We start from the raw sequence: 59,807 nt of genomic DNA, 5'->3' as shown, positions 1-59,807 counted from the left end.
GGGCGCCCCCCCGACCCCCCGGCTCCGGCTCCGGCACCTGCTGGGCTGCCGGTACCCCCCCACCCCGACACCCCCCTCCACCTCCGATCCATCCATCCATCCATCCATCCATCCATCCATCCATCCATCCATCCATCCATCCGTCCGTCCGTCCGTCCCGCTCTCCCCGCGCTCCTCCATCCCCTCCTTCCCCTTCCCGAACCAGCCACGCTGGGTCAGGAGGGGGCCCGCAGGGGGGGGTCGGGCCTGGGGGCGCCTTTGGGGCCTTTTGGGGGGTCTTGCGGGGCTCGGGGCAGGCTCATCCACCCCTTTTCTGGCATTTTTAGCAGCGGCGCAGCATCCCTGCGCATCCCGTTACCACGGCAACGGCGGGGATGGCGCTGGGAGCAACCGTAGACCCCCCTCCGTGTCACCCTCGTCACTCCCGTGTCCCCCTCGTGGACCCGGGCCAGGTATCCCGGCCATTGGGGTCCCCCCCGCCAGCGTGACCCCCCCGGCTCAGCCTGGGGGGGCCACACGGGGGTCAGGGCACGGCGGGACCCCTCAGCCCCCCGTGTTCCCGGGAGGTGGGGCGGGGGTCCCGGCCCTGCGGGGCCCCGTGTGCCCCCCCCGCGCGGGGTACCCCGGACCTGGCACCGTTTCGGGCAGGGGGGCACCCGCAGAGTGTCCCTGCTGCCACCGCAGGGCTGTGACTGCCCGGCCCTGGTGAGGGATCAGTGGGGACAGCGCTGTCCCCTCCAGGGCCCCCCTGTACCTTCCAGTGCCCCCCCTGCACCCTCCCCGTCCCTCAGATGGCCCGTGCTGCGGGGGAGGGGGGGGACACGACACGGGGGCACGGCGGGTCCGACCCTGCCGCCAGAACATCCCTGTCCCCACCCCTGTCCCTGTCCCCATCCCTGTCCCATCCCGGTCCCCGTCCCTGTCCCCACCCCTGTCCCTGTCCCCATCCCTGTCCCTGTCCTATCCCTGTCCCCACCCCTGTCCCCATCTCTATCCCCACCCCTGTCCCCATCTCTATCCCCATCCCTGTCCCATCCCTGTCCTATCCCTGTCCCCATCCCTGTCCCCATCCCCGTCCCTGTCCCTGTCCCCATCCCCGTCCCTGTCCCTGTCCCCATCCCTGTCCCCATCTCTGTCCCCATCCCTGTCCCTGTCCCTGTCCCTGTCCCTGTCCCTGTCCCCATCCCTGTCCCTGTCCCCATCCCTGTCCCTGTCCCCATCCCTGTCCCTGTCCCCATCTCTGTCCCATCTCTGTCCCTGTCCCATCCCTGTCCCCATCCCTGTCCCTGTCCCCATCCCTGTCCCATCCCTGTCCCATCCCTGTCCCTGTCCCTGTCCCCGTCCCTGTCCCTGTCCCCATCCCTGTCCCTGTCCCCATCCCTGTCCCTGTCCCCATCTCTGTCCCATCTCTGTCCCTGTCCCATCCCTGTCCCCATCCCTGTCCCTGTCCCCATCCCTGTCCCATCCCTGTCCCTGTCCTATCCCTGTCCCCATCTCTGTCCCCATCCCTGTCCCTGTCCCCAGAGCTGCTGCACCCCATGGTGGGCGTGGGGGGGTTCAGGGGGGTCTGGGCAGAGCCCTCGGCCCCCCGGGGGTGGGAGGGGGCTCGGGGGGGCTCTGGGCCCGCTCGGGGGGGCCGCGCCCCCTCCGGCGCTCCGTGGGTACCACAGCGGGCGCTTGGCAACGCGGCATCCCCCGGCTTCCCGTTGCCATGGCAACCGCGCGGGAGCTGTCGGAGCGGGCTGGGGGGAGCACAGGGATGTGGGGGCTCGGGACGGGCAGGGGGCGGCACCGGAGCCCCGCCCCAAGTGACGTCACCGGCCACCCCCGCGTGGGGCGGGGCAATTGGGGGGAGGAGACCCCAACCCCCCCCGCCAGGAGGGGACCCCCTCCAGCAACAAGTGCCCCCCCGAGGGGGGCACCGGAGCCCCGCCCCTCCCCCAGCAGCCCCCCGCCCCCTCCGGCGGGGCCCCCCCGTCCCAGCAGCCCCCGCCCCCCCCCAGACACCGGGAGGAAGTGGCCCCGTTCCCGCAGCGCCGGAAACCGCCCCGGGGCCCCGGCACGGAAACGGGGGGGCCCGGCCCCCGGCGGGGCCTGCGCCCCCCGGAGGGTCCCACGGGGCGGGCACGGAGTGGGGGGGCCCTGCTGGAGGGGGGGCAGGGCCCCCTGAGCTGGGACAGCACCAGGGTGGGGCTGGGGGGGCACCAGGGTCACATCCGTCCATCTGTCCATTTGTTCATCCATCCGTCCGTCCATCTGTCCATCCATCCATCCATCCATCCATCCATCCATCCATCCATCATCCATCCATCCATCCATCCATCCATCATCCATCCATCCATCCATCCATCCTTCCAGCCAGCCTCTGGCCACCCGTCCATCCCTGCATCCGCCTGTCCATCTGTCCATCCCTCCACCTGTATCTGCATCCACCTGTTTGTCCATCCACTGGTCCACTCACTCATCATCCATCCGTCCATCCATCCACCTGTCCTGTGTCCCTCCTGTCCATCCTCCTGTCCATCCATCCATCCATCCATCCATCCATCCATCCATCCGTCCGTCCGTCCGTCCGTCCGTCCGTCCATCCATCCCAACTGCCCTTCTGTCCATCTGTCCATCCATGCCTCCAGCCAGCTCCCTGTCTGTCCGTCCATCCCTCCATCCCCCTCCTTGTTCCTCCACCCATCTGCTCATGCCCCATCCACCCACTCCTCCACCCACAGAATGTCCGTCCTCCTGTCCATCCACCTGTCCGTCCATCCTCCTGTCCATCCTCCTGTCCATCCATCCTCCTGTCCATCCTCGTGTCCATCCACCTGTCCACCCTCCTGTCCATCCACCTGTCCGTCCATCCTCCTGTCCATCCTCCTGTCCATCCACCTGTCCGTCCATCCTCCTGTCCATCCACCCTCCTGTCCATCCATCCTCCTGTCCATCCACCTGTCCATCCTCCTGTCCATCCACCTGTCCATCCATCCTCCTGTCCATCCACCCTCCTGTCCATCCATCCTCCTGTCCATCCACCTGTCCATCCTCCTGTCCATCCACCTGTCCGTCCATCCTCCTGTCCATCCACCCTCCTGTCCATCCATCCTCCTGTCCATCCACCTGTCCACCCTCCTGTCCATCCTCCTGTCCATCCATCCTCCTGTCCATCCACTCTCCTGTCCATCCACCTGTCCATCCATCCTCCTGTCCACCCATCCTCCTGTCCATCCATCCTCCTGTCCATCCATCCTCCTGTCCATCCATCCTCCTGTCCATCCACCTGTCCATCCTCCTGTCCATCCACCTGTCCATCCATCCTCCTGTCCATCCATCCTCCTGTCCATCCATCCTCCTGTCCATCCATCCTCCTGTCCATCCACCTGTCCATCCATCCTCCTGTCCATCCTCCTGTCCATCCATCCTCCTGTCCATCCACCTGTCCATCCTCCTGTCCATCCACCTGTCCATCCATCCTCCTGTCCATCCACCCTCCTGTCCATCCATCCTCCTGTCCATCCACCTGTCCACCCTCCTGTCCATCCTCCTGTCCATCCATCCTCCTGTCCATCCACTCTCCTGTCCATCCACCTGTCCATCCATCCACCTGTCCATCCTCCTGTCCATCCACCTGTCCATCCATCCTCCTGTCCATCCACCCTCCTGTCCATCCATCCTCCTGTCCATCCACCCTCCTGTCCATCCATCCTCCTGTCCATCCTCCTGTCGCCCCCCCTGTCCCCGCAGTGTCCCCGCGGTGTTCCCTCGGTGTCCCCGCGGTGTCCCCGCGGTGTCCCCGCGGTGTCCCCGAGCCGCGGTGTCCCCGGTACCTCGGAGGGCCCTGAGGGCGCTGCTCAGGCTCCCGCGCAGCCGGGGCTCGGGCACGGTCTCCACGAGCCGCACCAGCCGGTTCAGGTGGCCCTTGGCCGCCTCGTGCCGGGCCACCTCGGCGCGGATGGCGGCCAGCTCCTCTCGCCGCTGGCGGGGGGCCCCCATGGCGCCCCCGGGCCCGGGACCCCGCTCGGCCCCGGTGCGCGCCGCGCTCGCTTCCTGCCGGGGCCGCGGCGCCACCCGCGGGGACACGTCACGGCCCGCGCGGGGCTGGCACGGCGGCGAGCCCGGCCCCGGCACACCGGGACGCGCCGGGACGCGCCGGGACACGCCGGGACACGCCGGGACACGCCGGGACACGGCACGGCCCGGCACGCCCAACGCACCAGCACGGGCTGCCACGGCACGGCCACGCCGGCGACACGGCACAGGGGACACGTGGGGACACACGGGTGGGAGCTGTGGGGACACCCCAGGGACACCGCGGCATGCTGGGGACACCTTGGAGGCACCCCGAGGACACCACGGCCTGGGGACACCCTGGGGACACCCCGAGGACACCACGGCCTGTGCTGGGGACACCCTGGGGACACCCTGGGGACACTCTGAGGACACCACAGCCTGTGCTGGGGACACCTTGGGGACACCCCAGGGACACCACGGCATGCTGGGGACACCTTGGGGACACCCCAAGGACACCACGGCCTGTGCTGGGGACACCCTGGGGACACCCTGAGGACACCACGGCCTGTGCTGGGGACACCCTGGGGACACCCCAGGGACACCCCGAGGACACCACGGCCCGTGCTGGGGACACCCTGGGGACACCCCGAGGACACCACGGCCTGTGCTGGGGACACCCTGGGGACACCCCAGGGACACCACGGTCTGTGCTGGGGACACCCTGGGGACACCCCGAGGACACCACAGCCTGTGCTGGGGACACCCTGGGGACACCCTGGGGACACCCCAGGGACACCACGGCCTGTGCTGGGGACACCCTGGGGACACCCCAGGGACACCACGGCCTGTGCTGGGGACACCCTGGGGACACCCCGAGGACACCACGGCCTGTGCTAGTGACACCCTGGGGACACCCCGAGGACACCACGGCCTGTGCTGGGGACACCCTGGGGACACCCCAGGGACACCATGGCCTGTGCTGGGGACACCCCGAGGACACCACGGCCTGTGCTGGGGACACCCTGGGGACACCCTGGGGACACCACGGCCTGTGCTGGGGACACCTTGGGGACACCCCAGGGACACCCCGGCCTGTGCTGGGGACACCCTGGGGACACCACAGCCCGTGCTGGGGACACCCTGGGGACACCCCGAGGACACCACGGCCTGTGCTGGGGACACCCTGGGGACACCCCAGGGACACCACGGCCTGTGCTGGTGACACCCTGGGGACACCCCGGCCTGTGCCGGGGACACCCTGGGGCGCTCAGGGGGACACCCACGGGGTGCTTGTGCAGACACGTTGGGGACACACAGGCAGGTGGGGACACATGTGACAGGGACACACAGCAGTGACAGGGACACATGTGACAGGGACACAGCAGTGACACACTGGGGACACACGGGCAGGTTGGGGACACGTGTGGTGACACGGACACAGCGGTGACATGCTGGGGACATGTATGGGCACACGGACAGGCTGGGGACACGTGCAGTGACACACGGACACATGCAGAGACACATGGACACACTGGGGACACGTGCAGTGACACACGGACACGCTGGGGACACGTGCAGTGACACACGGACACGTGCAGTGACACACGGACACGCTGGGGACACACGGACACGCTGGGGACACGTGTGCCATCCTGAGCACACGCAGCCCCACGTGTCCCCCCACGTGTCCCCCCAGGTGGCCCCGTGTCACCCCGGCAGAGCCAGGGGCCCTTGGGGGTGTCCCCGTGTCCCCTCCCGGCCATGGGCTCCTCCTGCCCATCCCCCACAGTGCCCACAGGGGGTCCCAGACCCGGGGGGGGGTCCCAGTGTCCCCCCCCCCCCCGCAGAGGGTGACAGCGGTGACAGGGGGGTCCCAGCCCCCACTGGGGGGTCCCAACATCCACTGGGGGGGTCCCAGCACCCACTGGGGGGTCCCAGCACCCACTGGGGGGTCCCAACACCCACTGGGGGGTCCCAGCACCCACTGGGGGGTCTCAGCACCCACTGGGGGGGTCCCAGCACCCACTGGGGGGTCCCAACACCCACTGGGGGGTCCCAGCACCCACTGGGGGGTCTCAGCACCCACTGGGGGGGTCCCAGCACCCACTGGGGGGTCCCAACATCCACTGGGGGGGTCCCAGCACCCACTGTCCCCACCCCCTTCTAGGCAGAGGCAGGAATGGGGGTCCTGGGGGGGTTTATTGGGGGGTCAGAGGGGTCACAGAGGGTCCTGGGGGGTTTATTGGGGGGTCAGGGGGTCACAGAGGGTCCTGGGGGGATCCTGGGGGGGTTTATTGGGGGGTCAGAGGGGTCACGGGGGGTCCTGGAGGGTTTATTGGGGGGTCAGGGGGTCACAGAGGGTCCTGGGGGGATCCTGGGGGGGTTTATTGGGGGGTCAGAGGGGTCACGAGGGGTCCTGGGGGGTTTATTGGGGGTCACGGGGGGTCCTGGGGGGTTTATTGGGGGGTCAGGGGGTCACAGGGGGTCCTAGGGGGGTCCTGGGGGTTCATTGGGGGGTCAGGGGGTCACGGGGGGTCCTGGGGGGATCCTGGGGGAGTTTATTGAGGGGTCAGAGGGGTCACGGGGGGTGCTGGGGGGTTTATTGAGGGGTCTGAGGGGTCTTGGGGGGGTCATGGGGGGGTTTATTGAGGGGTCAGGGGGATCACGGGTGGTCCTGGGTGGTTCATTGGGGGGTCAGGGGGTCAGGGGGTCACGGGGGGTCCTGGGGGGGTCCGGGGGGGTTCATTGGGGGGTCAGGGGGTCACGGGGGGTCCTGGGGGGGTCCTGGGGGTTCATTGGGGGGTCAGGGGGTCAGGGGGTCACGGGGGGTCCTGGGGGGTTCATTGGGGGGTTCATTGGGGGGTCAGGGGGTCACGGGGGGTGCTGGGGGGTTCATTGGGGGGTCAGGGGATCACAGGGGGTCCTGGGGGGTTCATTGGGGGGTCAGGGGGTCACGGGGGGTCCTGGGGGGGTCCGGGGGGGCTCATTGGGGGGTCAGGGGGTACGCCGAGGCCACCAGGCGTTGCTTCTCCCAGCTGTAGGTCTGGATGGTGGCAGCTTCTCCCCCCAGGCTGACGTGGCACCTGCAGGGACAGGCGAGGGTCACCCCGGGTCCGGGACCCCCGGGCGCCCCCCGCCCCCCCCGCGGAGCCCCCCACTCACTGGCGGTCGGGCCGCGCCAGGAAGCAGAGGGTGAAGAGCGCCAGGTCGAACTCGGGGCTGGAGCCCACCAGGAGCGACCCCCGCGACTTGAGGTGCCCGTCCCAGCGGAACCGCAGCGACAGCACGTCCGGGAAGGCCGTCCACTGCCGGACGGACGGACAGACAGACGGACAGACAGACAGACAGACAGGGGGGCCGTGGGTGCCCATCCCGGCGGAGCCGCAGCCACAGCGCAGCCAGGAGCCCCCGTCACTGCTGGGGGGGGGCTCAGGGGGTGGGCAGGGGGGCACAGGGGGGCTCAGGGGGTGGGCAGGGGGTGCTCCGGTCATGGGGGACAGGGACACGCGGGCACAGCCGCGAGGGGACCGCGGGGGTGGCCTCGGGGGAACAGCGACACCAGGGACGCTGCAGGGGGGGACGGGGAGAGGGGACAACCCGGGGGGCCAGGAGGGTCCGGGGAAATGGGGGGGGTGGGAGCTCAGGGGGGCACAGTGACAGGGACCTTGGGGACACCCTTGGGGACAGAGAGCTTGGCTGGGGACACTGCGGGGGATGGGGGCAGGAGGGGAAGCCCAGGGCGGCTGCAGGGGGTGCCCCGCCCGCTCTGGGACCCCCCCACGTCCTGCACAGGGAACCCTCCCCGTGTCCCCATGTCCCCCATGTCCCCCTGTCCCCATGTCCCCATGTGCCCCATGTCCCCATGTCCCCCTGTCCCCCATGTCCCCCATGTCCCAATGTCCCCATGTCCTCATGTCCCCATGTCCCCTGTCCCCCTGTCCCAGTGTCCCCCTGTCCCCTGTCCCTGTCCCCACTCACGGGCCCGTCCCAGGTGCAGCCCAGGTACTGCAGCCCCCACAATGTCCCCATGTCCCCTGTCCCTGTCCCCTGTCCCACTCACAGGCCCGTCCCAGGTGCAGCCCAGGTACTGCAGCCCCCCCAATGTCCCCCATGTCCCAATGTCCCCCTGTCCCCTGTCCCACTCACGGGCCCGTCCCAGGTGCAGCCCAGGTACTGCAGCCCCCCCAATGTCCCCATGTCCCCAATGTCCCCATGTCCCCAATGTCCCCCTGTCCCACTCACGGGCCCATCCCAGGTGCAGCCCAGGTACTGCAGCCCCCCCAATGTCCCCATGTCCCCATGTCCCCTGTCCCTGTCCCTGTCCCACTCACGGGCCCGTCCCAGGTGCAGCCCAGGTACTGCAGCCCCCCCAATGTCCCAATGTCCCAGTGTCCCCATGTCCCCATGTCCCCAGTGTCCCCCTGTCCCCACTCACGGGCCCGTCCCAGGTGCAGCCCAGGTACTGCAGCCCCCCCAGTGTCCCCCATGTCCCAATGTCCCCATGTCCCCTGTCCCCTGTCCCACTCACGGGCCCGTCCCAGGTGCAGCCCAGGTACTGCAGCCCCCACAATGTCCCCATGTCCCCAATGTCCCCCTGTCCCACTCACGGGCCCGTCCCAGGTGCAGCCCAGGTACTGCAGCCCCCCCCATGTCCCTTGTCCCCTGTCCCCTGTCCCCTGTCCCACTCACGGGCCCGTCCCAGGTGCAGCCCAGGTACTGCAGCCCCCCCAATGTCCCCATGTCCCCCATGTCCCCATGTCCCCTGTCCCTGTCCCCTGTCCCACTCATGGGCCCGTCCCAGGTGCAGCCCAGGTACTGCAGCCCCCCCAATGTCCCCCTGTCCCCCTGTCCCCATGTCCCCTGTCCCCTGTCCCACTCACGGGCCCGTCCCAGGTGCAGCCCAGGTACTGCAGCCCCCCCAATGTCCCCATGTCTCCTGTCCCCTGTCCCTGTCCCACTCACGGGCCCGTCCCAGGTGCAGCCCAGGTACTGCAGCCTCCCGGCGCTCTCCAGCTCATGCAGCTGCACCCAGTTGTGACACCCCGACACGGCGTTGTTCTTCACCTCCCCTGGGGACACAGGGGACACAGGGGACACAGAGAGCAGGTGACCACGGCTGTCCCCCCACGGACACCCCAACCCTCAGCACTGCCCCCCAAACCTCCCCAGCTCCACCCCACGGCGTCCCCCCGTCCCTTTGGTGTCCCCCTGCTCAATCCCTGTCCCTGCTCCCTCCTGTCCCCACGTGTCCCCCCGTGTCCCCTGTGTCCCCACAGTGTCCCCCGTGTCCCCTCACCCACGAACACGTGCTCGAAGCCGCAGGAGTCCAGAGCTTTCCCTCCGGAGCGCGAGTAGAGCCCGAACCACATGGAGTGGAGATCGGCCTGGAACGCCTCGGCCGAGGGGTACAGCCCTGGGGACAGCGTGGGGACAGTGAGGGGACAGTGTGGGGACAGCGTGGGGACAGTGTGGGGACAGCGTGGGGACAGCGTGGGGACAGTGTGGGGACAGCGTGGGGACATGGGGCACAGCCCTGGGGACAGCACAGGGACAGTGAGGGGACAGTGTGGGGACAGTGTGGGGACAGCGTGGGGACAGTGAGGGGACAGCGTAGGGACAGCGTGGGGACAGTGTGGGGACATGGGCACAGCCCTGGGGACAGCATGGGGACAGTGAGGGGACAGTGTGGGGACAGCGTGGGGACATGGGCACAGCCCTGGGGACAGCACAGGGACAGTGAGGGGACAGTGTGGGGACAGCGTGGGGACATGGGGCACAGCCCTGGGGACAGCACAGGGACAGTGAGGGGACAGTGTGGGGACAGCGTGGGGACAGTGTGGGGACAGCGTGGGGACAGTGTGGGGACATGGGGCACAGCCCTGGGGACAGCACAGGGACAGTGAGGGGACAGTGTGGGGACAGCGTGGGGACATGGGCACAGCCTTGGGGACAGCGTGGGGACAGCGTGGGGACAGAGTGGGGACATGGGCACAGCCCTGGGGACAGCGTGGGGACAGCGTGAGGACAGCGAGGGGACAGTGTGGGGACATGGGCACAGCCCTGGGGACAGCGTGGGGACAGCATGGGGACAGTGTGGGGACATGGGCACAGCCCTGGGGACAGCCCTGGGGACAGTGTGGGGACATGGGCACAGCCCTGGGGACAGCGTAGGGACATGGGGCACAGCCCTGGGGACAGCCCTGGGGACAGCCCTGGGGACAGCCCTGGGGACAGTGTGGGGACATGGGCACAGCCCTGGGGATAGGGTGGGACATGTGGACAGGGGCGTTCAGCCCTGAGGACAGGGTAGGGGGACAAGAGGGACACTGGGGGGACACTAGGGGGATACAGTGGGGACACTGTAGGGGCAACATAGGGACACTGTGGGGACAGGGGGTTCACCATGGGGACACTGCGGGACAGAAGGACACAGTGGGGACAGGGGGAACTCTGTGAGGACATCGTGGGGACACTGTGGGGACAAGGGATCACCATTGGGACACTGTGGGGACACCACGGGGACAGGGGGGACACTGGAGGGGCACTGTGGGGACAGGGGGTCACTATGGGGACACACGGTGGGGACAGGGGGGGACACTGGGGGGGCACCGTGGGGACAGGGGGAACACCATGGGGACATCATGGGGACACTGTGGGGACAGGGGGGACACTGGAGGGACACCGTGGGGACAGGGGGTCACCATGGGGATACGGTGGGAACAGGGGGGGACACTGGGGGGGCACCGTGGGGAGAGGGGGTCACCATGGGGACATCATGGGGACACTGTGGGGACAGGCGGTCACCGTGGGGACACCATGGGGACACCGTGGGAACAGGGGGTCACCATGGGGACACCGTGGGGACATGGGGGACACCGTGGGGATAGGGGGAACACCATGGGGACAACATGGGGACACTGCGGGGACAGGGGGTCACCATGGGAACAGGGGGAACACCATGGGGACACCATGGGGACACTGTGGGGACAGGGGGGACACTGGAGGGACACCTTGGGGATAGGGGTCACCATGGGGACACACGGTGGGGAGAGGGGGGGACACCGTGGGGGCACCGTGGGGACAGGGGGAACACCATGGGGACACCGTGGGGACACCGTGGGGACAGGGAGGACACTGGAGGGACACCGTGGGGACAGGGGGTCACCATGGGGACACCGTGGGGATACCGTGGGGACAGGGGGACACTGGGGGGACATCATGGGGACACCGTGGGGACAGGGGGTCACCATGGGGACACCGTGGGGACACCGTGGGGACAGGGGGGACACCATGGGAACAGGGGGAACACCATGGGGACACTATGGGGACACCGTGGGGACATCATGGGGACACAGTGGGGACATCGTGGGGACACCGTGGGGACATCATGGGGACACAGTGGGGACATCGTGGGGACACCATGGGGACACTATGGGGACACGGTGGGGACACAGCGGGGACATCGCGGGGACAGGGGGACAGCGCGGGGACATCGCGGGGACAGGGGGACACCGCGGGTCACCTTTGTCCAGCACGAAGCGCTGGAGCAGCGCCAGCACCGGCGTGGCCAGCGCGGCCTCCAGGAAGCGCCGCTGCTCGCGCAGCTCCGCCGGCGGCTCCGCCTCGGCCCGGCCCGGGCGCGGCTCGTAATTGTCCAGGAGCGCCCGGAGCCCCGAGACCGTGGGGACCGCCAGGAGCGCCGGGGACACCCGCGAGAACAGCCTGGAGCGGGAACGGCACCGGGAGCGGGACGGGATTGGGATTGGGGGGGATTGGGGTGGGGTGGGGATTGGGGTGGGATTGGGATTGGGGTGGGACGGGGGGGATTGGGGTGGGATTGGGATTGGGATCGGGATTGGGATTGGGGTGGGATGGGATGGGATTGAGGTTGGGATTGGGATTGGGGTGGGATTGGGATTGGGATGGGGTTGGGATTGGGGTAGGATTGGGATTGGCGTGGGGTTGGGGTGGGATTGGGATTGGGATTGGGGTGGGATTGGGGTGACATTGGGATGGGATTGTGATTGGAATGGGGATTGGGATTGGGATTGGGATTGGGATTGGGATTGGGATGGGGTTGGGATTGGGATTGGGATTGGGATTGGGATTGGGGTGGGGCTGGGATTGGGGTGGGGCTGGGATTGGGGTGGGGCTGGGGGGGATTGGGGTGGGATTGGATTGAGGTTGGGATTAGGGTTGAGGTGACATTGGGATGGGATTGGGATTGGGGTTGGGGTTGGGATTGGGGTGGGGCTGGGGTGGGATGGGATTGAGGTTGGGATTAGGGTTGGGGTGACATTGGGATTGGGATTGGGATTGGGAGGGGGTTGGGGTGGAATGGGGATTGGGATTGGGACTGGGGTTGGGGTGGGGTGGGGGGCGATTGGGGGGGGATTGACTTGGGAGGGGGTTGGGATTGAGATTGGGATTGGGGTGGGGTGACATTGGGATGGGATTGGGATTGGGATTGGGGGTGGATTGGGATGGGATTGGGATTGCATCGGAATTGGGGTGGGGATTAGGGTGGGGTGGGGGTGGGGGGCGATTGGGATTGGGATTGGGGTGGGGCTGAAGGGGATTGGGATTGGGGTGGGACGGGGATTGGGGTGGGATGGGATTGGGATTGGGATTGGGATTGGGGTGGGCTGGAGTGGGATGGGATTGAGGTTGGGATTAGGGTTGGGGTGACATTGGGATTGGGATTGGGATGGGGTTGGGGATTGGGATGGGGATTGGGGTGGGGCTGAAGGGGATTGGGATTGGGGTGGGACGGGGATTGGGGTGGGATTGGATTGGGATTGGGATTGGGATTGGGATTGGGATTTGGATTGGGGGGGATTGGGATTGGGATTGGGGAGGGGTGGGATTGGGATTGGGGTGGGGCTGGGGTGGGATGGGATTGAGGTTGCGATTAGGGTTGGGGTGACATTGGGATTGGGATTGGGATTGGGAGGGGGTTGGGATTGGGAGGGGGTTGGGGTGGGATGGGGATTGGGATTGGGATTGGGGTTGGGGGCGATTGGGGGGGATTGGATTGGGAGGGGGTTGGGATTGAGATTGGGATTGGGGTGGGATGGGATTGAGGTTGGGATTGGGATGGGGTGACATTGGGATGGGATTGGGATTGGGGGTGGATTGGGATGGGATTGGGATTGCATCGGAATTGGGATGGGGATTGGGGTGGGGCTGGGGGGCGATTGGGATTGGGGTGGGGGGGATTGGGATTGGGATGGAGTTTAATTGACGTTGGGATTAGGGTTGAGGTGACATTGGGATGGGATTGGGATTGGGATTGGGGTGGGGGGCGATTGGGATTGGGGTGGGATTTGGATTGGGGTGGGATGGGGATTAGGACTGGGGTGGGGCTGGGATTAGGATTGGGGTGGGGCTGGAGGGGATTGGGATTGGGGTGGGGCTGGGGGGCGATTGGGGTGGGATTGGATTGAGGTTGGGATTAGGGTTGGGGTGACATTGGGATGGGATTGGGATTTCATCGGGATTGGGGTTGGGGTTGGGATTGGGGTGGGATGGGGATTGGGGTGGGATTGGGGGGACTGGGATTAGGGTTGGGGTGACATTGGGATAGGATGGGATTGGGATTGGGAGTGGATTGGGGGGGTTGGGATTGGATCGGGATTGGGGTGGGGCTGGGGTGGGATTGGGATTGGGGTAGGGTTGGGATTGGGGTGGGGATTAGGGTTGGGGTGACATTGGGATGGGATTGGGATTGGGATTGGGGGTAGATTGGGATGGGATTGGAATTGCATCGGGATTGGGGTTGGGGTTGGGGTTGGGATGGGATTGGATTGGGATTAGGACGGGATGGTGCTGGGGTGAGATTGGATTGGGGTGGGATTGGGACTGGGGTTGGGATTGGATTGGGGTGGGATTGAGATTGGGATGGAGGGCAGGGCTGGGGACAGTCGGGACCAAGGGGTGAGGACAGAGCCGGGTGGGTTTTGGGTTTGGGGCCAGGGACAGGACGGAGCCAGGCGGGACAGAGAGCGGGAAGGGCAGAGGGGAGGGGGATGAGGGGGCGCCGAGTGCCCCCCTCCCTGTCCCCACCCTGTCCCCACCCTGTCCCCACCCTGTCCCCACCTGCCCGAGCCCTGCAGGTTCAGCTCCAGCTGGCCCGGCCCGGCCCGGTTCGTGTCCGCGGCGAGCAGCTGCTCCGAGAGCTCCCGGAGCTCCGCGTCCGACACCGCCCGGGGCTCCGGTACCGCCCGAGAGGGCTCCGGTACCTCCCGGAGGGGCTCCGGTACCGCCCGAGAGGGCTCCGGTACCTCCCGAGGGGGCTCCGGTACCGCCCGAGGGGGCTCCGGTACCTCCCGAGGGGGCTCCGGTACCTCCCGAGAGGGCTCCGGTACCTCCCGAGGGGGCTCCGGTACCTCCCGGAGAGGCTCCGGTACCTCCCGAGGAGGCTCCGGTACCTCCCCAAGGGGCTCCGGTACCTCCCGAGGGGGCTCCGGTACCTCCCGGAGGGATTTCGGTACCTCCCGGAGAGGCTCCGGTACCGCCCGGAGGGGCTCCGGTGCCGCCCGGGGCTCGGGGGGCGCCGCCCCGCCGCGCCCGGTGCCGGTCACCAGCAGCAGCCACAGCAGCCACGGAGCCATCGCTGTCCCCCCCCGGGCCCGCTGTCGCTTATAGCCGCCCCTATCGCTGTCGCGATAACGCGCCAAGGTCGCGACGTGGCCTGGCCAGACCCCGGGGGGGTCACCCCGACCCCCGCCCCGGGCTGGCCGGGGGGGGCTGCACCCCCGATCCCCCTTTGGGGACCCCCAGGGCCGCTCTGGGGACTCGGCCCCCCCCAAATTTGGCGCCTCCCGGGGTGTGGGGGATCCCCAAGGAGCCCCCCCGCCCCCCCCGGAGCTGATTAATGGTTAATTAATTAATCACCGGGGCATTGATTAAGGGACCAAATGTGGCCCCTCAAGGACTTCCCAGGGGGGCGCGGCCTCGGGGGGGGCACGGGGGGGGGTGGGGCTCCCCAGGATCCCCCAGAGCCCCCCCATGGCCCCCCCATGGCCCCCCCATGGCCCCCCAGCCCCTCTATCCCCCAGAGCCCCCCCGGACCCCCCAGAGGCTGTGGGGGGATCCTGGGGTATTCTGGGGGGTCATGGGGGGCTCTGGGGGTCCCTGCGGGTCAGTGGGGCGGGGGGGCCTCTGAGGGTTCCCGGGGGGCTCTGGGGGGGGATCCTGGGGGGCCACTGGGAGACGTGGAGTGGTCCTGGGGGCTCTGGGGGGATCCTGGGGGGCTACAGAGGGGTCTGGGGGGATCCTGGAGGTCCTGGGGGGCTCTGGGGGATCCTGGGGGGCTCTGGGGGGTCCTGGGGGGATCCTGGAGGTCCTGGGGGGCTCTGGGGGGAGGCTGGGGTGCCATGGGGGGTCCTGGAGGGCTCTGGGGGATCCTGGAGGGCTCTGGGGTGTCCTGGGGGGTTCCTGGGGGGCTCTGGGGGGTTCCTGGGGGGATCCTGGAGGTCCTGGGGGGCTCTGGGGGGAGGCTGGGGTGCCATGGGGGGTCCTGGAGGGCTCTGGGGGATCCTGGGGGGCTCTGGGGGGTCCTGGGGGGCTCGGGGGTGATCCTGGGGGGCTATGGAGGGGTCCTGGGGGGCTATGGAGGGGTTCGGGGGGCTCTGGGGGGATGCTGGGGTGCCATGGGGGGTCCAGGAGGGCTCTGGGGCATCCTGGAGGGCTCTGGGGGATCCTGGGGGGTCCTGGGGTGTCCTGGGGGGGCTCTGGAGGGGTCCGGGGGGGCTCTGGGGGGATCCTGGAGGGCTCTGGGGGGTCCTGGGGGGCTATGGAGGAGTCCGGGGGGCTCTGGGGGGATGCTGGGGGGCTCTAGGGGGGCTATGGAGGGGTCCGGGGGGCTCTGGGGGGTTTCTGGGGGGCTCTGGGGTGCCCTGGGGGGCTATGGAGGGGTCCGGGGGTCTCTGGGGGATGCTGAGGTGCCCTGGGGGGCTATGGAGGGGTCCGGGGGGTCCTGGGGTGCCCTGGGGGGTTCCTGGGGGGCTCTGGGGATGGGCGGAGCCGGGATTTTTGTGGCCGGGGGGGTCGGGAGGGGTCGGGGGGCGATTCTGGGGGCGGGGCAAACCTCGAATCGCCCCGCCCCCTCCCGGGAGGCCCCGCCCCACCCAGCAGCTCCGCGCGCATGCGCAGCACGGATGGTGTGGTGGGCGCGGTGGGCGCGGCCATGCCCATATACGGTGTTTATGGGCGGGGCCTAAAAGCAAACAGTGGGCGGAGCTTAAGGGAGCCACAGGGCGCGGCGGGCGGGGCCGGGGCCGCTGCGCAGGCGCAGTGCGGGCGGGCGCGCGGGGCGCGGGGCCGCGGTTTAAAGGGGCCGCGGCGCGGGGAGCCCGGAACCCCCCGGGACCCCCGAACCCCCGGGACCCCCGAGCCCCCCGGGACCCCCGGGACCGCCCCGGGACTCCCGGGAACCCCCCGAGCTCGCCATGGTCTGCGGAGGCTTCGCCTGTTCGCGCAACGCGCTCTGCGCCCTCAACGTGGTTTATGTGGTGAGTGGGGGGGCCGTGAGGGGACTGGGGAGCCCTCAGGGCTGGGGGGGATTGGGGGGCTCTGAGGGGATTGGTGACCACTCAGGGCTGGGGGGGATTGGGGGGTTCTGAGGGGGTTGGGGACCCCTCAGGGGGTCTGTAGGGGTTGGGGGGCTCTGAGGGGATTGGGGACCCCTCAGGGCTGGGGAGGGGTTGGGGGGCTCTGAGGGGATTGGGGACCCCTCAGGGCTGGGGGGGGATTGGGGGGCTCTGAGGGGATTGGGGACCCCTCAGGTCTGGAGGGGATTGGGGGGCTCTGAGGGGGTTGGGGACCCCTCAGGGCTGGGGTGGGATTGGGGGGCTCTGAAGGGATTGGGGACCCCTCAGGTCTGGAGGGATTGGGGAGCCCTCAGGTCTGGGGGGGCCGTGAGGGGACTGGGGACCCTTCAGTCTGGAGGGGGATTGGGGACCCCTCTGCTCTGGGGGCTCTGAGGGGATTGGGGACCCCTCAGGTCTGGGGGGGGGGACTGGGGACCCCTCTGCCCTGGGGGGCTCTGGGGGGACTGGGGACCCCTCTGCTCTGGGGGGCTCTAGGGGGATTGGGGACCCCTCAGGGGGTCTGGAGGGATTGGGGGGCTCTGAGGGGATTAGGGACCCCTCTGCTCTGGGGGGCTCATGGGGGATTGGGGACCCCTCTGCCCTGAGGGGATTGGGGACCCCTCTGCCCTGGGGGGATATTGGGGACCCCTCTGCCCTGGGGGGTCTGGGGGGACTGGGGACCCCTCAGGGGGTCTGAGGGGATTGGGGACCCCTCTGCCCTGGGGGTCTGGGGAGGTCTGCCGGGCGGGGGGATCCCCTCCCAGTTTGGGGTTCTGGGGTGCTGTGGGGAAGTTGGGGGGCCCCAAAGCTGGGGGGGCTCCTGGGACCCCGGTCTGGGGGCGGCTCTGGGGCCGGGGGGGGGCTGGGGGGGCTCGGTTCCGGTTCGGATGGGCTCAGTCCCGGTTCGGGGGGCACAGTCCCGGTTCGGGGGGCTCAGTCCCGGTTCGGGGGGCACAGGTCCGGTTTGGGGGGGCTCTGTCCCGGTTCGGGGGGCACAGTCCCGGTTCGGGGGGCTCAGTCCCGGTTCGGGTGGGCTCTGTCCCGGTTGAGGGGGGGGGCTCAGTCCCGGTTCAGGAGGGAGGCTCAGTACTGGTTCTGGGGGGCAATGTCCCGGTTCGGGGGGGGCTCTGTCCCGGTTCGGGGGGCTCTGTCCCGGTTCAGGAGGGGGGCACAGTCCCGGTTCGGGGGGGCTCTCTCCGGGTTCGGATGGGCTCAGTCCCGGTTCGGGGGGCACGGTCCCGGTTCGGGGGGCTCAGTCCCGGTTCGGATGGGCTCAGTCCCGGTTCGAGGGGCTCAGTCCCGGTTCGGGGCCTCTATCCCGGTTCGGGGGGCTCAGTCCCTGTTTGGGGGGCTCAGTCCCGGTTCGGGGGGCACGGTCCCGGTTCGGGGGGCTCAGTCCCGGTTCAGGGGGGCACAGTCCCGGTTCGGGGGGCTCTGTCCCGGTTCGGGGGGCTCAGTCCGGGTTCGGATGGGCTCAGTCCCGGTTCGGGGTGCTCTGTCCCGGTTCGGGGGGTTCCGGGGTGTCTCACCCGTGACCGGTGCCCCCCCGGTGCCCCAGCTGGTCGGGGTGCTGCTGGTGGCCGTGGCGGGCTGGGCGCGGGGCCTGGCCGGGGGCTCCAGCCCGCCCCTGCTCGGAGGAGCCTTCGCCGTCGGAGTCTTCCTCCTGCTGATCGCGGCGCTGGGGCTGCTCGGGGCCCTGCGGCACCACCAGGTCCTGCTCTTCTTCGTATCCTTCTGGGGAGGGGAACCTCCGGGGGAACCCCCGGCACCCCCAGCCCCTCCGGGGGAACCCCCGGCACCCCCAGCCCCTCCAGGGGACCCCCCCGGCACCCCCAGCCCCTCCGGGGGAACCCCCCGGCACCCCCAGCCCCTCCGGGGGAACCCCCGGCACCCCCAGCCCCTCCAGGGGACCCCCCCGGCACCCCCAGCCCCTCTGGGGCACCCCCAGCCCCTCCGGGGGAACCCCCTGCCCCATCGGGGGAACCCCCCGGCACCCCCAGCCCCTCCGGGGGAACCCCTGGCACCCCCAGCCCCTCCAGGGGACCCCCCCGGCACCCCCAGCCCCTCCAGGGGACCCCCCCGGCACCCCCAGCCCCTCTGGAGGAACCCCTGGCACCCCCTGCCCCATCGGGGGAACCCCCCGGCACCCCCAGCCCCTCCAGGGGAACCTCCAGCCCCCTGCCCGCCCCCCGGCCGCCTGGGCACTGAGTCCTGCCCTGCTCTGTGCCCTTGGCCCAAAGCTCCCCTCTGTCCCCAGCACCCCTGGATGGCCCTGGCACCCCTGGCACTGTCCTCAGCACACCCTGGATGTCCCCAAGCCCACCTGAATGCGCCTGGCACCTCTGGCAGTGTCCCCAACACCCCTCTAGATGTCCCAAACACCCCCTGGGTGTCCCTGTCTCCCCTGGCAGTGTCTCTAAGTCCCTCTGGATGTCCCTAGTAGTGTCCCTGTGCCCCTCTGGATGTCCCTGGCACCGCTGGCAGTGTCCCCACACCCCCTGCGTGGCCCTGGCACCTCTGGCAGTGTCCCCAGGAGCCCCCTGGGTGTCCCTGGCACCCCTGGCAGTGTCCCCAACTCCCCCTGGATGTCCCTGGCACCCCTGGCAGTGTCCCCAGGCCCCCCTGGATGTCCCTGACACCCTTGGCAGTGTCCCCAGGGGCCCCCTGAGTGTCCCTGGCACCCCTGGCAGTGTCCCCAGCTCTCCCTGGATGTCCCTGGCACCCCTGGCAGTGTCCCCAGGCCCCCCTGGATGTCCCTGGCACCCCCCTGGATGTCACTGACTCCCTTGGCAGTGTCCCCAAGGCCCCCTGGATGTCCCTGGCCCCCTCCCCCGCCATGTCCCCAAATGCGCCCAATGTCCCAACCCCCCTCCCCTGTGGCACTCCCTCTCCTGCCCCCTCCAGACCCTTCAGGGGGGGCTCAAACCCTGCCCAGGGACCCCAAAACCTGCAGGGGTCTCGCTGTGGGGGGTCCCGGGGATTTTGGGGGGTCTCTGTGTGTGTGTGCCCCCCTTGACCCCCCCAGTACGTGCTGATCCTGGGCCTGGTGTTCCTGTGCCAGCTGGGCGTGTCCTGCGCCTGCCTCGCCCTGGGCCGCCAGGCTCAGGTGGGTATAGGGACCCCCCGGGACCCCCCAGAAACCCCCGGGACCCCCCTGAACCCCCCGGGACCCCCCAAACCCCTCCGGGACCCCCCAAAACCCCCCGGGACCCCCTCAGGCCCCCAAACCCCCCGGGACCCCCCAAAACACCTGGGACACACCCAAACCCCCCGGGACCCCCCAGAACCCCCTGGGACCCCTCAGGCCCCCAAAACACCTGGGACCCCCCAGAACCCCCTGGGACCCCCTAAAACCCGCTGGGACCCCCTCAGGCCCCCAAACCCCCCGGGACCCCCCAAAACATCTGGGACACCCCAAACCCCTCCGGGACCCCTCAAAACCCCCCGGGACCCCCTCAGGCCCCCAAACCCCCCGGGACCCCCCAAAACACCTAGGACACCCCAAAACCCCCCGGGACCCTCAAAACCCCCTGGGAACCCTCAGAACCCCCCGGGACCCCCCAAAACATCTGGGACCTCCCAGAACCCCCTGGGACCCCCCAAAACACCTGGGACCCCCCAAAACACCTGGGACACCCCAAAACCCCCCGGGACCCTCAAAACCCCCTGGGAACCCTCAGAACCCCCCGGGACCCCCCAAAACATCTGGGACCTCCCAGAACCCCCTGGGACCCCCCAAAACACCTGGGACCCCCCAAAACACCTGGGACACCCCAAAACCCCCCGGGACCTCCCAGAACCACCTGGGACCCCCCGAAAACCCGTGGGACCCCCCAAAACACCTGGGACACCCCAGAACCCCCTGGGACCCCTCAAACCCCCTGGGACCCCCCAAAACCCGCTGGAACCCCCCAAAACCCCCCAGAACCCCCTGGGACCCCCCAAAACCCCCCGGGACCCCCAAAGACCCTGGGACCCCCCAAAATCCCCTGGGACCCCCTCTGCCTCCCCCAAAAACCCCTGGGACCCCCCAAAAACCCCTGGGAACCCTCAGAACCCCCTGGGACCCCCTAAAACCCCCTGTGACTCCCCAAAACCCCCTGGGACCCCCCAAACCCACTGGGACCCCCCCAAAACCCCCTGGGACCCCCCAAAAACCCCCTGGGAACCCCTCGGGCACCCCCAAAATCCCCTGGGACCCCTCAAAACCCATGCGACCCCCCCCGGGGTCCCCAAAACCCCCTGGGATCCCCCGGGAACCCCACAGCCCATCCCCCAATCCCGGGGGGCACAGGGACCCCTGCACCCCAAAATCCTTGGGGGGGGTGGGCTGGAATCCTCCTGCCCCCACTGGGGTCCCCCAACCTTGGGAGTGGCTCAAAGGGATTTGGGGGGGCCCGTCATGGTGGGGGGGTCCTGGGGGGCACTGAGGGGTTTGGGGGGGCCCCGTGGCGGTGGGGGGGCACTGAGTGGTTTGGGGGGCCCCTTGTCAGTGGGGGGGGCACTGAGGGTTTGGGGGGCCCCCGTGGTGGTGGGGGGGGCACTGAGGGGTTTTGGGGGGGCCCCGTGGTGGTGGGGGGTGCACTGAGGGGTTTGGGGGGGCCCTGTGGTGGTGGGGGGGGCACAGAGGGATTTGGGGGGGCCCCGTGGTGGTGGGGGAGGCACTGAGGGGTTTGGGGGGGGGGCCGTGGTGGGGGGGGCACTGAGGGTTTGGGGGGGCCCTGTGGTGGTGGGGGGGGCACAGAGGGATTTGGGGGGGCCCCGTGGTGGTGGGGGAGGCACTGAGGGGTTTGGAGGGTCCCCATGGGGGTGGGGGTGCACTGAGGGGTTTGGGGGGTCCCCGTGGCGGTGGAGGGGTTCTGGGGTGCACTGAGGGGTTTGGGGGGGCCCCGTGGTGTTGGGGGGGCACTGAGGGGTTTGGTGGGGGCCCCGTGGGGGTTCTGGGGGGCACTGAGGGGTTTGGTGGGGGCCCCGTGGGGGTTCTGGGGGGCACTGAGGGGTTTGGGGGGAGGCCCGTGGCAGTGGGGGGGACACTGAGGAGTTTGGGGGGGCCCTGTGGCAGTGGGGGGGGCACTGAGGAGTTTGGGGGGGCCCTGTGGTGGTGGGGGGGTTCTGGGGGGCACTGAGGGGTTTGGGGGGTCCCCATGGTGGTGGGGGGGTACTGAGGGGTTTGGGGGCGCCCCGTGGTGGTGGGGGGGTTCTGGGGGGCACCGAGGGGTTTGGGGGGGCCCTGTGGTGGTGGGGGGGGCACTGAGGGGTTTTGGGGGGGTCCCGTGGTGGTGGGGGGGTTCTGGGGGGCACTGAGGGGTTTGGGGGGGCTCTGATGGGTTTGGGGGGGCTCTGATGGGTTTGGGGGTGCCCCGTGGTGGTGGGGGGGGCTCTGATGGGTTTGGGGGTGCCCCCGTTGCCCCCCAGGAGCGGCTGCTGCGCTCGGCCTGGCCCCTGCTGAGCGGGGGGGGCGCGGGGGGAGCTGCAGCGCAGGCTGGGCTGCTGCGGTTTGGGGGAGCCCCCCGGGACCCCCCCTCCGGCCAGCGCCCCCCCCGGGAGCCCCCCCGGGCTGGAGCCCCCCTGGGAGCCCCCAAACTGCCCCGCTGTGAGTCTGGGGGGGCTGGGGGGGAAATGGGGGGTCGGGGGTTTGAGGGGGGCAGTTGGGGGGTCTAGGGGTGACTGGGGGTTGGGGGGTCAGGGGTGATTGGGGACTCGGGGGGGTTGGGGGGGTTTGGGGGTGACTGGGGGTTGGGGGGGTCAGGGGTAATTGGGGAGTCGGGGGTGTTGGGGGGGGTTGGGGGGGTCAGGGGTGACTGGGGGTTGGGGGGGGTTGGGGGGGCAGCTGGGGGGGTTTGGGGGGTGTTAAAGATCCCTCCGGGGGTGTTGGGGGGGTCAGGGGGATTTGGGGACACCCCTGTGTGGGGTGACTGGGGGGGCTGGAGGGGGACCCTGGGGGTGGGGGGGGGGTTTGGGTTTTTGGGGGAAATGGACTTTGGGGACCCCCCGGATGTGCTGAGCCCCCCAGGAGGGGCCTGCCCCCCCCCACAGTGGGGTGTGAGGACCCCCAGGGCTGGGGGGTGTCGGGGACCCCCCTGAGCCTCCCGTTTGCCCCCAGAGGTGCCAGTTCCCCCCGGGGGGGGTCCCCCCGTGCCCCCCCTGCGCCCCCCAACTGCTGCAGCACTCGGAGCAGGCCCTCAAGATCCTGGGGGGGGTGGGGCTGTTCTTCAGCTTCACCGAGGTACGGGGGGGGCCGGGGGGGCGGGCGGGGGTCTCAGGGCCCGGGGGGGGTCCAGCAGCCCCCCCCACCCCCCGTTTGTTGCAGGTTTTGGGGGTCTGGCTCGCCCTGCGCTTCCGGAACCAGCGCGACCCCCGCGCCAACCCCGGCGCCTTCCTATAGCGGGGAGGGGGCTCAGCTCCTCTGGGGAGGGGTCCCAGCCTGGGATGGGGGGGGTCCAGGATCCAGAACCCCCCAGTGCTGACCAGCTGCCCCCCCGCAGCCGCATGAAGCACTGGGGAGAAGGACCCCCCCCCCCAAATCCCCTGGGGGGGCTGTGACCCCCCCACAGCAGGAGGGGCCAGGGGCAGAGCCCCCCCCCCCCCAAATCCATCTCAGTCTGAGCTCTCCAAACTGGTTTGTACTGGTCATTACCCCCCCTCAGCCCCCTCCCCAAATCCATCTCAGTCTGAGCCCTCCAAACTGGTTTGTACTGGTCATTCCCCCACCCCCCCCAGCCCCCCCCCCAAATCCATCTCAGTCTGAGCTCTCCAAACTGGTTTGTACTGGTCATTACCCCCCCTCAGCCCCCTCCCCAAATCCATCTCAGTCTGAGCTCTCCAAACTGGTTTGTACTGGTCATTCCCGCCCCCCCCCAGCCCCCCCCCCCAAATCCATCTCAGTCTGAGCTCTCCAAACTGGTTTGTACTGGTCATTACCCCCCCCCAGCCCCCACGGTGTGTCCCCGCCACCCGGGGGGGTCAGGGACACCCCCACACTGGGGAGGGGCACTCGGGGCAGGACCCCCCCCACAGCGACCCCCCCCCCCCCAGTCTGACCCCTCCCCCACACACTCCCCCCTGGGGGCTGGGGGGGGCTGAGGGTGGGGGGGGGGGTCATAACCTCCCCCATCCCAACACCCCTAAACTGGTCTGTACTGGTTTACACCGGGGACCCCCCCAGTGTGTGTCACCCCCAGACCCAATGGGGGGGAGCAGGGGACACCCCCCCCCCCGCTGTCCCCACGGGGGTGTCACCGTGTCCCCCCCCCAATAAACTCACACCACTGACCTCGGCTCGGGCTCATTCTGGGGTGCCCCCCCCGGCAGCGGTGACCCCCCAGTGACACCCGGGGTGGGGGGCTCTGCCTGCACCCCTTCATTGGCAGGGAAATGGGGAACCCCAAAAATGCCCCCCCATTAATGGGGTCCCTGGGGGGTTCAGAGTGTTTGGGGGGGACCCCTCAGACCCCCCCCGAGTACCCTGGGGGTTATTTTGGGGGGGGTCACCCCACAATTCCACCCCACAGCTGTGAGGCTCCTGGGGGTTATTTTGGGGGGTGTCACCCCACAATTCCACCCCACAGCTGTGAGGCTCCTGGGGGTTATTTTGGGGGGGGTCACCCCACAATTCCACCCCACAGCTGTGAGGCTCCTGGGGGTTATTTTGGGGGGGGTCACCCCTCAGACCCCCCTGCAGGTACCCCCCAGGGCGGGGGCTGAGGGTCAGCAGTGCCTGGGGCAGGGACAGGGACAGGGACAGGGCAGGACACTCAGGGACACTCAGGGACACGGGGGGGGGGGCACCGCTGTGACCCCTCCCCAGCGGGGTGCAGAGCTCGGGGGGGGGATGGGAGGTGCCATCCTGTCCCCCCTGGTGTCCCCGACGGTCACACAGCGACAGACACAGCCCTGCGTGTCCCTGTGCCCTCCCCGTGCCACCTGTGTGTGCCCCCAAGTGTCCTCCGCAGTGTCCCCAGTGCCAGCCTTTGTGTCCCCTCCCCTGCTGCCCCTGTGGTCCCTCCATGTCCCCAGTGCCAGCCCGGGTGTCCCCTCCTGTGTCCCTTCCTCTGGTGCCCCCAACGTGTCCCCGAGTGTCCCCAGTGCCCCCTGTGCCCCCCGGCCGGTGCCCGCTCCAGGTCCCTGTCACACGGGCACGGACAGAAGCGGGCACGGGCACGGACAGACAACAGCCTGGGGACAGGGACACGGGCAGGGTGACAGGGACACACAGGGGCATGGGCAGGGTGACAGGGACACGGGGACACACAGGGATACAGGCAGGGGTGACAGGGACATGGCCAGGTGTGACAGGGACACACAGGGACGTGGGGACAGGGGTGACGGGGACACGGGGACACACAGGGACAGGGGCAGGGGTGACAGAAACATGGCCAGGTGTGACAGGGACACACAGGGACGTGGCCAGGGGTGACAGGGACACACAGGGACGTGGGCACAGGTGTGACAGGGACACACAGGGGCACGGGTAGGGGTGACAGGGACACACAGGGCCACACGGGGCAGGTGTCACAGCCCGTGGCACACCTGCTGTGCCTTTGCCACCCGAATTGCTGCTCCCTGCCCCCTCTCTCCTCGGTGCCCACCCCGGTGACCCCCAGTGCCCAGGTGAGCTCGGGGGTGGTGCCCAGGTGAGCTCGGGGGTGCCCAGGTGAGCTCAGCTCTGCCCAGGTGAGCTCGGGGGGTGCCCAGGTGAGCTCAGCTCTGCCCAGGTGAACTCAGGGGTGCCCAGGTGAGCTCGGAGGTGCCCAGGTGAGCTCAGGGGTGCCCAGGTGAGCTCAGCTCTGCCCAGGTGAGCCCCGTGCCAATCTCCAGCCCAAGGGATTCCCTCCCCCCCTCCCCCTGCTCACCTGGGGGAGGGGTGTCCCGAGCCGGGGAGGGGGGGAGGGGAGGGGAGGTCACCACGCTCGGCTGCCTCAGGGTCCCCACGAGGGTCCAGAGTCCCCTGTGCTGACGTCAGCGCCTCCCCGACCTGCGACATTCCCCCCCCCACCCCCACCGTGGGTGGCACCGACCGGGTTAAACCCCACGGGGGCTCCCGACCCCCACCCGCCGCCAGGGGGGTCACCCATCCCCCCCACCCCACCCCCCCATGGGCACCGTGACGTGTCCGGGGATCCCGGGGGTCCCTCTGAGCCCCCCTGCCATGGGGAGGGGGCTGTGCCCCTCCCCCTCCCCCCCGCGGTGCCACGTCACCCCCGGGCACACCTGGGCAGGTCGGGGCGTGTCCCCCCCACCCCCAGCCCGGGGGGGAGGGGCTGAGTCACGGGGTGGGGGAGGGGAGAGCGGAGCTGCAAAACCCCAAAACCCCAAAATCCCAAAATCGCTTTATTGGCCAATAAATAAACCCGACCCCCGCAGGGGGGGACAGCGGGGCTGGGGACACCTTGGGGACAAGGCCACCAGCAGGGAGTCACCCCCATGGGATTGGGGACACCGCGGGGACAAGGCCAGCACGGGGTGTGTGACACTGGGGGCTGCCGCCACCACGGCCAATGTCACCCAAGGGTCAGGGCCACCTCCGGGCTGGGGTCACCCACAGGGACAGGGCCACCACGAGGCCCAGGGCTGCAGTGACACTGGGGACACTGCGGTGTCAAGGCCACCACTGGGGTCAGTGCCACCACTGGTGGTGAAGTCACCGCCAGGGTCAAGGTCTCCCTGGTGTCCCTATGTCCCTGGTGTCTGTGGTGTCCCCATGGATCTCCAGTGTCCCTGGTGTCCCCAGTGTCCCTATGTCCCTGGTGTCTGTGGTGTCCCCATAGATCTCCAGTGTCCCCGGTGTCTGTGGTGTCCCCACACATCTGCAGTGTCCCTGGTGTCCCCAGCGTCCCTGGTGTCTCCATGGCTCCGGAGTTTCTGGTGTCCCCAGTGTCCCTTGGTGTCCCCAGTGTCTCCAGAGTCTGTGGTGTCCCCAATGTCCCCAATGTCCCTGGTGTCTGTGGTGTCCCCATGTCCCCAGAGTCTCTCGTGTCCCCGTGTCTCCAGCATCTTTGGTGTCCCCAGTGTCCCGGTGTCCCCATGGATCTCCAGTGTCCCTGGTGTCTGTGGTGTCCCCACACATCTGCAGTGTCCCTGGTGTCCCCAGCGTCCCTGGTGTCTCCATGGCTCTGGAGTTTCTGGTGTCCCCAATGTCCCCAATGTCCCTGGTGTCCCTCGTGTCTGTGGTGTCCCCATGGATCTCCAGTGTCTTTGGTGTCCCCAGTGTCCCTGGTGTCCCCAGTGTCTCCAGAGTCTGTGGTGTCCCCAGTGTCCCCAATGTCCCTGGTATCCCCATGTCTCCAGAGTCTCTCGTGTCCCCGTGTCTCCAGCGTCTCTGGTGTCCCCAGCGTCTCTGGTGTCCCCAGTGTCCCGGTGTCCCCATGTCCCCGGTGTCCCCAGTGTCTCCAGAGTCTGTGGTGTCCCCAATGTCCCTGGTGTCCCCATGGCTCCAGAGTCTCTCGTGTCCCCATGTCTCCAGTGTCTCTGGTGTCCCCAGTGTCCCCAGTGTCCCTGGTGTCCCCATGGCTCCAGAGTCTCTCGTGTCCCCATGTCTCCAGTGTCTCTGGTGTCCCCAGTGTCCCCAGTGTCCCCGGTGTCCCTGCTGTCCCCATGTCCCCGGTGTCACCTCTCGAGGAAGCGCAGGCTGATGGGGGCTCCGGGCGCCAGCAGCGTTCGGGTCATGGGGCGCACGCAGCCCCCCCCGGGCTCCGGCCGCACCTCAAAGCGCAGCAGGATCTGTGAGAGCGGGGACAGGTGAGTGACACCATGGGGACACCGTGGGGACACCGTGGGGACACGGGACACCCACCTGTGCCAGCGCCATGTGCAGCTGCAGCTCGGCCAGGCGGCGCCCGACGCAGCTGCGCGGGCCGAGGCCGAAGGGCAGAGAGGCAAAGGGGTGCTGGGGGCCGGGGGTGTCCCCGGGGGTGTCCCCAGGGGTGTCCCCAGCAGTGTCCCCAGCAGTGTCCCCAGCAGTGTCCCCGTGGCGCAGCCAGCGCTCCGGGCGGAAGGCGTCGGGCGCGGGGAAGAAGCGGCTGTCGCGGGACGTGGCGTAATGGCACAGGGTGATGAGGGTCTGCAGGGACACAGGGTCAGCAGGGCCACCCTGGGGACACCCCGGGGACACCCCGGGGACACCCTGGGGACACCGGGTGCAGGGTGTCCCCCCGGCTCACCTGGCGTGGCACCAGGTAGTCACCGACGTGGATGTCGCACTCGGGGACGACGCGGGCGTTGGCCGGGATGACGGGGTACAGCCTGCAGGGGGACAGCCGGTGTCACCTCCCTGTCCCTGTCCCCATCCCTGTCCCCGTCCTGTCCCCACCTTCATCCCCATCCTTTCCTTGTCCCATCCTCATCTCCGCCCTGTCCTGGTCCCCATCCCCGGCCCCATTCTGTCCCCACACCCATCCCTGTCCTGTTCCTGTCCCCATGTCCCAATGTCCCCATGTCCCACGTCCTTTCCATGTCCCATCACTGCCCCATGTCCCCATCCTCATGTCCCTGTGTCCCCCTCCCTGTGTCCCTCTGGGTTCCTGTCCCCATGTCCCAATCCCTCTCCCCATGGCCCCATGTCCCCATTCCCACTGTCCCCATGTCCCTGTGTCCCCATTTCTGTGTCTCTGTCCCTGTGTCCCTCTCCCTGTATCCCTCTGTGTTCCTGTCCCCATGTCCCCATTCCCACTGTCCCCATGTCCCAATACCTCTCCCCATGTCCCATCACTGTCCCCATGTCCCTGTGTCCCCATTTCTGTGTCCCTGTGTCCCTCTCCCTGTACCCCTCTGTGTTCCTGTCCCCATGTCCCCATTCCCACTGTCCCCACGTCCCCACCCCCGTGTCCCTGTCACCTGAGGGTCTCCTTCACCACCGCACGTAGCAGTGGCAGCCGTCCCAGCGCGGCAGCGGTGGCGGCAGCGGTGGCACGGTCGGTGGTGGCACTGTCACTGTCACCGCCGGTGGCCGCCACCAGCTGGCGGTGCAGGGCCGCCTGCACCCGCGGGTTCCGTGCCAGCTCGTACAGGCTCCAGGCCAGCGTGCTGGCCACCTGGGGACGCACGGTGACATCAGCGGGGCCCGCAGCGGCAGCAGGGACAGCCCGGTGTCACCCGCTCACCGTGTCCACCCCGGCCAGCAGCAGCTCGGTGACGTTCCCGTAGATGCTGCTGGCAGGGACGCGCTCCCGGGCCAGCAGGTCGGTGACACACGTGTCCCCCTCGGCCAGCGGCCCCCGCGCTGCCACCTCGGCCACGCGCCGGTCCACGTGTCCCTTGGCTGGGGACAACAACGGCCGTCGGTGCCATCAGTGCCACCGTGGCCACGCGTTGTCACCGAGTCCCCGTCGGTGTCACCACGGCCACGCGCCACCAGCGTGTCCCTCGGGACGATGGCAGGGGACTGTCGTGGTCATGGGACATCCCTGTGACCCCATGGGACGTCTCGGTGTCCCTTGCATGTCCCCATGTCCCCTGTGTCTCCTCACCACGGCCCTGGGATGACCCCCTGTGTCCCCATGTCCCCTCGGCTGAAGGTGAGCAGGAGTGTCCCCATGGCCATGGGATGTCCCCAAATCCCTCTGGGATGTCCCCGTGTCCCCATGGCTGTGGGACATCCCCAAATCCCTCTGGGATGTCCCTGTGTCCCCATACGATGTCCTGGTATCCCCATGGGATGTCCCCATGTCCCTGTGTCCCCATGTCCCCTTGGTTGAAGGTGAGCAGGAGTGTCCCCATGGCCATGGGACGTCCCCAAATCCCTCTGGGATGTCCCTGTGTCCCCATATGACATCCCTGTGACCCCGTGGGATGGCCCCATGTCCCCATGTGAGGTCACCATGGTGTCCCCCTGTTCCCGTGGGATGGCCCCATGTCCCCATGTGAGGTCACCACGGTGTCCCCATGTCCCCTTGGGATGGCCCCATGTCCCCATGTGAGGCCACCACGCTGTCCCCATGTCCCTGTGGGATGGCCCCATGTCCCCATGTGAGGTCACCACGCTGTCCCCGTGTCCCTGTGGGATGGCCCCATGTCCCCATGTGAGGTCACCACGCTGTCCCCGTGTCCCCATGTCCCTGTGGGATGGCCCCATGTCCCCATGTGAGGTCACCACAGTGTCCCCCTGTTCCCCTGTCCCCGTGGGATAGCCCCATGTCCCCATGTGAGGTCACCAGTGTCCCCGTGTCCCCGTGTCCCTCACCGAAGGCGAAGAGCTGGTCCCAGGCGTGGCAGAAGGCGTCCCAGGGCGCGGGGACGAGGCGCAGGAGGGGACGTGGCAGTGCCATTGTCACCAGCGTCAGTGCCAGCACCGCCCCCACGCTCTGCAGCACGGCCTCGGTGTCCCCGCTGTCCCTGCTGTCCCCAGGGTCCCCCAGACAGCCCAGGCGGGAGGAGAACAGCACCCAGGAGATGGCTGTGGGACAGGGGACATGGGGACACTGGGGACATGGGGACACTGGGGACACGGGGAGCCCAGAGACACAGGGGATGGCGACATGGGGACACTGGGGACATTGGGGACATGGGGAGCCCAGAGACACAAGGGATGGCGACATGGGGACACTGGGGACATGGGGACACAGGGCCACTGGGGACATGGGGACACTGGGGACATGGGGAGCCCAGAGACACAGGGGATGGGGACATTGGGGACCCTGGGGACATTGGGACATGGGGACACTGGGGACATGGGGACACTGGGGACATGGGGAGCCCAGAGACACAGGGGATGGGGACATGGGGACACTGGGGACATTGGGGACATGGGGAGCCCAGAGACACAGGGGATGGCAACATGGGGGAGGACCTTGGGGACATTGGGACCCTGGGGACATTGGGACATTACGACATGGGGACATTGGGAGCCCAGAGACACAGGGGATGGCAACATTGGGGACCCTGGGGACATTGGGACACTGGGGACACAGAGGACATGAGGGACCCTGGGGACATGGGGACACTGAGGGGGAGATCTGAGCGTCTCTGGGGACACTGAGGGACAGAAGTGCCCTGGAGCCTTGTGGGACCTGGGGCGCTCGTGGGGGGGTATGGGGGGTCCCCGTGGGGGTCCCTCCTCCCCCTTTGGGGTTCCCCATCCTATTTCGGGGTGCCCAAACCCCGTTTCGGGGCGCCCCCTCCCTTTGGGGTGTCCCCTCCCTTTGGGGTGTCCCCTCCCTTTGGGGGTGTCCCCTCCCTTTGGGGTGTCCCCTCCCTTTCGGGGTGTCCCCTCCCTTTGGGGTGTCCCCTCCCTTTGGGGTGTCCCCTCCCTTTGGGGTGTCCCCTCCCTCACCCTCCAGGCCGAAGCGGTTGAACTCGGTGCCGATGTCGCGCACGAGGCCCCGGGGGTGGCGCCGCCGCAGCCGCCGCAGCCGCGCCACCAGCTCGGCCACCGCCGCCGCCACCGGGGCCGCGAAGGCCTCGGCGGCCCCCGGGCGGAGCAGAGCCCGCGCCAGCAGCCGCCGGGACCCCCGCCACGCCTCGCCCTCCCTGGGGACGGGGACAGCGTCACGGGGACACGGGGACAGGGTGGGGACAGGGGGGACAGATGGACAAGGGGACAGGGACAGCGTCACGGGGACAGGGACAGCATCACAGGGACACAGGGGACAGGATGGGGGCATGGGGGACAGATGGACAAGGGGAGAGGGACAGCGTCACGGGGACACGGGGGCAAGATGGGGACAGGGGGGACAGATGGACACGGGGACAGGGACAGCGTCACGGGGACACAGGGGACAGGATGGGGGCATGGGGGACAGATGGACAAGGGGACAGGGACAGTGTCACAGGGACATGGGGACAGGGACAGCATCACAGGGACAGGATGGGGACATGGGGGACGGGGGACATGGCACAGGAAGGGACATGAGGGACAAGGGACATGGCACAGGATGAGATATAAGGGATAAGGGACAGGGTGGGGACATGGGGGACAAGGACAGGTTGGGGATGGGGACACAGGTGACACCAGGCACGGAGGGGACATAGGAACACGTGGGAAGAGGGGGACAGGGACACGAGGGATGGGGACACAGATGGGGACAGGGGACACGGGTGAAGGACAGGGATATGGCAGGGACAGGGAACAGGGACACGGGTGGGACACAGGGGACTTAAATGTGACACAGGTGGCACAGGCAGGACACAGGTGACACACAGGGGACACAGGAGGACACAGGGACCACGAGGGGAACACAGGTGGGACATGGGGCACACAAGGGACACAGAGGACATGGGTGGGACACAGGGGACACACAGGGGACACAGGTGACACACAGGGGACACAGGAGGACACAGGGACCACGAGGGGAACACAGGTGGGACATGGGGCACACAAGGGACACAGAGGACACGGGTGGGACACAGGTGACACACAGGTGACACACAGGTGACACAGCCCCCCCCGGGGCAATGCCAGGGTCCCCCGTGCCCGTGCTGGGGACAGCGGGGGGGGGTTGGGGTCCCTCCGCCGCCCAGGCGGGGCCGCCCCCCCCCCCTCCCCCCCTCCCCCCCCCCGGGCAGTTACTCACATCCGGGGGGGCGGGGGGAGGGGGTGGGGGAGGGGCGGGGGGGCTGATTCACGCCTGAGTCACCCCGGGCCCCCCCGCACCCCACGGGCCCTTCCCGGAACGGGCGCGGGGGGAGCCCCGGTGGGGGTGCGGACGCCCCCAGCCCACGGAGAGCCCGGGGGGGCCCTGGCGACCCCCCCCAAACCCCACAGGCAGCCCCCGGCCCACCCCCCGACCCAGCCCAAAGCCCCCCCGGCACTCACAGGGTCAGGAGCCCCCCCGGTGCCCCCCGCAGCTCCCGGTGCTGCTTCCAGGGGCAGCTGAGGGCGCGCCGGGGCTCGGGGCCCTCCTGCCGCAGCACCTGGGCCACGAGCGAGGGCTCGGCCACGTGCACCGTGAGCACCGGGCCGAACCGGGCCCGCCACACCGGGCCGAACCGGGACCGGCCGTGCACCTGCGGGGACACGGGGGGGTCACACCGGGCCGAACCGGGACCGGGGGGTTCCCACCGGCCAGAACCGGGACCGACCCGAACCGGGACCGGGAATGAACCGGGGGGTGGGGGGGACATGGAGGGGTCACACCGGCCAGAACCGGGACCGGGTATGGACCAGGACCGGGCATGAGCCGGTAAGGGGGGATCGGTGTCACCGGGTGTCACGGAGTCACACCGGGTCACACCGAGGGTCACACCGGGGGACACCGGGAGGCACCGAGGGTCACACCGGGCGCGGGCGGTGCCGGGGCAGCCGCCGGGGGACGCGGGGAGGGGACCGGGGCTGGTCCCGGCTTCCCTGCGCTCCCGGACCCGCCGTGCCCCCCCCCGGGGTGACCTGGCCTCGGTGCCACTGCCCACCTGGGGGTGGCCCTGTCCCTGTCCCTCTGTGTCCCCCGGGGTGACCCCCCCCGGTCCCAGCCCCTCCGAGCCGGGGCTGCTCCGGCCGTGCCCGGCTCGGGGTCCCAGCGCCACCCCCGGGGGCAGCTCGGGGTGTCCCGACCCCCCCCCAGCCCCGGGGACAGGGATCCGTGTCCCGCGTCCCCCCGGGTGGGAGGACCGCGGTCCCTCCTGTCCCCGCCGAGACTCGCGGTGGTGGCACCGAGGTCCCTCCGGCCGGGACGGTGACACCGAGCTGGTGTCCCCGGGTCCCGCTGGGTCCCCCCATCCCCTCCAGCCCCGGGACAGGGGGAGCGGGGCCCCTCCCGGCTCCGCAGCGGCGGCAATGGGACCCCCCCGCTCAGAGACCCCGGGGGTCGCGGAGCCCCCAGCCCCATTTACCGGGCCCCCAGCCCCATTTACCGAGCGCCCAGCCCCATTTACCGGGCCCCCAGCCCCATTTACCGCGCCCCCAGCCCCATTTACCGGGCCCCAGCCCCATTTACCGCGCCCCCAGCCCCATTTACCGCGCGCCCAGCCCCATTTACCGGGCCCCCAGCCCCGTTTACCGAGCCCCCAGCCCCGTTTACCGAGCCCCCAGCCCCATTTACCGAGCGCCCAGCCCCATTTACCGGGCCCCCAGCCCCGTTTACCGAGCCCCCAGCCCCATTTACCGAGCGCCCAGCCCCATTTACCGCGCCCCCAGCCCCATTTACCGAGCGCCCAGCCCCATTTACCGGGCCCCCAGCCCCATTTACCGGGCCCCCAGCCCCATTTACCGAGCCCCCAGCCCCATTTACCTGCATCTCGTGCAGCCTCCGCACCCCGCCCCGGCACAGCAGCTCGAAGATGAAGGCGGCGGAGCTCGGCCCCGGCATCTCGGCCAGGCTCCGGGGCCGGGAGGGCTCCGGGGGGGCTCGGGGCGGCGGGGAGGCGGCGGGGGGGACCGGGGGAGCCCGGGGGACCCCCGGCTCGGGCGGGCAGCGGGACAGGAGCGCGGCCCGGGCGGGCAGGCGCAGGCCGGGGGACATGGCGAGGCACCGGGGCTCGGGGGACACCGGGGGGCACCGGTGACACCGGGGGAGGCGGGAGGGCGCTGCGGGACCCGGCGGGGCTCGGGAGGGCTCGGGGGGCTCGGGGGGACCCGGGGGGCTCGGGAGGACCCGGGGTGGGGGTCGGGGCCGAGCCTCGACTGCGGGGGGGCCCCGGGCCGGGGCTTTATAGCGCCCACGTGCAGCCGGGCATGCCCCGCCCCCTCAGCGGGAGCCACGCCCCACAAGCTTTAGCCACGCCCCACAATACCAAAGTGGGATACAAGCCCCGCCCTCCAGCGGACTGATTTGCATAGCGGGGCCTTCCGTCCAATCAGCGCGCGGCGGGGGCGGCTTCGTGGCCCCGCCCCCAGGGCGCGCACACGCGAGGGCAGAACCGGGGTCGCGCACGGCCCCGAGCCCCCAAACCCCGGCGATCCCCGGCACCCCAAATTCCCCTGGGACACCCCCAGGACCCCAAAATCCCCCGGTGACACCCCCAGGACCCCCCGGTGACACCCCCAGGACCCCCCGGTGACACCCCCGGCACCCCAAATCCCCCCCGGTGACACCCCCGGAACCCCCCGACGCCCCAAATCCCCGGGGACACCCCCAGAGCCCCCCCGGTACCCCAGACCGGCCGTGCCCCCCCCGGGGGAGTTTCGGGGGGCTGGGGGGTGCCGGTCCCCGCGGGGGGAGGGGACACCGGGACACCGCCCCAGTCTCACCAGTAACCCCAGTCCGGTCCCGGCGGGGCACTCGCGGCTGCCCCCACCCCCTCCCCGGTCCCGCATTCCCGGGAATTCCCGCCCGGCAGCACCGGGAAGCCCCCGGGAAGCCCCCGGTGCGGGGGGGGGGGGCGGCACCGCCCCCCCGGGGCTTTCTGCGATGGGGAAACTGAGGCAGGAACCGGCGCCGGGCCCGGGGGTCCCCCCGCCCCCTCCCCGAGCAGCCTTGGGGACATTTGGTGACTTTATTACAAAACGGGCGCGGGCCGGGGCGGTCACGGTGCCGCCACCGGGGGTCGGGGCGGTCACGGCGCCGCCACCGGGGGGTCGGGGCGGTCACGGTGCCGCCACCGGGGGGTCGGGGCGGTCACGGTGCCACCACCGGGGGGTCGGGGCGGCGGCGGAACACGGCGGTGCAGGGGGGGCGCCCCGCCCGCCGCGCCCGCTGCCCCTCCTCGGTCACCGCCGGCAGCAGCGGCAGCAGCGGGTCCGCGGCCTGGGGACAGCGGGACAGAGCGGGGACAGAGCGGGGACAGCGAGGGGACAGCGGGACAGAGCGGGGACAGAGCGGGGACAGCGGGAGAGAGCGGGGACAGCGAGGGGACAGCGAGGGGACAGAGCGGGGACAGAGCGGGGACAGAGCGGGGACAGCGGGAGAGAGCGGGGACAGCGAGGGGACAGCGAGGGGACAGCGAGGGGACAGAGCGGGGACAGCGGGAGAGAGCGGGGACAGCGAGGGGACAGCGAGGGGACAGAGCGGGGACAGAGCGGGGACAGCGAGGGGACAGCGGGACAGACGGACAGAGCGGGGACAGCGAGGGGACAGAGCGGGGACAGCGAGGGGATAGAGCGGGACAGAGCGGGGACAGACGAACAGAGCGGGGACAGACGGACAGAGCGGGGACAGACGGACAGACCGGGGACAGACGGACAGCGTCAGGGCCAGCCCGGGCCCCTCCCCAGCGAGCCCCACGCCGCCCCGGTGCGAGCGCCCGCTGTGCCCCAGCGCCCCCCAAAACCCCCAGAGCCCCCCAGGGCCCCCCTGCTTCCCCAGTTCTCCCAGTATCCCCCAGTACAGCGCCCCCAGTTCCCCCAGTGCTCCCCATCACCCCCCAGTTCCCCCAGCACCCCCAGTTCTCCCAGTACCCCCCAGTTCAGTGCCCCCCATTCCCCCAGTGCCCCCCAGCACCCCCAGTGCCCCCCAGTTCAGCTCCCCCAGTTCTCCCAGTTCAGTGTCCCCAATTCCCCCAGTGCTCCCCATTCCCCCCCAATTCTCCCCAGTTCAGCTCCCCCATTCCCCCCCAGTTCCCCCAGTTCCCCCAGTTGCCCTCACCAGCTGGGCGGGGGGCAGGGGCTCGAACAGGGGGTGCTCCCCAAAATGCTGCAGCATCCACTGGTGCAGCTCGGGCACGTCGGTCACCGTGTACACCAGGCCCTGCACCCCAAAACCAGAGAGTACCCCAAAAACCACTGCGACACCCCAAAACCGCCGTGTGCACCAGGCCCTGCACCCCAAAACTGAGTGTACCCCAAAACCACAGTGACACCCCAAAAACCACTGCGACACCCCAAAACCACAGTGACACCCCAAAAACCACTGCAACACCCCAAAACCGCCGTGTACACCAGGCCCTGCACCCCAAAACTGAGTGCACCCCAAAACCGCCGTGTGCACCAGGCCCTGCACCCCAAAACTGAGTGCACCCCAAAACCGCCGTGTGCACCAGGCCCTGCACCCCAAAACCACAGTGACACCCCAAAAACCACAGTGACACCCCTAACACCACTGTGACACCCCAAAACCACTGCAACACCCCAAAACCACCGTGTGCACCAGGCCCTGCACCCCAAAACTGAGTGTACCCCAAAACCACTGTGACACCCCAAAACCGCCGTGTGCACCAGGCCCTGCACCCCAAAACTGAGTGTACCCCAAAACCACAGTGACACCCCAAAAACCACTGCGATACCCCAAAACCTCCGTGGGCACCAGGCCCTGCACCCCAAAACCACAGTGACACCCCAAAACCGCCGTGTACACCAGGCCCTGCACCCCAAAACTGAGTGTACCCCAAAAACTGCCGTATACACCAGGCCCTGCACCCCAAAACCACAGTGACACCCCAAAACCGCCGTGTGCACCAGGCCCTGCACCCCAAAACCACAGTGACACCCTAAAACCACCGTGCACACCAGGCCCTGCACCCCAAAACTGAGTGTACCCCAAAACCACAGTGACACCCCAAAAACCGCAGTGACACCCCCAAAACCACAGTGACACCCCAAAAATTACAGTGACACCCCAAAACCACCGTGTACACCAGGCCCTGCACCCCAAAACTGAGTGTACCCCAAAACCACCGTGTACTCTGAAAACACAGTAACACTGCAGGGGGGTTTTGGGGGCTCAGGGGTTTTTGGGGGTCTCAGGGCAGGGGCTCACCCCGGGGCCCAGGGGGTTTGGGGGGTTTTGGGGGGTCTCGGGGTGGGGGGCTCAGGGGGTTTGGGGGTTTTGGGGGCCTCAGGGCAGGAGGCTCACCCTGGGGCGCAGGGGTTTGGGGTTTTTGGGGGGGTTTGGGGGTCCCGGGGCAGGGGCTCACCCCGGGGCGCAGGGTTTTGGGGTTTTTGGGGGGTTTGGGGGGTCTCAGAGCAGGGGGCTCAGCCCGGGGCGCAGGGAGTTTGGGGGTTTTTGGGGTTTTGGGGGGTCTCAGGGCAGGGGGCTCAGGGGGTTTTTGGGGGTTTTGGGGGTCCGGGTGCAGGGGGCTCAGGGGTTTTGGGGGTCTCAGGGCAGGGGCTCACCCCAGGGCGCAGGGTTTTGGGGTTTTTAGGGGTCCCAGAGCAGGGGGCTCACCCCGGGGCGCAGGGTTTTGGGGTTTTTGGGGGTCTCAGAGCAGGGTCTCACCCCGGGGCGCAGGGTTTGGGGTTTTTGGGGGGTCTCAGGGCAGGGGCTCACCCCGGGGCGCAGGGTTTTGGGGTTTTTGGGGGGTTTTTGGGGTGTTTTGGGGGTCCCAGGGCAGGGGCTCACCCCGGGGCGCAGCACGTAGCCGTACTCGGCCAGCATGGCCGGGCTGATGATTCTCCACTTGTGCTTGGTGCGCTTGAAATGGGGGTCAGGGAACAGGAAAAACAGCTTGGAGAGCTGGGGGGCAACGGGGGGGGGGTCAGCAACAACGGGGGGGGGTCAGCACCCCCCTGGCACTGCCCCCCAAACCCCCCAGAGACCCCCAGAGCTCCCCAGAGCACCCCAAACCCCCCAAACCCCCAGAGCACCCCAAACCCCCCAGAGCCCCCAAACCCCCCAGAGCCCTCAAACCCCCCAGAGCACCCCAAACCCCCCAAAACCCCCCCAGAGCCCCCAAACCCCCAGAGCCCCCAAACCCCCCAGAGCACCCAGAGCCCCCCAAACCACCCAGAGCCCCCAAACCCCCCAGAGCTCCCCAAACCCCCCAAACCCCCCAGAGCCCCCAGACCCACTGTGAGTGCAGCTCGAGCCAGGGGAACAGGGATGGGGGGATCCCGTGGGATGGGCAGGGTCCTGAGGGGGTCCCTGGGGGGTTTGGGGGGGCCCTGTGCCCCAATGCCACCCCAAACCCCCAGTGTCCCCCCCAGTGTCACTCCAAACCCCCAGTGCCACCCCAAACCCCCAGTGCCCCCCCAGTGTCACCCCAGAACCCCCCAGTGTCACCCCAAACCCCCAGTGCCCCCCAGTTCCCCCCCAGAGGGGTCCTGGGTGCTGAGGGGTGTCCCTGGAGGGGAGGGGGGGCTCAGGGGGGGTTCAGGGGGTGCTGGAGGCGTTTCAGGGGGTCCCAGGGAAGGGGGGGGAGGGGTTTGGGGGGTCTCAGAGCACACAGAAATCCCAGGAGTGTTTGTGGGGGGTGCTGTGGGTTTGGGGGGTCTCAGAGCACACAGAAATCCCCAGAAGAGTTAAGGGGGTCCTGTGGGTTTTGGGGGGGTCTCAGAAGACACAGAAAGACCAGGGAGCGTTGGGGAGATGCTGCAGGTTTGGGGGTCTCAGGGGGGGTTTGCAGGACACAGAAATTCCAAGGAGTGCTGTGGGTTTTGGGGGGTCTCAGGGGACACAGAAATCCCAGGAGTGTTTGGGGGTGCTGTGGGTTTTGGGGGGGTCTCAGAGCCCACAGAAATTCCCAGGAGTGTTTGGGGTTGCTGTGGGTTTTGGGGGGTCTCAGACCCCACAGAAATCCCAGGGGCTGTTGGGTCTGGGGGCTCTCAGGGTAGTCTCAAAGCACACAGAAGTTTCTGGAAGTATTGGGAGGATGCTGTGGGTTTTGGGGGGGGTCCCAGAGCACACAGAAATCCCGGGGCTGTTGGGTCTGGGGGCTCTGGGGGCGGGCTCAGAGCAGCACACAGAAGTTTCTGGAAGCTTTGGGGGGGTGCTGTGGGTTTTGGGGGGTCTCAGGGTAGGTTCAGAGCACACAGAAATCCCAGGAGTGTTTGGGGGTGCTGTGGGTTTGGGGGTCTCAGAGCACACAGAAATCCCAGGGGCTGTTGGGTCTGGGGGCTCTCAGGGTGGGCTCAGAGCATGCAGAAGTTTCTGGAAGTTTTGAGGGGTTTGCTGTGGGTTTTGGGGGGTCCCAGAGCCCACAGAAATTCCCAGGAGTGTTTGGGGTTGATGTGGGTTTGGGGGTCTCAGAGCACACAGAAATCCCGGGGCTGTTGTGTCTGGGGGCTCTGGGGGCGGGCTCGGCGCAGCCTGCAGAAGTTTCTGGAAGCTTTGGGGGGGTGCTGTGGGTTTGGGGGTCCCAGAGCCCACAGAAATCCCAGGGGCTGTTGGGTCTGGGGGCTCTCAGGGCAGGTTCAGAGCACACAGAAATCCCAGGAGTGTTTGGGGTGCTGTGGGTTTTGGGGGGTGGTCTCAGAGCCCACAGAAATCCCGGGGCTGTTGGGTCTGGGGGCTCTGGGGGCGGGCTCAGCGCAGCCTGCAGAAGTTTCTGGAAGCTCTGGGGGGGTGCTGTGGGTTTGGGGGCTCTGGGGGCGGGCTCAGAGCATGCAGAAGTTTCTGGAAGCTTTGGGGGTTGCTGTGGGTCTGGGGGTGGGCTCAGCGCAGCCCGCAGAAGTTTCTGGAAGCTTTGGGGGGGTGCTGTGGGTCTGGGGGCTCTCAGGGTGGGTTCAGACCCCACAGAAATCCCGGGGCTGTTGGGTCTGGGGGCTCTGGGGGCGGGCTCAGAGCATGCAGAAGTTTCTGGAAGCTTAGGGGGGGGTGCTGTGGGTTTTGGGGGGGGTCTCAGGATGGGTTCAGAGCACACAGAAATTCCCAGGAGTATTTGGGGTGCTGTGGGTTTGGGTGGTCTCACAGGACACAGAAATTCCCAGGGGTGTTTGGGGGTCGCTGTGGGTTTTGGGGGTCCCAGAGCACACAGAAATCCCGGGGCTGTTGGGTCTGGGGGCTCTGGGGGCGGGCTCAGAGCATGCAGAAGTTTCTGGAAGCTCTGGGGGGTTGCTGTGGGTCTGGGGGCTCTGTGGCCGGGCTCAGCACAGCCCACAGAAGTTTCTGGAAGCTCTGGGGGGTTGCTGTGGGTCTGGGGGCTCTGGGGGCGGGCTCGGCACAGCCCACAGAAGTTTCCGGAAGCTCTGGGGGCGGGCTCGGTGCAGCCCACAGAAGTTTCCGGAAGCTCTGGGGGGTTGCTGTGGGTCTGGGGGCTCTGTGGCCGGGCTCGGCGCAGCCCGCAGAAGTTTCCGGAAGCTCCGCAGCCCCCAGCGCACCTGGCCCCGCAGGAAGAAGTGCGGCAGGTGCCTCATGGCGTTGCCCCGCACGCAGGCCACGTTGCCGAAGCGGCCGGGCTGGGCCGCCCGCAGCGCCCGGATCCTGGCGCGGGTGAACGCGGCCACCTTCCCCCGCAGCTCCAAACCCAGCGCCAGCGTGCGCGGGAAGCGCTCCGACAGCGCCACTGCGGCGGGGGAGCGGGAGAGAGAGGGGAAAGAGCGGGGAGAGAACCGGGAGAGAGAGGGGAGAGAACGGGGAGAGAACGGGGGAGAGAGCGGGAGAGAACCGGGAGAGAGAGGGGAGAGAACCGGGAGAGAGCGGGGAGAGAGAGAAAGGGGAGAGAGCGGGGAGAGAGCGGGGAGAGAGAGAGAGAGAGAGAGTGGGGAGAGTGGGGAGAGAGCGGGGAGAGTGGGGAAGAGAGAGAGAGAGAACGGGGGAGAGAGCGGGGAGAGAACGGGAGAGAACCGGGGAGAGCGGGGAGAGAACGGGAGAGAACCGGGGAGAGCGGGGAGAGAGCGGAGAGAGAGCGGGGAAAGAACGGGGAGAGAACGGGGAGAGAACGGGGAGAGAGGGGAGAAACCGGAGAGAACGGGGAGAGAACCGGGAGAGCGGGGAGAGAGAGAGAACCGGGGAGAGAACCGGGGAGAGAACCGGGGAGAGAAAGAGAACCGGGGAGAGAGAGAGGGAGAGAGAGAGAGAGAGAAAGAGAGAGAGAACCGGGGAGAGAGAGAGAACCGGGGAGAGACCGAGAAGAGACCGGGGAGAGAGAGAGAACCGGGGAGAGAGAGAGAAACGGGGAGAGAGAGAGAAACGGGGAGAGAGAGAGCGAGCTCCGGTTAGAGAGAGAGCGAGCGAGCGCCGGGGGAGAGCTCGGCGGCACGGGCTGCCCCACCCCGGCCCCTCCGTGCCCCCCAGCAGCCCCCGGTGCCCCCCAGCAGCCCCCGGTGCCCACCGTGCCCACCCCCGGTGCCCACCCCCGGTGCCCCGGGCTCACCCAGCAGCCCCCGTGCCCATCCCCGGTGCCCCGGGCTCACCCAGCAGCCCCCGTGCCCATCCCCGGTGCCCCGGGCTCACCCAGCAGCCCCCGGTGCCCACCGTGTCCATCCCCGGTGCCCTGAGCCCACCGAGCAGCCCCCCGTGCCCACCCCCGGTGCCCATCCCCGGTGCCCCGGGCTCACCGAGCAGCCCCCGGTGCCCATCCCCGGTGCCCATCCCCGGTGCCCCGGGCTCACCCAGCAGCCCCCGGTGCCCATCCCCGGTGCCCCGGGCTCACCCAGCAGCCCCCGGTGCCCATCCCCGGTGCCCCAGGCCCATCGAGCAGCCCCCCGTACCCCCCGTGCCCATCCCCGGTGCCCACCCCCCGTGCCCCGGGCTCACCGAGCAGCCCCCCGTAGCCGCACCCCACATCTGCGAACTCCACGCGGGCCGGGGGGGTCCCGGGAGGGGCTTCGGGCGGGAAAAAGCTCGGGAACAGCGAGGCCCAGTCCATGTCCTGAGGGCGGGACGGGCTGCGGGCACCGGGCACCGGGGCTGTCACTGCCCGGGAACCGGAGCGGCCACCGGGGGGGACACAAGGGCGGGGGGCGGGCAGTGTGGCCGGGGGTGGGATCCAGCCCGGCTGCTCCTGGGGGCGGCCCGGTGACCGCGGTGCCACACGGAGCCATCACGGGGGTCCCGGGGCCCTCAGGGTTCCCGCCGCGGGCGCTCGGGCGGTGCCGGGACCCGGCGCGGCTGTTACCGGGCGGTTCCCGGGGGTGCCCGCACTCACTAGCACAGGGTGTGGTCGGCCAGCGGGTTCGAGTGCGCGCGCTGCCGGTAGAAGCGTTTCTGCGGCGGCACCGCGGCCTCCTCCTCCTCGGCCGCCGCCATGCCGGCACCGCGCGGCGCCTTGCAGTGACGTCACCGCGCGGCGCGGGGATGTGACGTCACGGGCGAGCTGTCAGCGGGGCGCCCCCTGGCGGCCAAGTGCAACCAGTGCAACCAGTACAACCAGTGCTGCCAGTGCCCCCCCAGTACAACCAGTGCAACCAGTGCCTCCCCCAGTGCCCCCCAGTGCAACCAGTGCCCCTCCAGTGCCCCCCAGTGCTGCCAGAGCCCCCCAGTGCAACCAGTGCCCCCCAGTGCCTCCCCCAGTGCCCCCGCCAGTGCAACCAGTGCCCCCCCCCCCAGTGCTGCTAGAGCCCCCCAGTGCCCCCCCAGCGCCCTCCCCAGGGCTCCCAGTACAACCAGTGCCCCCCCGTGCCCCTCCCCAGGGCTCCCAGTACAACCAGTGTTCTCCCAGTGACCCCCCAGTGCCCCTCCCCAGGGCTCCCAGTTCTCCTCCCCGGTTCCCCCAGTGCCCGCCCGCAGTGTCCCCCAGTACTCCCAGTGCCTCTCCCCGGTGCTCCAGGCCCCCCCAGTCCTCCCAGCCCCCCCAGTTCCCCCAGTTCCCCCAGTCCCCCCAGTTCTCCCAGCGCTGCCAGTTCCCCCAGTCCCCCCCCAGTCCCCCCAGTTCCCCCAGTGCCCCCAGCGCTCCCAGTTTCCCCAGTCCTCCCAGCCCCCCCAGTTCCCCCCAGTTTCCCCAGTCCCCCCCCAGTTCCCCCAGCGCTCCCAGTTCCCCCAGTCCCCCCAGTTCCCCCAGTGCCCCCAGCGCTCCCAGTTTCCCCAGTCCTCCCAGCCCCCCCAGTCCCCCCAGCCCCCCCAGTTCCCCCAGTTCCCCCAGTCCCCCCCTCGGGCTGTTCCCGCTCGGGGCCGTTTGGGGAATTCGGCTGCGGCCGGGGCGGGTTCCAGGAAGCCCCGGGGGTGCCGGGGGGGGGCGGGGGGCGTTGAGCAACGTGGGGCCGGAGCCGCCCGGCCCTTCCCGGCCCTTCCCGGCCCTTCCCGGCCCTTCCCGGCCCTTCCCGGCCCTTCCCGGCCCTTCCCGGCCCTTCCCGGCCCTTCCCGGCCCTTCCCGGCCCTTCCCGGCCCTTCCCGGCCCTTCCCTTCCCGTCCGCTCCCCCCAGCCCCTTCCCGGCCCTTCCCGGCCCTTCCCTTCCCGTCCGCTCCCCCCAGCCCCTTCCCGCCCCGGCCGCTCCCTCCGGGACTGCCCGGACGGCTCCGGGCGGGGGTCCCGGGCCGGGGCACGGGGGGACGCGGGGACGCGGGGACCGACCCCTCCCCCAGCGCTGGGATCCCCCCGGGTCGCTCTGACCCCCCCCGGTCCCCGTGACCCCCCCCGGCCCCGTGACCCCCCCGGTGCCCGTGATCCCCCCCGGCCCCGTGACCCCCCCGGTCGCTCTGACCCCCCCCGGTCCCCGTGACCCCCTCCCGGCCCCGTGAGCCCCCCCGGCCCCGTGTCCCCCCCGGTCCCCGTGATCCCCCCGGTCGCTCTGACCCCCCCCGGTCCCCGTGACCCCCCCGGTGCCCGTGACCCCCCCCGGTCGCTCTGCCCCAGTGCCGCCCCCCCGGTGTCCCCCGGGGCCACATTAACCCGGTGACGCAGGCGGTGACGCGGCTGCGCGGGGGGTCCCGGGGGGGACCGGGGGGACCGGGCGGGTTGGGGCGGGTTGTTCATTACCCCGGGGTCACCCCCTCACTCCCCGGTCACCGGGAGCCCGGGGAGCCCGGGACACCGGGGACGGGTCTGTGACACCCGCGCGGTGGCACCGGAGGCGGGTCTGTGACACACGGTGGCACCGGGGACGGGACTGTCACACCCCGGGTGGTGCCATCGGGACGGGTCCGTGACAGCTGCACGGTGGCACCGGGGACACGTCTGTACACGGTGGCACGAGGGGTGGGTGTGTGACACCGCACGGTGGCACCGGGGACACGTGCGTGACACCCCTGCCGGTGGCACCAGGGGCGGGTGTGCGACACCCGCAGAGGTGGCGCTGTGAGGGCGCGAGGGGGAGGTGGCGCCGGAGGGGTGACACCGGCAGGGGTGGCACGGGGGGGGCGTTTGTCACCGTGTCACCCTCCCCGGCAGGGACAGAGGGACAGGGGTGAGCTGGGACAGGGGGACACAGGCGAGGGACACGGGGACAGCAAGGACAGGGAGGTGGCACCAGGGACATCAGGATGAGGGACATGGGGGCAGGTACACCATGGGCAAGGCCACCAGGGCTGGGGACACCAGGGCAGGGAATGGCAGGGGGCAGGGACACCAGGGGAACAGGGGGGACAGTGGGGACACGGACAGCGGGGACAGGGGTGTGACAGGGACACGGGGACTGGGGACACGGCTGGGACAGGGACAGGGGTGTGACAGGGACATGGACAGCGGGGACAGGGGTGTGACAGGGACACGGGGACTGGGGACACGGCTGGGACAGGGACAGGGGTGTGACAGGGACATGGACAGCGGGGACAGGGGTGTGACAGGGACACGGGGACTGGGGACATGGCTGGGACAGGGGTGTGACAGGGACATGGACAGCAGGGACATGGGGATTGGGGACACAGGTGTGACAGGGACACGGGTGTGACAGGGACACGGGTGTGACAGGGATGCAGACAGCAGGGACACAGCAGGGACATGGTGTGACAAGGACACGCGGATTGGGGACACAGGTGTGACAGGGACACGGGTGTGACAGGGACATGGACAGCAGGAATCAAGGACAGTGGCATCAGGGCCATCAGGGCCATCAGGGCCCCAGGGCCGTGGTGATACCGGTGGCACTGGTGGCACTGGGACAGGCGACACTGAGGGACACCGGGGGACATTGAGGGACATCGGGGGATATTGGGGGACATTGAGGGACATCGGGGGGCACCGGGGGACACTGGGATGGGGGAGGGGACATTGGGGGACTTGGAGGGAGACCGAGGGACACCGGGGGAAGGGGACACTGGGGGACACCGGGGGACACCGATCCCCGGGGACCGCGGGCCGGGACCGAGCGAGCTCCGTGGGCGGAGACCCATAACCGGCGGAGGGGCGTGGCTTAACCAGGATCGGCCAATCAGGATCGGGGGGCTCGACCCGGCCCCGCCTCCTCCACGATGGCGGCGCCCGGGTGCCACGTGGGGACCGGGGGGGGGCGGGAGGAGGAGGAAGAGAACGGGGAAGGGGAAGAGGAAGAGGAAGAGGAAGAGGAAGAGGAAGAGGAAGAGGAAGAGGAAGAGGAAGAGGAAGAGGAAGAGGAAGAGGAAGAGGAAGAGGAAGAGGAAGAGGAGCAAGGAGAAGAAGCAGAAGCGGCGCTGCGGGCCGTGTTCCCCCGCGACCCCGCGCTCTTCGGAGAGTTCTTCCCGGAGCGGCGCCGGTTCCGGCTGTGCGGGCGCGTCCTGCACATCGCGGAGCACCACGGGCCGCGGCTCGGGCCCGCCGGGGCCGTCTGGGAGGCGGTGAGCGGCACCGGGGGGCGCGGGGGAAATCCCGGGCTCGCCGGGGCTGTGGGTGACATCCCGGGGGACAGCGGGTGATGGGGAAAGCCGGGAGATCCCGAGGGTGCGGGGATGTCGGGGACACCGGGAGGGGGGAGGTGACATCCCGGGCGTACCGGGAGTGAGGGGGTGGCGGGGGATCGCGAGGGGGACACACGCGACATCCCGGGGATGGCAGGAGGGATGGGCGGTGGGGGACCCCGAGAGGACGGGGGTACCGGGGGGTGACATCGCGGTGGGCACCGGGAGCGATGCGTGATTGGAGAGGGGGCTACCGAGTCATGGGGGGAACCTGGAGAGAACGGGGAGCACCGGAGGGGGCACCGGGAATGGGCACCCTGAGGGGCTGCCGGGGGTGAGGTGTCCTGGGCATCCCGGGGCGTGGGGGCACCGCGGTGGCCGTGGGAGGACCGGGGTGTCCCCACCCCAGTGTCCCCTCTGTGCCCCCCAGGCCCTGTCCCTGTGCCGGTTCCTGGGCGAGCAGAACCTGGAGCTGGCGGGGCGGCGGGTGCTGGAGCTGGGGGCCGGTACCGGCATCGTGGGCATCTTCGCCGCCATGCTGGGTACGGGGGGGGACACCCGGTGGGTGGGGGGACACCTGCGGGAAGGGTGGGGACACCCTGGGTGGGGGGGACACCCGGTGGGTGGGGGGGATCCCTGTTCTCCTGCCCAGTACAGAACTGGAAACTGGTGTGAGCAGTCCTGGAGTTTATTGGGATCTGGGGGGGGGTACGGGTGGTTTATCCCCCCCCCACCCCATTTTGGGGTCGGGGTTTATTGGGGTTGGGGAGGGTTTGGGGAGATCCAGTGGGGGTGTTCCTCACTCTGGCTCAGGGGGTTTCACTGTGATTTTGGGGTGGGGGTCCCAGGGGGTTCTCCTCACTCTGGCTCGGGGGTTTCACTGGGATTTTGGGGTGGGGGTCCCAGGGGTGTTCCTCACTCTGGGTCAGTGGTTTCACTGTGATTTTGGGGTGGGGGTCCCAGGGGGTGTTCCTCACTCAGGATTTTTCAGGATCCGGGGGGTTTCACTGGGATTTTGGGGTGGGGGTCCCAGGGAGTGTTCCTCACTCTGGCTCAGGGGTTTCACTGTGATTTTGGGGTGGGGGTCCCAGGGGGTGTTCCTCACTCTGGCTAGGGGGGTTCACTGTGATTTTGGGGTGGGGGTCCCAGGGGGTGTTCCTCACTCTGGCTAGGGGGGTTCACTGTGATTTTGGGGTGGGGGTCCCAGGGGGTGTTCCTCACTCTGGCTAGGGGGGTTCACTGTGATTTTGGGGTGGGGGTCCCAGGGGGTGTTCCTCACTCTGGCTCGGGGGGTTTCACTGTGATTTTGGGGTGGGGGTCCCAGGGGCTGACCCACACGCTGCCCCACGGTTAATTGGTCTGGGGGGGGTTACCGGGAGTCCGCTCCCCGCCGACGGCCGCGCTGCCCGGCAGGGGCCGAGGTGACACTCACGGACCGGCCGCCGGCGCTGCCGCAGCTGCGGGAGAACGCGCGGCTCAACTTCCCGGGGGCCGCGGCGGGCCCGCGGGTGCGGGCGCTGCGCTGGGGCCGCGACCAGCGCCGCTTCCCGCCCAAATTCCACCTCATCCTGGGCTCCGACATCGTGTACGACCCCCGCGCCTTCGCCCCGCTGCTGGGCACCCTCCGGCACCTGCTGGTGCCGCCGGCCCAGGCGCTGCTCAGCGCCCGCCTGCGCGGCGGCGAGGCCGGGGCCGCCCGCTTCTTCCGGCAGCTGCTGCCGCCCTTCTTCGGGGTGCGGCTGCTGCGGCGGGAGCCCGAGCGGGACATCGAGATCTACGCCGTGACCCCGCGGGACGGAGCCCCGGCGGAGCGGGACGGGCCCGGGCCGGGATCCCTCACCCCGCGGGACGGGCCCGGGCCCGAGTCCCTCACCCCGCGGGACGGGCTCGGGCCGGGGTCCCTCACCGGGGATTAAATGGAGCCGAGGGTCGCAGTTGAGGTGTTGTGTGTGATTTGGGGCGGCTGGAGGGGGTTTGGGGAGGGGGACAGCCCAGGGGCCTGTGAGGGGCTGGGGTCTGTGAGGGGCTGGGGAGGTGTGTGAGGGTCGGGGGTCTCTCGGGTGCGGGGGGGTCTGTGAGGGTCTGTGAGTGTGGGGGGGGTCTCTGAGGCTGCGGGGGTTTGGGGGGTCTGTGAGGGTCTGGGGGCTTTGTGAGGGCCGGGGGTCTCTCGGATGCGGGGGGGGTCTCTAAGGATCTGAGGTCTGTGAGGGTCGGGGGTCTCTGAGGGCCAGGGGGGTCTCGGAGGCTGTCGGGGGTTTGTGAGGCTGGGGGAGGTCTGTAAGAGTCTGTGAGGGCCTCTGAGGGTCTGGGGTCTGTGAGGTTTGGGGGTTCTGTGAGGGGGTCTGTGAGGGTCTGGGGTCTCTGAGGGTCTGTGAGGGCCGGGGCTCTCTAAGGGTCTGTGAGGGTCTGGGGTCTGTGAGGGTCTGGGGTCTGTGAGGGCCGGGGGTCTGTGAGGGTCTCTGAGGGTCTGGGGTCTCTGAGGGCCGGGGTCTGTGAGGGTCTGGGGTCTGTGAGGGTCTCTGAGGGTCTGGGATCTGTGAGGGCCGGGGGGTCTCTGAGGGTCTGGGGTCTCTGAGGGTCTGTGAGGGTCTGGGGTCTCTGAGGGTTTCTGAGGGTCTGGGGTCTGTGAGGGTCTGTGAGGGTCTGGGGTCTGTGGGGGTCTCTGAGGGCCGGGGGTCTCTAGGGGTCTCTGAGGGTCTGGGGTCTCTGGGGGTCTCTGAGGGTCTGGGGTCTCTGAGGGTCTCTGAGGGTCTGGGGTCTCTGGGGGTCTCTGGGGGTCTCTCGGGGGGGTCTCTCGGGTGCGGGGGGTCGGGCGGGGCATTTCATGTTCCGCCCCCCAAATTCCCCTCAGCCAATCCCGCGCCTCCGTGGCGCCCGCTCGACGTCACGCGCACGCGCGCAACCAATCGCACCTCCGCGTTCTGACCCTTCCCGGCGCCCGTAGCGCGGGGTCGTCCCTGCCCGGCGTGGCGTGACGTCACGCGGCGCGCCGCGGGCAGGCCGGGATGCAGCGCGCGGCGCTGGGCGCGCTCGGGGGGGCGGCGCGGGTGAGACCGGGACCCCCGGGACCCCCCCAGCCCTGGGACCCCCGGGACCCCCCCCGGCCCTGGGACCACCGGGACCCCCGGGACCCCCCCGGCCTTGGGACCCTCGGGACCCCCGGGACCCCCCCCGGCCCTGGGACCACCGGGACCCCCCCCGGCCCTGGGACCCCCGGGACCCCCGGGACCCCCCCCGGCCCTGGGACCACCGGGACCCCCCCCAGCCCTGGGACCACCGGGACACCCGGGACCCCCCCCAGCCCTGGGACCACCGGGACCCCCCCCAGCCTTGGGACCACCGGGACCCCCCCCCGGCCTTGGGACCACCGGGACCCCCGGGACCCCCCCAGCCCTGGGACACCCGGGACCCCCCCAGCCCTGGGACCACCGAGACCCCCAGAACCCCAGCCTTGGGACCCCCAGCTACGGGACCCCCGGCCCCGTGACCACCGGGACCACCGGGACCCCCAGCCCCGTGACCCCCCGGCTATCCCCGAGCGCCCCCCGCCACCGCTCTGCCTTCCCCACCCCCCCCCCCGTGCCCCCCTCCCCCCATACCAGGACCTCCCGGTACCCATCCCCCATCCCGGGGTCCCCATCCCGCACCCACCGGGACCCCCTTAGGGCCCCCCGAGCCCGCCGTGACCCCGCCGTGCCCCGCAGGCCCCCCCGGGCCGCTGGCTGAGCGCGGCCCCGCCGGCGCTGCGGGAGCTGCGGGAGCTGCGGGCGCGCACCGGGCAGCCGGTGATGCGGTGCCGGGAGGCGCTGGAGCGGGCGGGGGGCGACCTGCAACAGGTGCGGCACCGGGGGGGGAGTACGGGGCGGGGGGGGGGCACCGGGGAGCGACCTGCGCCAGGTGCGGCACCGGGGGGGGGATTACGGGGCGGGGGGGGCACCGGGGGGGCACCGAGGGGCGACCTGCAGCGGGGGCGGCACTGGGGGGGGGCACCGGGAAGGGGGGGGGACACAGAAGCTGGGGGGAGAATGGGGACCAGGGGACAGGGGGAGGGGATGAGTGGGGGGGACTCTGGGGGTCGCAGGGGGTCCTTGGGAAGGGGGGCTGTGGGACAAGGGGTCACTGGGGGAGGGGGTCCCTGGGGCAGGGGGTCCCTGGGGCAGGGGGGCTCTGGGGCAGGGGGGCTTTGGGGCAGGTCTGGGGCAGGGGGTCCCTGGGGCAGGGGTCCCTCAGGCAGGGGGTCACTGGGGGAGGGGGGCTCTGGGGCAGGGGGGCTCTGGGGCTGCGGGTCCCTGGGGCAGGGGGTCCCTGGGGCAGGGGGTCCCTGGGGCAGGGGGTCCCTGGGGCAGGGGGGCTCTGGGGCAGGGGGCTTTGGGGCAGGGGGGCTTTGGGGCAGGGGTCCCTCAGGCAGGGGGGCTCTGGGGCAGGGGGTCCCTCGGGCAGGGGGTCTCTCGGGCAGGGGGTCCCTGGGGCAGGGGGTCCCTGGGGCAGGGGGTCCCTCGGGCAGGGGGTCCCTCGGACAGGGGGTCTCTCGGGCAGGGGGTCCCTGGGGCAGGGGTCCCTGGGGCAGGGGGTCCCTCGGGCAGGGGGGCTCTGGGGCTGGGGGTCCCTCAGGCAGGGGGGCTCTGGGGCAGGTCTGGGGCAGGGGGGCTCTGGGGCAGGGGGTCCCTGGGGCAGGGGTCCCTCGGGCAGGGGGGCTCTGGGGCAGGGGGTCCCTGGGGCAGGGGGTCCCTGGGGCAGGGGTCCCTCGGGCAGGGGTCCCTGGGGCACCAGGACCAGCGCAGGCCCGGCCCTTGGGGGGGGTGGGAGGGCTGCAGGGCCAGGTCTGGTCTGTGCCCCCCCCGTGTCCCCCCCATGTCCCCCCCAGGCTGGGGGGGGTGATGGGGACATTGGGGTGACCCTGTCACTGACAGGTGACATTGGGGTGCTGCTGTCAGTGATGAGGACACTGGGGTGACCCTGTCAGTGCTGGGGACGCTATGGTGACCCTGTCAGTGCTGGGGTGACCCTGTCATTGCTGGGGACGCTATGGTGACCCTGTCAGTGCTGGGGGACATTGGGATGGCCCTGTCAGTGATGAGGACATGGGGGTGACCCTGTCAGTGCTGGGGACACTGGGGTGACCCTGTCAGTGATGAGGACACTGGGGTGACCCTGTCAGTGCTGGGGTGACCCTGTCAGTGCTGGGGACACTGGGGTGACCCTGTCAGTGATGAGGACACTGGGGTGACCCTGTCAGTGCTGGGGTGACCCTGTCAGTGCTGGGGACACTGGGGTGACCCTGTCAGTGCTGGGGACACTGGGGTGACCCTGTCAGTGCTGGGGACACTGGGACAGCCCTGTCAGTGATGAGGACACTGGGGTGACCCTGTCAGTGCTGGGGACACTGGGGTGGCCCTGTCAGTGCTGGGGACACAGGGATGGCCCTGTCAGTACTGGGGACATTGGGATGGCCCTGTCTGTGATGGGGTGACCCTGTCAGTGCTGGGGGATATTGGGGTGACCCTGTCAGTGCTGGGGACACTGGGATGGCCCTGTCAGTGATGAGGACATTGTGGTGACCCTGTCAGTGCTGGGGTGACCCTGTCACTGCTGGGGACACTGCAGTGACCCTGTCATTGCAGGTCACACTGCGGTGACCCTGTCAGTGCTGTGGTGACCCTGTCAGTGCTGTGGTGACTCTGTCAGTGCTGGGGACACTGGGGTGACCCTGCAGTGACCCTGTCAGTGCTGGGGTGGCCCTGTCAGTGCTGGGGTGGCCCTGTCAGTGCTGGGGACACTGGGGTGACCCTGTGGTGACCCTGTCAGTGCGGGGGTGACCCTGTCAGTGCTGGGGTGACCCTGTCAGTGCTGGGGTGACCCTGTCAGTGCTGTGGTGGCCCTGTCACTGCTGGGGACACTGCAGTGACCCTGTCAGTGCTGGGGTGACCCTGTCACTGCTGGGGACACTGCAGTGACCCTGTCAGTGCTGGGGTGACCCTGTCACTGCTGGGGACGCTGCAGTGACCCTGTCAGTGCAGGGGTGACCCTGTCAGTGCTGCGGTGGCCCTGTCAGTGCTGGGGACATTGGGATGGCCCTGTCAGTGCTGGGGACGCTGCAGTGACCCTGTCAGTGCTGTGGTGGCCCTGTCAGTGCTGTGGTGGCCCTGTCACTGCTGGGGACGCTGCAGTGACCCCGTGTGTCCCCCCAGGCCGAGGCCTGGCTGGAGGCCGAGTCGCGCCGCCGGGGCTGGGCCCGCGCCGCCGCCCCCGGGGCTCCGCGGGCCCGGGAGGGGCTGGTGGGGGTCCTGAGCGAGGGCTCGGCCGCCGTCATGGTGGAGGTGAGTGAGGGGGCTCTGGGGGTCCCCCCGGGGGTGTCAGTGTCCCCAGGGTCACCCTGTCCCCCCCTCACAGGTGAACTGTGAGACCGATTTCGTGGCGCGGACAGCGGAGTTCCAGCAGCTGGTGGAGATGGCGGCCAGGGGGGTCCTGGGGCACTGCCAGGGGGGCTCGGGCACCAAGGTGGGCTGGGGGCACTGCCAGGGGGGCTGGGGGCACTGCCAGGGGGGCTCGGGCACCAAGGTGGGCTGGGGGCACTGCCAGGGGGGTCCTGGGGCACTGCCAGGGGGGCTGGGGGCACTGCCAGGGGGGCTGGGGGCACCAAGGTGGGCTGGGGGCACTGCCAGGGGGGCTGGGGGCGGCCAGGGGGGTCCTGGGGCACTGCCAGGGGGGCTCGGGCACCAAGGTGGGCTGGGGGCACTGCCAGGGGGGCTGGGGGCACTGCCAGGGGGGCTGGGGGCTGGCAGGGGGGCTGGGGGCTGGCAGGGCCTTGGGGGTGCCGGGGGTCTCTGGGGATTGGGGGGGCACAGACGGTGTGGGGTTGTTGGGGGGATGGGGTGCCAGGGGTGTTGGGGATGGTTTGGGGGTGCCAGAGGTGTTGGGGAGGGTTTGGGGGTGCCAGGGGGGTGCTGGGGATGGTTTGGGGGTTTGGGGGTGTTGGGGTGCCCCCCTGACCCCTCCCCCCAGCACCTGCTGCGGGAGGAGGAGCTGGCCCAGGTGCGGGCAGGGGACGGGGGGGACCTGCTGAGCGAGCACCTGGCACTGGCCATGGGTGAGTGCCCTCCCAGTACATCCCAGTGCCCCTCCCAGTACATCCCAGTACATCCCAGTGCCCCCAGTGCCCCTCCCAGTACATCCCAGTGCATCCCAGTGCCCCTCCCAGTACAACCCAGTGTCCCCAGTGCCCCTCCCAGTGGCCCCAGTGCCCATCCCAGTGTGCCCAGTGCCCAGCCCAGAACATCCCAGTGCCCCCAGTGCCCATCCCAGTGCCCCCAGTGCCCGTCCCAGTGCCCCTCCTTGTCCTTTTATGTCCCAAGTCTCCTGAACCCCAATCCCAGTGATGCCAAATAACCCCCCAGTGTCCCCAGAACCTGGCACTCCCAGTGTCCCCAGTGCCCCCAGAGCCTGACAGTCCCAGTGCCCTCCCCAGTTTCCCCAGTGTCCCCCCCAGTTTCCCCAGCGCCCTCCCCAGTTTCCCCCATGCCCTCCCCAGTTTCCCCAGTGCCCCCCCCCACTGCCCTCCCCAGTTTCCCCAGTCCCCTCCCCAGTTTCCCCAGTTTCCCCAGTTTCCCCAGTCCCCTCCCCAGTGCCCCCCCCAGTTTCCCCAGTTTCCCCCGTCCCGTGCCAGCCCCGCTCTGTGCAGACCCCTGGGCTGTCCCCGGGGGTCCCCGGACTGGGGTCTGCCTGCTCCAGGACCCTTTTTTGGGGGGTCCCGCTCTCTGGGAGTGACCCCCCCAAATTTCCGGGGGTGCTGACGGTGCCCCCCCCGTGTCCCCCCCAGTTTCCCCAGAGCCCCTCCCCAGTGTCCCCAGTGCCCTCCCCAGTGCCCCCCCCAGTTTCCCCAGTGCCCCCCCCAGTGCCCTCCCCAGTTTCCCCAGTGCCCCCAGTTTCTCCATTGCTCCCCCCCAGTTTCCCCAGAGCCCCCCCCAGTGCTCCCAGTGCCCTCCCCAGTGCTCCCAGTGTCCTTCCCCAGTGCTTCCAGAACCTGACAGCCCCAGTGCCCTCCCCCGTGCCTTCCCCAGTGCCCTCCCCAGTTTCCCCAGTGCCCCACCCCAGTTTCCCCCCCAGTTTCCTCCCCAGTGTCCCCAGTGCCCTCCCCAGAGCCCCTCCCCAGTGTCCCCAGTGTCCCTCCCCAGTGCTCCCAGAACCTGACAGTCCCAGTGCCCTCCCCCCGTGCCTTCCCCAGTGCCTCCAGTTTCTCCATTGCTCCCCCCCAGTTTCCCCAGTGCCCCCCCCAGTGCCCCCCCCAATTTCCCCAGTGCCCCCCCCAGTTTCCCCAGTGCCCCCCCCAGTTTCCCCAGTGCCCCCCCCAGTGCCCCCCCCAATTTCCCCAGTGCCCCCCCCAGTTTCCCCAGTGCCCCCCCCAGTTTCCCCAGTTTCCCCAGTCCCCGTGCCAGCCCCGCTCTGGGCCGTTCCCGGGGGTCCTTGTGCTGGGGTCTGCCTGCTCCAGGACCCTTTTGGGGGGGATCCCGCTCTCTGGGAGTGACCCCCCCCCCCAATTTCCGGGGGTGCTGATGGTGCCCCCCCCCCCGTGTTCCCCCCAGTTTCCCCCCCAGTGCTTCCAGTGCCCTCCCCAGTGCTCCCAGTGCCCTCCCCAGTGCTCCCAGTGTCCCTCCCCAGTGCTCCCAGAACCTGACAGTCCCAGTGCCCTCCCCCTTGCCTTCCCCAGTGCCCTCCCCAGTTTCTCCATTGCTCCCCCCCAGTTTCCCCAGTGCCCCCCCCAATTTCCCCAGTGCCCCCCCGTTTCCCCAGTGCCCCCCCAGTTCCCCCAGTGCCCCCAGTCCCCGTGCCAGCCCCGCTCTGTGCAGGGCAGACCCCTGGGCCGTTCCTGGGGCTCCCTGGGCTGGGGTCTGCCTGCTCCAGGACCCTTTTGGGGGGGGGTCCCGCTCTCTGGGAGCGCTCCATGACCCCCTCCCCCCCAATTTCCGGGGGTGCTGACGGTGCCCCCCCCCGTGTCCCCCCCAGTTTCCTCAGAGCCCCTCCCCAGTGCTCCCAGTGCCCTCCCCAGTGCTTCCAGAACCTGACAGTCCCAGTGCCCTCCCCCTTGCCTTCCCCAGTGCCCTCCCCAGTTTCTCCATTGCTCCCCCCCAGTTTCCCCAGTGCCCCCCCCAGTTTCCCCAGTGCCCTCCCCCAGTTTCCCCAGTGCCCTCCCCAGTTTCCCCAGTTTCCCCAGTTCCCCCGTCCCTGTGCCAGCCCCGCTCTGGGCTGTCCCCGGGGGTCCCTGTGCTGGGGTCTGCCTGCTCCAGGACCCTTTTGGGGGGGGGTCCCGCTCTCTGGGAGTGCTCCATGACCCCCTCCCCCCCATTTCCGGGGGTGCTGACGGTGCCCCCCCCCCGTGTCCCCCCCAGTTTCCCCAGAGCCCCTCGCCAGTGCTCCCAGTGCCCTCCCCAGTGTCCCCAGTGTCCCTCCCCAGTGCTCCCAGTGTCCCTCCCCAGTGCTCCCAGAGCCTGACAGTCCCAGTGCCCTCCCCCGTGCCTTCCCCAGTGCCCTCCCCAGTTTCTCCATTGCTCCCCCCCAGTTTCCCCAGTGCCCCCCCGTTTCCCCACTGCCCCCCCAGTTTCCCCAGTTTCCCCAGTCCCCGTGCCAGCCCCACTCTGGGCCGTTCCCGGGGCTCCCTGTGCTGGGGTCTGCCTGCTCCAGGACCCTTTTTGGGGGGGATCCTGCTCTCTGGGAGTGCCCCCCCCCCATTTCCGGGGGTGCTGACGGTGCCCCCCCCCCGTGTCCCCCCCAGGCCGCCTGGGCGAGCGGCTGGCGCTGCGCCGGGCCGGCTGGCTCCGCGCCCCCGGCGGCTTCGTGGCCACCTACGCGCACGGCTGGGTCCCGCCCCGGTCCCCGGTGGCCATGGGCACCTACGGGGCGCTGGTGGCCTGCGGGGGGCCGGGCCCGGGGCCCCCCCCGGCCGAGCTGCGGGAGCTGGGGCGCAGGGTGGCCCAGCACGTGGTGGGGATGGCGCCCACCTCGCTGGGGACCCCCGAGGACGAGCTGGGCGGTGACAGCGAGACGCGGCTGCTGGCGCAGGGGACGCTGCAGGAGCCGGGCGTGCCCCTGGGCCGGTACCTGCGGGAGCGCGGCGGGCTCCGGGTCTGGGACTTCCTGCGCTTCCAGTGCGGGGAGGAGACCCCCCAGGAGCCCCCCCAGGAGCCCCCCCAGGAGCCCCCCGCCCCCCCAGGCTGAGGAGGGGGCTCAGCCCCCTGGGGGGACACAGACCCCCCCCCCCACCGTGCGCCCCAAGCCAGGCTGGGGCTGCCAGAGCCTCCCCCAGGTGTGGGGGTGAGGCTGAATAAAGGTGCAGAATATCCAGGCCAGGTGTGTTGTGGGGTGGGGAGGGGGGACCCCGAGATTCCTGACCCTGCCCCTCCCCCAGGGAATGCTCCCCAACCCCCCTGCCCCCCCAGGAACACCCCCCCCCCCCCCCCCCCAAGCAGGGTTTGAATGGCAAATCCACAGGAAAAGGGGCTCGGACCCCAAAGAGCCCGACCCCAATGGGGGGCACAGCTGGGGCTGTGGGGGCGCCCCCATACCTGACACCCCCATCCTGTCATGGGCACCCCTATTCTGTCCTGGGCACCCCAACCCCTGACACCCCCATCCCTGACACCCCCATCCTGTCCTGGGCACCCCCATTCTGTCCCTGACACCCCCGGGGTGGGTTTGGGGGGTCACAAGGGACAGCGGGGTGTGACAGAGAGGGGAGAGGGACAGGGGGACAGGTGGGGTGGGGGGGGACAGGTGGGGGTGGGGGGGGACAGGTGGGGACATGGGGATGGGGGGGACAGGGAGGAGGATGGGGGGACAGGGGACAGGGGGACAGGGGACAGGTGGGGGTGGGGGGGACAGGTGGGGACATGGGGATGGGGGGGACAGGGGGACAGGGAGGAGGATGGGGGGACAGGGGGACAGGTGGGGGGACATTGGAGGGGACAGGTGGCAGTTGGGGACATGGGGCAGGTGGGGACAGGGGGACAGGTGGGGGGACAGGGGGCAGGCAAGAGGACAGGGGACAGGTGGGGACATGGGGATGGAGAGCACAAGGGAACAGGGAGGAGGATGGGGGGACAGTGGAAGGGACAGGTGGCAGTTGGGGACATGGGGCAGGTGGGGACACAGGGACAGGTGTGGGGATCAGAGGGGGATGGCAGCAGTCGGGGTGAAGAAGCCGAGCACCGACACCCCCCGAGAGGCACCGTGGGCGGCTGCTCCGGTCCCCCCGCGTTGTCCCCCCCCTCCGTGACGTCACCGGCCGCCTCCCGGGACAAGTAACCGGGAACAGGCCGGGCTGGAACAGCCTATCCTGGATTACTTGAACCGGGCCGCGGCCGCCGCACCCTCCCGGTACCGTCCCCGGCCGCTCCCGCTGTCACCGCCGCGCTGTCCCCGTCCCCGCTCCGCTCCGTTCCCCCGGCGGCGCCTCCGGGACCGGCGGCGGGAGCGGGGGGCGGCATCAACAGGAGGGTGACAGCGACCGGGGCACACGGGGGGACACGGGGCTGACCCCACCCCCCCCCCCCCGCCGGCCCGGGGGTCAGCCCCGCCCCTCCCCCCCCCGGTACCTGCCGCTCCCGCCGCGTCCGGTGGGGGGGAGGGGCGGGGGGCGGGGGCGCGCGCCCACCGGAGCGCGCGGGGCCGCGGCGGTTTCCAGGCGCCCCCGGGGCGGGGCTGCCGCCGCCGCTGTGGGACGGGCGCTTGGGGGGCGGGGCTAGGGGGGACTTGAAACGGGCGGAGGGCTCGGATTGGGTAGGCGGGGAAGGGGCGGGGCGCGGTTGTGTTTACCTCGCGCGGGGCGCCTAAAGCCACGCCCCCTTGCACAGAAATGGGCGGGGCTTTGTCAAACCACGCCCATTCATGTGCTGTGTGGGCGTGGCCTGGGCGGGGCTCTCCGGCCGCTTTTCCGCGCTAAATTTTGTTAATTAAATTAATTTTGTTCAGTTCGGAACAGAATCCCTTTCCCCCCGGGATTTATGAGCGGGAACCCCAAATCCCTCCCGTTTTGACCCCAAACTCCTTCTTTTTTTAATCCCATTTCCACCGAATTCACCTCAAATTCCAAATCCTCACCCCAAATTCCTTCTTTTTTTAATCCCATTTCCACCGAATTCACCTCAAATTCCAAACCCTAACCCAAATTCTTCTTTTTTTAATCCCATTTCCACCGAATTCACCTCAAATTCCAAACCCTCACCCCAAATTCCTTCTTTTTTTAATCCCATTTCCACCGAATTCACCTCAAATTCCAAACCCTCACCCCAAATTTCTTCTTTTTTCACCCCATTTCCACCGAATTCACCTCAAATCCCACTCGCTTCATACAAATCCCTTTGGTTTTCCCAAAATTCCTATTTCCCCCCAAATAAATCCTGCCTATTTCACCACAAAACTCCTCGACTTTCACCCCAATTTCCTCTTTCTTCGCCCAAATTCCTCCGCTTTTCCCTCAGTTTTCCACATTGAATTTTTTTTCTTGGGTTTTGGGGTTATTTTAAAGGAAAATCTGTAGAAAAAAAGAGGAATCCCCGCCCAGTTCCGGGATGTTTTTAATTCCTTTTCCATGACGGAACCAAACCGGTCCCGGGGCGGCGCCAGCCCCAGTTCCGGGGATAACTGGGACAAACTGGGGCGAACTGGGACGAACTGGGAATTGGCCGCGGGGAGCGGCAGCGTCCGGGCGTGTCCCGGCGGAGCGGCCGGCGGGAAACTGGGAGGGACTGGGAGAGACTGGAACGGGACAGACCTGGACTGGGAGGGACTGGGAGAGACTGGAACGGGACAGACCTGGACTGGGAGGGACTGGGAGAGACTGGAACGGGACAGACCTGGACTGGGAGGGACTGGGAGAGACTGGAACGGGACAGACCGGGACTGGGAGGGGTCTGGGGGCGGACTGGGAGCAAACTGGGAGTGGACAGGACTGGCCTGGGACCAGACTGGGGGCGGACTGGGAGTGGACTGGGACCGGACTGGGGGCAGACTGGGAGCGGACTGGAACTGGACAGGACTGGACTGGGAGCGGAGAGGGACTGGACTGGGAGGGGTCTGGGGACGCAGTGGGACAGGGCAGGACTGGGACTGGGACCGTACTGGGATTGGACTGGGATTGCACTGGGATTGCACTGGGACTGGACTGGACTGGGACTGGAACTGGGATTGGACTGGGATTGCACTGGGACTGGACTGGGACTGGACTGGGACTGGACTGGGATTGGGACTGGGACGGGATTGGACTGGGACTGGGACTGGACTGGGATTGGATTGGGACTGGGATTGGACTTGGATTGGACTGGACTGGGATTGGACTGGGACTGGACTGGGATCGGGTCGAGGCCCCGCCCCCCAACATCCGGGTACCTGGAGCCGCAGCCCGCCCGCCCCCTCTGCCTCACCATTGGCTGCTGCTGCATGACGTCGCTGTTGGGCGTGTCCGGGGCGTGGCCTGGTGGGGATCCGCCCCTTCCCGGGCGCCCCGAGATCGCCCCCGGCCCGGCCCCGCCGCTCACCGGGACCCCCGAGCGGATCCCCGGGGCTGTCCCAGCGCCTCCGTGCTCGGGGGGCACCGGCCCCAGAGCGCGAACCCCCGGAGCCGCCGAGCGCCCCCGGAGCCGCGACCCCGAACCCCCGGAGCCGCCGAGCGCCCCCAGTGCTGCCCCCCCGACCCCCTCAGTGCCACGACCCCGAACCCCCCAGTGCTGTGACCCCAAATGTCCCAGCGCCACCACCCCAAATGTCCCAGCGCCATGACCCCAGAGCCCCCCGTGGGGCCACCCCAGAGCCCCCAATGCCACGACCCCAACCCCCCCAGTGCCGTGACCCCAAATCACCCCCAGTGCCGTGACCCCAAATCACCCCCAGTGCCGTGACCCCAAATCACCCCCAGTGGCATGACCCCAAACCCCCCAGTGCTGTGACCCCAAATGTCCCAGCGCCATGACCCCAGAGCCCCCAATGCCACCACCCCAAACCCCCAGTGCCGTGACCC

General features: G+C 69.5%; 5 protein-coding genes across 7 annotated transcripts; 3 read left to right on the top strand and 2 right to left on the bottom strand.

The window, feature by feature from the left end:
* Window positions 1-16,307: 16,307 nt before the first annotated feature.
* TSPAN31 (tetraspanin 31) lies at window positions 16,308-23,805 on the top strand. 2 transcript variants are annotated; one of them, XM_084223607.1, is made up of 5 exons: window positions 16,308-16,517; window positions 18,154-18,321; window positions 19,621-19,701; window positions 22,699-22,821; window positions 22,906-23,805. In XM_084223607.1, the coding sequence occupies exons 1-5, from the start codon at window positions 16,455-16,457 to the stop codon at window positions 22,978-22,980; spliced, it is 510 nt and encodes a 169-aa protein (XP_084079733.1). In that variant the 5' UTR covers window positions 16,308-16,454; the 3' UTR covers window positions 22,981-23,805. The 2 variants fall into 2 exon arrangements, with proteins under 2 accessions (XP_084079733.1, XP_084079734.1); XM_084223608.1 differs by lacking the exon at window positions 22,906-23,805 and adding an exon at window positions 22,011-22,188 and having other exon boundaries at window positions 22,699-22,816.
* Window positions 23,806-26,078: 2,273 nt separating this feature from the next.
* CYP27B1 (cytochrome P450 family 27 subfamily B member 1) lies at window positions 26,079-34,080 on the bottom strand. The gene is made up of 9 exons (XM_084223483.1): window positions 33,755-34,080; window positions 32,344-32,534; window positions 30,862-31,058; window positions 29,773-29,985; window positions 28,694-28,851; window positions 28,428-28,624; window positions 27,755-27,836; window positions 27,388-27,654; window positions 26,079-27,314 (listed from the first exon to the last, which is right to left on the bottom strand). Exons 1-9 carry the CDS (start codon window positions 33,983-33,985, stop codon window positions 27,201-27,203), a joined length of 1,650 nt encoding a protein of 549 aa, XP_084079609.1. The 5' UTR covers window positions 33,986-34,080; the 3' UTR covers window positions 26,079-27,200.
* Window positions 34,081-34,944: 864 nt separating this feature from the next.
* Window positions 34,945-42,482, bottom strand: METTL1 (methyltransferase 1, tRNA methylguanosine). Of its 2 annotated transcripts, none has more exons than XM_084223702.1 (6): window positions 42,204-42,482; window positions 41,813-41,943; window positions 40,435-40,619; window positions 37,739-37,852; window positions 36,047-36,148; window positions 34,945-35,209 (listed from the first exon to the last, which is right to left on the bottom strand). In XM_084223702.1, exons 1-6 carry the CDS (start codon window positions 42,302-42,304, stop codon window positions 35,081-35,083), a joined length of 762 nt encoding a protein of 253 aa, XP_084079828.1. In that variant the 5' UTR covers window positions 42,305-42,482; the 3' UTR covers window positions 34,945-35,080. The 2 variants fall into 2 exon arrangements, with proteins under 2 accessions (XP_084079828.1, XP_084079829.1); XM_084223703.1 differs by having other exon boundaries at window positions 41,813-41,927.
* A 2,918-nt stretch (window positions 42,483-45,400) lies between these two features.
* EEF1AKMT3 (EEF1A lysine methyltransferase 3) lies at window positions 45,401-48,788 on the top strand (the record flags this gene model as incomplete). Its single annotated transcript, XM_084223460.1, has 4 exons — window positions 45,401-45,742; window positions 46,233-46,344; window positions 47,216-47,742; window positions 48,654-48,788. 3 exons carry the CDS (start codon window positions 45,401-45,403, stop codon window positions 47,716-47,718), a joined length of 957 nt encoding a protein of 318 aa, XP_084079586.1. The 3' UTR covers window positions 47,719-47,742; window positions 48,654-48,788.
* On the top strand, window positions 48,690-56,131 carry TSFM (Ts translation elongation factor, mitochondrial). The gene is made up of 6 exons (XM_084223461.1): window positions 48,690-48,849; window positions 49,507-49,638; window positions 51,991-52,119; window positions 52,193-52,300; window positions 52,805-52,889; window positions 55,569-56,131. The coding sequence occupies exons 1-6, from the start codon at window positions 48,808-48,810 to the stop codon at window positions 56,009-56,011; spliced, it is 939 nt and encodes a 312-aa protein (XP_084079587.1). The 5' UTR covers window positions 48,690-48,807; the 3' UTR covers window positions 56,012-56,131.
* The last annotated feature ends 3,676 nt before the right edge of the window (window positions 56,132-59,807 follow it).

Source organism: Fringilla coelebs (genome assembly GCF_963513975.1).
Source record: "Fringilla coelebs genome assembly, chromosome: 30".
NCBI classification, from domain to species: Eukaryota; Metazoa; Chordata; class Aves; order Passeriformes; family Fringillidae; genus Fringilla; species Fringilla coelebs.
Note: the sequence above shows the minus strand (reverse complement) of the source record. Positions and strands in the feature narration are given on the sequence as shown.

What these genes read in the sequence shown, in the direction of transcription:
- TSPAN31 (XM_084223607.1), top strand. Translation starts at nt 16,455, where the DNA reads ATGGTCTGCGGAGGCTTCGCCTGTTCGCGCAACGCGCTCTGCGCCCTC. An exon ending in ACCAGGTCCTGCTCTTCTTC is followed by an intron (nt 18,322 to 19,620) that starts GTATCCTTCTGG and finishes TGACCCCCCCAG; the next exon opens with TACGTGCTGATCCTGGGCCT. An exon ending in CCCTGGGCCGCCAGGCTCAG is followed by an intron (nt 19,702 to 22,698) that starts GTGGGTATAGGG and finishes GTTTGCCCCCAG; the next exon opens with AGGTGCCAGTTCCCCCCGGG.
- CYP27B1 (XM_084223483.1), bottom strand. Translation starts at nt 33,985, where the DNA reads ATGTCCCCCGGCCTGCGCCTGCCCGCCCGGGCCGCGCTCCTGTCCCGC. An exon ending in TGCTGGCCGGGGTGGACACG is followed by an intron (nt 28,625 to 28,693) that starts GTGAGCGGGTGA and finishes GTGCGTCCCCAG; the next exon opens with GTGGCCAGCACGCTGGCCTG. An exon ending in ACTACCTGGTGCCACGCCAG is followed by an intron (nt 27,655 to 27,754) that starts GTGAGCCGGGGG and finishes GTGTCCCTGCAG; the next exon opens with ACCCTCATCACCCTGTGCCA.
- METTL1 (XM_084223702.1), bottom strand. Translation starts at nt 42,304, where the DNA reads ATGGCGGCGGCCGAGGAGGAGGAGGCCGCGGTGCCGCCGCAGAAACGC. An exon ending in ACTTCTTCCTGCGGGGCCAG is followed by an intron (nt 37,853 to 40,434) that starts GTGCGCTGGGGG and finishes GTTGCCCCCCAG; the next exon opens with CTCTCCAAGCTGTTTTTCCT. An exon ending in CCCTGCCCCCCGCCCAGCTG is followed by an intron (nt 35,210 to 36,046) that starts GTGAGGGCAACT and finishes CGCTGTCCCCAG; the next exon opens with GCCGCGGACCCGCTGCTGCC.
- TSFM (XM_084223461.1), top strand. Translation starts at nt 48,808, where the DNA reads ATGCAGCGCGCGGCGCTGGGCGCGCTCGGGGGGGCGGCGCGG. An exon ending in CGGCCGCCGTCATGGTGGAG is followed by an intron (nt 52,120 to 52,192) that starts GTGAGTGAGGGG and finishes CCCCCCTCACAG; the next exon opens with GTGAACTGTGAGACCGATTT. An exon ending in AGGGGGGCTCGGGCACCAAG is followed by an intron (nt 52,301 to 52,804) that starts GTGGGCTGGGGG and finishes CCCTCCCCCCAG; the next exon opens with CACCTGCTGCGGGAGGAGGA.